A 72089-nucleotide genomic window follows, 5' to 3' on the forward strand; every position below is an offset into this window, starting at 1 on the left:
AATAGAATTAAAATGGATATTTTACATTAATAAAAATGATAGAGTACATAAATATACGTGTTTATGATGAAAAAAGGAAAAAGACGTTCTATATATATTAATCAGTGTTTTATATAATAAATTTTATATTTTTAAGTGATGTTACATATATATAGTTTTTTAAAGTTAGATATTCAACTTTTTCTCTATAAATTGAACATAAGATATATACTTATCATTTATTGAATAACAAAATATAATCAAGACATAAATCCAATTGTGATATATTTACTTAAGGTAAAAGAATATAAGGAGAATATAAAATAAATAATAATGTATTCAATTATTTTATAGTTCTTATATAAACTTCTATACAATTTGTAATTTTAAAATTCCCTTTAATTAATATGTATTAATTTAAAAATTATGCTATTGATAAAAAATATAAATTTTTATTTTACTTTTAAATTATTATTTACAACTAGTTACGGTATTAATATAAATCCATTATGGAAAAATGCTTATCCCTGGTAATATTAGTTGTTTTTAATTATGAATATATATTCATAAATTATTTATATTTGATAAAAAAAGGGATAACATAACTAATACAAAAATTAATGATTAAATAATTCTTAATAATTCTTTGCAATCTAGGATTTAAGTGTTAAAGGTTCTAAGGCATTTGAATTCTATATTCAACCAGAATTTACAAGGATTCTATCATATGTACGAAATGTAACTCGTACTTTATATAATGAGAATAATAAAAAAACGTTCAGGAATACATGCCTAGAATTGGCTAGTTATCTAATTAAGAATAAGACTCCATCACGATACTATATGCATGAAAAAGAAAGGTGGGAAGGAGCATTAAAGGATAGGGTGAAATCTCACTATAAACCGCTACATGAAAAATTTGGTGGATGCTTTCCAATTTTCGATGAGAACGATAAAAAACTTTTAAATTTAAACTATGAAGCAGAAAATTTTTGTGAAGAAAATAAAAACAAAAGAGAAGATATACTATCACAGTGCTCTAATAACAGACATACTACTTCAAGTAATTGTGATGAAACATGTTATAATAGAATTAATACATATAATGAGTGGATTGACAATAAACAGAAGTATTTTAAGGATAACGAATGGCTTGTTAAAAAATCATGTAAAAATGCATTAAACCAATTTCCAAAAAGAAGTTGCAACATACTTGATAGTAAAACATTTAAAAAACTACATAATCGTTCACCTCCCCTCCCCTCATTTACTCCGGGTCAACATAAAATTGAAGAAGAAAAAACGAGTTCACAAGAAGTAAATAGAGATGCAAAAGATAATCTACCTAATCCTCAAATTCCCAAGGAACAAACTATTTCAGTAACCCAAGGAGAAGAAGCTAAACGTGACCAGGAAATTCAACAGGTACGACAACCTCATCCTCAAGTGTTATCGTCAACTGAACCTCCAGGTATAACAGATAAAAGTACAGAAATTCAAGATAGTCCTTCTGACCAAGATGAAGAATCAGAAATAGTATCACAACTAAAAAATAAAGGTCCATTTCCATCAGGCCCTAATATACCACAATCTCCAGATTCTCAAGTGTCACTAGCAAAGCATTCTTCTGAAACTAGTTTGTTGACTGATGAAGTAGCCGTTTCTTCTTCAAATTTCCCTAATTCTATGGAACACCCTAAAATTCTAGGTAAAATTAATTCTAATTATTCTTTTATCTTTAAAAAAACTACAATATATAAAATATACATTAAAAATACAATTGCAGATTCAGAAAAACATGCAGTTATCTCACACAGATCTCCTGTTCTAATAATCATTCTATGCGTTATTGTATTTTCCATTTTTATTAAGGTAAAATAAGAAATAAATATTAAAAATAATATAAACATTTTACAACTTCAATAATTTATTATATGAAAAAATTTTTTTTTTATAGTACGCTTTAGTTGAGATGTTTAAAAAAAAAAAAAAGATTAGAAGAAGACAAGCGAAATTCCTAAGATTACTAGTACCTTCATTTTCTAACAACAAAAACAAGTATTTAACAGATGTTCATTTAGAATACTCAATATATAATGAAGAAGAAATAAAAAAAATTAAAATAAATGAATTTACAAAAAATATAAACTTGTCAAATCGAAAAAAAGAAAGATCCAAAACCATAATAGAATTACATATGGAAGTACTCGAAGAATTCAGAAAAGAAGAATGGGAAAACAACAAAGAGGAATTCTTAGAAATATGTATTGATGGGATCACAAAAAAAGAATACATAACAAATACTAATTTAGCAAATGACAAAAATATAATGGAAAATATTAAAAGTAGCAGTGATATTAAAAAACAAAATATTCATTGGAATAAATGGATTGAAAGACATAGAAATATTTCCGAAAAATTGAAAAACGTAGATTGGTTTAATAATTTAAAAAATGAATGGAAAAAAGAACTACTTTATATACAAGAAATGGAAGAATTAAAAAAGAAATGTTCTAATGAGAACTACAACACACTATATTTAGAAAGAGAGAAAAATCTGTGGAAACAGTGGATATCAAAAAAGGCCATTCTTATAGACCAATATTTGGAACAGGACTGCTTTAAAGAATCCTCAGAGGATTCGCATAATACGTCAGATGAATGTCTAAATGAATATACTAAAAGTTATGTATCACTACTAAATATAGAAGAATTTCAGCACAAAGAAAATTATGAGGAATTATATAAATATATAAAAACAAAATTATTGACAAAGCTGGGTGTTTTAGTATTTATGACTATATTTGAAGAATGTAAAAAAGAGTTGAACTTTGAAAATAGGGAATCATATTTGGACAGTTCCATAAATGAATGGAAGACAGAAGAATATTCAGATAAGAAACAAGAAATTACAAAAAATATAATTGCATATAATTTCATTGATATAGAAAATAAAAAAAATTACATATTTCATTCTCATATAGGGAAACATTGCTTCAGTAACGAGATAGAAGAGTATATATGTGAAGATGATAGATGTAAATTCTTTTGTTAATTATTGGACAGTAGACAAATCTAATAAAGCAACAGAATAACACATTTTATAAATTCATAGGTATATATACAATATATATTTGGATGATATATAAAAACAAAAAATCTGTTAATGAAAAATATTATTTAAATTTTTTGATGTCTAAAAAAAATAAAAAGGAATAATGAAATGTAATAATAAATATAAAACAGAAAAACATGCATGATATATCAAGTTTGAAATTCAAGTATTTAAATATATTCCAATTACATATATTCTTTTATTTCTGTAATATTATCCACTAGAACATTATTTAATACTCTATTCAATAAAAGTATTAGGATACATATATATATATATATATATATTTATATATTTATATATATATAAATTAATATTATAATTTTCTGAGAATATTAATCTTGTAAAAAAATAATTTTCTTAATATTAAATAAAAGGTAAATAAATAAATTCTAATACTATTTTTGAATTATTATAATATTACTTCATGAATTTATATATTTATATTTTATTGCATTGCTACTATCTGTACATTTTTTTTATATTTAGAAAGGCACATATTTTGTATTCTTTATACATTTCTATTATTCAATTATTTCAAATTTTACATAATATAAAAAATTTGTTCATTACAAAAAAAAAAAGAAAAAAACTTTTTATATATATAAAAATGTAATAATAATCTACACGCAATTTATATTATAAAATATACAATAAAAAAAATATTCTATATATACAATAATAAATTATTAAGATGTTATACTTTAATAAATATTCGCATATTAATAGTATATATTCATTATATGTTATTTATATATGTATTTTTTGGAATTATTTTTGTTTTCAAAAAATTAAAGTATAATAATTAAAAGTTATATTTTTTAATAAAGAATTTAATTTTCTCCTTAATGTATTTTGTATTATAAGTGAAACATAATCGATATATATATATATACATTTATACTGATTACATTAAAGATTTCCCTTCAATGAGATAAAATAAATTAAAATGTATTTAATAATATATATATTATTAAAATGGTGGAAAGTTTATAATAGTGAAATTATGCTGAATATATAATATATTACCTTAACATGAACTTAATATTTTGCAAAAGGATATAAAAAAAAAATTTAATAAATTATTTCTGTTTTTTCCTTTATTTTTAATTTAATTATTATAATTTATTAATATTTTTATAAAATCAAAGAAATAGGACTTAAATATGAATAGAAATACAAATTAAATAGTACTCAATTTATAAGCTTCAATATTTATTTAAAACCCACAGAAAACAATAAAAAATATAATTATTTTATCGGATTTATAATAAGTACCACATATCATTTAAATGTATCCATTCAAATTTATTCCTATTTTCCTTTTTATTATGTTACATTTATGAATATTTTTCATTGAATTTCTTATAACCTGCCAAGGGGAATTTATAAATTTTGACTCTTTTTTTTTTTCGAATTTTTTGTAGTTACAGAATAATATTTTTCTTATAACTGTATCGTTAATAAAATTAGTAGTTATTAGTTTTTTTTATTATATTTTTAAAGCTGTCCATATATATATTTATGTATATAAAATAAACTGATACTAGATCTATTTGTGAAAGTATAAAATATATATTTGTAAATAATAATTTTTTACGATTAATCTGTATCATAAAAATAAGTAGATAATAAATTTTATACAATGGTTAATTTTAAGTAAAAACTATAATAAATATAACTATGATTATTTTATAAAAAATATCATTATTACAGTAATAATATTAATTAAAATAAATAAAATATATTTTTGTTATATAATTATAATTATTTCGAAAAATTGATAAAATCATAATTAAAACATATATGAAAACTTCTAATATAATATCCTTATAATGCATAAAACAAATATATTATCTTATAACAATAATATTTTATTAATAAAATAATTATTTTTTGTTATTATTAGTATTAACATTATCCATGCTTCAACAATTATGAATAAATTCAGTATAATTTATGTATTCTCTTTTTATATTTCCAGTAATAAATATTTATATATTTTAAGGTATAATTATTTAGTTTAAATAGGGGCTTTTCAAAAAATACTCTTATGATTCATTGTATAAAATATATATTACTCATATATTTTGTTATTTTAAAGAGTAATCTACAAGTATAATAAATATGTATATATATTTTTATTTTTTTATATATATTATGTGAACATAACAAATGTTTTAATTCACTTCTAATCATTTTATCTTATTGCAAGTATATTTGAAATATATTAAATATGAAAAATTATAAAAGATTATCATACGTAAACCCATAAATACATATGTGTATTAATATAAAAAACATTATATAAAAACCTCAACGTATGGAAATATATTGTTCAATTGACAACGTTTTATTTTATTAAATGAAATTCAAATGTAAAAATTAAAAAAAAGTCATAATAATATTATAAATGAAAAAATAAAATAAGATACAAAAAATATCCATCATAAAATAACTTTTAAAAAATATTTATATTAACTATTACAATATTTATGTTTGTATTTTAAGTTCTACATTTTTTATTAAGAAAAAGATAACTCATATATATGTTTTAATAATAAAAATACTTTTTTTTTTTTACAATTCTTATTTTTTTTTAAATATATTTAATTATCTTTTAAGCATATTAATAGAATTCATATATAATAATTCCTCTTTATTTATATATAGTATTTAATACATATGAGCATAATATATTTTACAAAAATATAATAAATGAAAAAAAGCAGAAATGATCTGTTATTATTTTTCGATTCCCTTGAATCATATGTTATTACGTAGAATAACTAATAGGACATATAATAGGGATAAATACTATAGTAGTGACATATGAATAATTGAAAAATATAATGATATTACTTTTCAAAAATATTTTATTATATATTGAAAGTAGAATACATATCATAAAGTTTTATTCATATTACATATATTATATAAAAATTATAAATAAAAATGTTGATATATTAATATATATTGTTATTATTCTACAAATACAAAATAATTTCTATAATAAATTTTATTAACAATCTTATGAGAATTTTTTTTTTTTTTTATTTTATTTTTAATTTATAATTATAATAAATTTACACTATAATAATATCTGATCTTTCCTTACATATATATTTTTTTGAATATAAATATTTCTATTATACAAAGTCAAAAGCGATAATTATACAACAAAAAATTTATCATGCCTATTTAATATATAAAATTAATGAGTTATTACATAGTTGTGCGATATAGTTTATCTCCTTAAAAATACTTTTATTTTTAGAAGTATTATTTTTTTTTGAAGAATCACACATCTAACATACTAAAGATTCCTTATCTATATATTAGTTAAATTTATATTTCATTTAAATAAATTCTAATTTTAGTAATAATGATGAAGATGAATTTCGTAAGGGGGCGTTTATATTATTATAACTGATAATAAAAATTAATTGAGTTAGTTCGAAAAATATCAATTTAATCTTCAGAACAAATAATTTTTATCTAAAAGGAAAATGTTCTACTTTTCAAATAGATAGTACTAAGGTATTTATAATACTTTAAAATATCAATTTAGATTCCTAAATAGATATTCCAATGCAATGCACAATTTACATGAATATATACTAAAATTAATATTTTTTCCCGTATAAGCTTTCAATTTAATAATATAATCCTCATTTTAATGAAAATAATAGAAGAGAACATTTTCTTCTGTAAAATTTTTTAATTAATATAAAGTAATTAAATTTTCGACATCAACATATATACAACTATGAGGGTATGTTATAAACTGTAGAAAGTATTCTATCCTATATTAATTTTAAGAAAAAACTGATAAAGAGATTTTGTTAAGAATTTTTATTTTTTAAATTAAATTTATAGAAAAACAATTTAATCACATATATACACATAATCTATCATTTTTTTATTTATATACCTTTTAACTTGATATGAATTTATTTTTTGTTACTTAATTACCGTATACGTATATACAATGACGTCCGAAAATTCAGAGAATAACGTAAAATTTATGTTTTTTTCATTATAATTATATATATTATTGTATTCAATAATTCGCTTTTTACCAAAAAATGTAAAAATTTATTTCAAAAAAATTTAATTTTTCTAATTTATATGTTATTATTATTTTCCTATTGTTAGGATAATTCTGTAGAATTATTTCTTAAAAATAAAGAGGAATTTATTGTGCTATCTCAAGTGAAGCGCAGGGGAATACAAATCCTGGAAAGTATTGTAATATAAAAGATGGTAATTTAATAATTAAAATTTTACTACTGCTTGTCAAAATATTGGTAAATATATAATTAAAATAAGAAACAGCTTTAAAAACGATAGCCTCAAATGCTGTAAGTACTTGAATTACAAGATAAATGAAGATAATCAATATAGTGATGATTACATTTGGTTTAATGGATATAAGGAAATTTCATCCCATATAGATAATACATGTATGCAGGAAATAAAAAAAGTTGATCAGCATATTTTAAAGAAACTTGAAAACCTATACAAATTATATCCGGGTTTTAAAGATTACAGATCTAATAAGAATAAAGCTGAAAGTTGTGAAAATCCTGAAAATGGTTACAAGTTTTATATTGAACATTACAAGGAATGTAATGGAAATATAAAGAACTAATTTTCTGAAGCATTAAAAAATTTTAAAAAAACATATGATAAAACAATGTGAGATGTTACTATATGTCCTAATGTACCAAACATTTTAGCACCTTCGAAAAGTTATGTTTTCATTGCCAGTTTTAACAACCACTGTCGCACTGCTAACGTATGTTACCTTATTTTTTTTATATAAGGTTAATGATAATTATAGTTGATAGGGCTTATATTCTGCCACAACTATTATGTTCAATTTCACAAGTAATTACCAAAAAAAAAAAATTATGTTTTTAAGAATATATATATATTCTTTTTTTTTCATATAATTTACTCCAATAAAATTATGGCTAAATGCTCATTTAACAAAACAAAGAACAATTGAACTTGAAGAAGTCAAAAAAGACACAAGAGATTCCTTAAAAAACATATATGAAGAAATTGATAGAAATTATAAGGGAAGTTTACATAATATAGATTATTAACCTAAAGTGCATCTTTGAAATAAAAGATTCACTCTATATTATTTGCAACAGAAAATCTAATACTCTGTCATATGAAAGTTACATCCGTGTATAAATTTTTTAATAAATAAGATTAACTAAAAATAAACAAAATAATAAATGTTTATGAAAATTACAACAATAATGGTATAAAAATTACATAAGGAATAGATTAACATAAATGCAATGCTATTGCGGGAGCCAGAAGCACAGAAATACACATATACATTGATTTTGTTTAAAGTACAAAAAAAATAATTTTAAAACTTAAATATATAACAAAATATTACTCAGTAAATATTGATTTTCTTACAGAATAATATGATGTAATGTTTATTAAGTATTAAAAAAGGAATGAAGAAAATGAAAAGTAGAATATAAATATTAATCACATATAATATTATTATATAAATACAAAAAGTAAAAACTTAAAATAAAAAAATCATTCTATAAATAAACAATAAATATATTTTATTTGTAACTTTATTTTAAGTTTATATTATTACTTGTTTCCCTAAAATTACATAGAACTAAATAATTAATAAGTTATACAAAAATTATAACGGTGTTCCTCTTATATGCACATATTCTGTTTTCCATTGTACTAAGGATAATTATAAATTACTATAAGGAATACTGATTTTAACTTTGTTTAAAATTTAAATGGTGACAATGCTAGGAATTCCCTATTAATTCATAAATATTCTTCTCAGGTATCACTCTTTATTTTTTTCTTCCGTTAATTTTCTTTTTTTTATACAATATATATATCAAGTAAACGAATAGATATATAATAAAAAAAAAATATGAGAAACTATTTTGTAATTATAATATATTCACTAAAGTATATTTCAACAGCAACGAAGAATATTTATGCCTCTATTTTTCATTTTTATTTATTTTATACAAAAGGAAAAAGATATAAAATATTCCCATAAATGCAGTAGCAATTAAGACAATAATATATAAAATATAAGAGAACTTGAGGGATAATCCTTTTTTAATTAATATTTCATGTAAAATTCCATTTTCATAATCTCCACGGAAATCCTATACATAACTTAACATATGATATTTTAATTAATGAGATTCCCATTTTTAATCATATAAAATTGTCTGTTGCTGATATTATTTGTGAATTAGAAAATTCATAATAAGAGCTCATTTTAAATATTATACATAACTATATGTGACCTTGAATTATACTGTACAAATGAAGTTATTATGTTAATGTAGGTATGAGATTTTTTTTATCATACACAATGCAATATTCAAAATAATAAAACAAAAATTATGTACTATTGTAACTATAACACATTAATGCCACATTGGCATTTCTATGTCAATATGATAAATGAAAAACTTTTTATAATAAGTGGACATTTGATAGTACTTTAATAAGAATTTTTTAATAGTAATTATAAACTAAGTACAGAAAAAAGTTCTCAGTATATGTTTCACATTTCCAATAAATATAAAGACACTAATAATATTGTTACATATTTTTAATCATTTTTTTTAATTTCACTCTAACTATTTGTTATACTATATATATATACAATGTTAATAGTATAATAAAGTAGATAACTAAAAAAATTATAAAAATAATAAAGTAATATTTCCTTACTAATTTACTTATTCAATATCAAGATGAAATATTAACAGAATTAATCTATAAAAATTATTAACTTAGCTCACCTACAAATACAGCGCATTGTTAACAATATATTTTTTATAAAAAATTAATTAATGTGACATAAAAGTTCCTTTTACACATCAAAAAAATATTTTAAAAATATATATTGTATTATATATACCCTTTCTTTATATATATATATGAATAAAAAAATATTTTAATTTCTTAAATCATTTAAGTTTATTCTTTTTTTTTTAAATAGAATTAATGGAACGTTTAATATTATAAATAAGCTAATAACATAAATGTGTAATTGGAGAAAAATTAAAATATCTACCATCAACCATAAGCTCAGAATATTATTTAAAAAGGATATTATTTATATTATATCTATATCTTCATATTTGTAATGCACATATAAAATAAAACATCTGTTAAAAGTCTTTTTTAAATAAATATGATTCATAATAACTTTATCATAAATCATACACTGTAGAAAAAATATAAACATTTTTTTTACTTAAAAAAAAATATATAATTAAAACAAAATTTATTTAATTCTTTTTATCATTTACTAATCATAGCAAATTTATTTTTATTTTTAAGTTGATTGAATATTTTTTTATTTACTTAACATAATATCATTTAATACTAAGAAAAAATAAAAAATAATTAAGTTATTTTTTACAATAACAAGTACATATTGAAACACGATATCAATAAAATTATATAAATCTTCTTTTACTTAATAATTTTAAGTAATATACATATATTTCTCTAAAAAAATGTTTTTGAATAGAGAAATATATATATAACATAATATTATATAAAACTAAGAAAATACTTTATGTACATGGCAAATAATATTAAAATAGTCAAACAAACAAAAAAATAAAGCGTATATTTTTACCCTTGCACATGAAAAAGTTCAGGTTTACTAATGATATTTATGTAATTTAAGCAATTATATATATATTCTTTATGTTAATATATCACTTAAAACATTATAGATATTAATTGTTACAAAAAAAATACTTTTCGAAAACAAGGGTATGCAGTATTATTTAATTCACATTTTTTATATGTTAACTTTACATTTGTTATCAGCTTTCTTCCTATATAAATTATTAATGGTATAACTATAATCCCCAATAGCAATAACCCTGTAGAAGTTGGATGTAAAGAAAATTGACTAACCGTCGTTGTTTTTTTTGCCATATAAATTCTAAAAAGTCTATATCCAAGTATCAGAATTGCAAATGTTGCAATGAAAATAAATAAAAAACAAAGAGCACCTAATTTGTGTAATATGTCCTTTTTTAAAAACATAAAGTCAGCATTAATAGAATCTTTAACTTTATTTTTATAATATATTTTGTCTAACATTCTTTTTCCATAATATGAATTTTCTCTGTTTCTCACAGAAGATTTACTTATACTAGATTGTCCATAATCTTGTGAATTATTTAATGAATATTCCTTTAGTATTTTATTTTTTCCTTTAGATAATTTTTCATTATTGTACATATCTTTTTTTTCGTATTCTACATTATTAGGAATTTCTTCTTTTATCAATGTGTTATATGAACACGTTCGCCATTTACGCTTTCCTAGTAAACGATAAGTTCTTGTAACTAATTTTATATCAATATTGTTCATCTTATTCAAAAAGTTATAAGAGTTCCTCTAAAAAAATCAATATCAATGGTTAATAAGTATAAAAAATTTTATTCTAATAAGAAGTATTAATAAAAATATACTACAAAGAATATGAATAATGAATATATCCTTATAAATAATATTTTCACACCTGATCGATATAAAAATTACATATCCAAGTTAAGAGGTGAAAAGTACATATTTTAATATAAAAGGGTAACTTATTTTTTCCTTCCATTACATATATTTTTAATATAATAATATATTCATTAAGAAAAAGAATAACAACAATATAATATTCTATTAATTATAAAAGATATATATTTATTTTTTCAATTTTATATTATTGCTTTTTGTTTCTTCATAAATATATAATTAAAATATTTATGACTATATTGCATTTTACATGATACACAAAAAAAAATAACTTTAAAATATTATTAAATATTTATTTATACTATATTTAAAAAACAAAAATTCGTTTAAATAACATAATTTGCATTGATTCATTAATACTCAAAATATATAATTTAATTATTTAATAGAATTTTGTAGTTAAATAATTTTTCCATTACTCCTTTCACAAAAATAAATAAAAATATATATATTATTCCTTAATATTTAAAACAAAATTATATTATTCACAATATAGATTATAGAGAATAATTTTTTTAATTGTTAAGAGAGAATAATTACTTATATAAATGATAATTGTATAATAATAATTTAAATACTATAAACATTATATTTGACCAAATGTTAATTAATGTTAAATAATATTAATTATCCTAATAATATAATAGTAGTAATAATAAATGAAAAAATAGTTTTTATATAACTTCGCGTTATATATATTATAGAACATGAAATATATATTAATTAATATATATTTAAAAAATAAAATTTATACGATTCTACATTCATATTTGAAAAAATATAAAATATAACTCTAAATATAAATATATTTTTCATTTCCCTGACGTGATACTGTAAATTTTTAATTTTTTAATAAACTTTAATTTATATTATATTTTCTAAATGAAGGTGTTTAAAATTAATACCTTTTTTTTACTTTTTCTTTATTTATTATTAAAATATACATATATATTTATAAGAAATATTAACAAATCTACAAAAAGGAAGGTTAAAAATAAAATTTCTACAAGATTCTTACATAAAATTTTAATAAATATAAATCTATTAAAAATAAGAAAAATTTACAAATAAGAATAATATATATAGTGTATAATATGTACATATCAAATTAAAGAGAATAACTTTAAATTTACTAAAATATATAATATATTAATTTTCATTTAGTTATTTACAGTAGCAATATTTTACTTCTTATTGATTTTTTGACATATACATAATATCAGAACATTTTAAAACTTAAGCACAATAAGTAATCATAATTTTATAAATATACAATATATTATTAAAAACTCTTTAACAAAAAAAAATATATTATTCCCAACTATTTCTGTTCTTTATGTACAATATTCTTTTTTTAAATCTCAGAATGATAATTATAAATGTACGATATGCGCAGAAATTATTTAATCAACTGAAATAAAAATTTATACAATTATTTTAATAAAAATATATCATTCTTCCAAAAAATAATTAAAAAATTATAATAAAGAAAAATAGTTAAATTTATGATGCTACTTCTGAATTTACAAAAAAAAGTAATTTACAGAAAGAAAAATTATTGTATTTCAATGGGTTTCAATTATTCATATATTTTTCGTTATATTATAAAATAGTCTTATTCAATATCCTTTAATTCTTCCTCATATCGTGTCGTTTCATTTACTAATACACATTTAACATTCAATATAAAATATATCTATTCTCATTTAAAAATTTATATTAAGTCATATATAACTTCTAAAAGAAATTATGAAAATTGAACACATATAATAAAATCCTAAAAAAAAATTTACATATATAGGAATTCATCAACTTTGAAAATATATAATACTTTCATATATATATTTATTTTCTATTAACTATATTTATAGACAAGATTAAAAAATAAAATATATATATAACTAAGTATTTATATATTATATAACTATTTCATAATATATATGTTTATTTTAATTAACCTAATTATAATTTACATTTTTACAGTTATATAACACATTTTTAGAAATATCCAATTGTCATAAAAAAAAAGAATAGATTTTGTAAATATTTTTCTGTTTTTATGTGATTAACATTAACTTATTGATTTCATATTTTAATGAGATAAAAAAAATATTACGTAAAATATATTTATTGTTTCATTTTCAATTTTATACATTCTTAATTAATATTTGTAAAAATATATAATCACAACAGTTAGTCAAATCAATTATTTAATCAATCTTTTTAATTGTTAAATGTAGAGATATAAATGCTTCAGTTTGTAGACAATTATAAATAAAAATAATTATGAATCATACAATATTATTATATAGTTATAATTTTACATTAATAGGACTCAATAATAGAAGTTTCTTATAATAACTTATACAATAGATATGCTTTGTTCCATATTTTTCATAAAGTTTATTTTACATAATAAATATTGATTACGTTTTTAAGTAAAAGAAAATAAAAAAAAAAGGAAAAAAGGATACTTAAGGAAGTATCAATCCAAACAATACATTAATCTCTCATATTTAGATGCAAAAAAAGACAATCATATATTTAATTTACAGTTAAGAGTATATTTTTTTAATAAACATAACATATAATAATTTTAGACTATAAAATATTATAGAGAGTAGTACATTTTAGTACAATTACTTATCACCATAGTTCTATAAAATTACATGAATTTTTGTATTCAATATTCGTTTTAAAGAACAAATATAAATATTTCATAGAAATATACTTAAATATATGGATATATATATTAAAAAAAATATAATTAAACATAAATAATAATTAAAATGCAAAATAGAAATAAAAAATGTTCAAATTAACAAAAAAAAATAATAATATATTTACTTCTGTATATTAAAAAATCCAATTATATGCACATGAAATTATAGAATTATTCCAATTATAGGAATGTATATTATAAATATATCACTAGTAACATTACATATGCTAATTCATATTAATTATTTTCTTTGAGAAAAATTAATATATTTTATTACTAATTTTACTCCATCATCATCTTCAATTTATTATATTTTTCATTATTTTTTAAGATCTTAGGAAACATTATTATAAGTATTACAAATAATATAACCATAAGTATACCAAATGATATTATAAAAAAATGACATTTTGCATCACCTAGTAATCCTTCCACATATCCCCACAAGTCTGTCATCCCTGGTAATGTTTTAATAACATCCCCTGCACTTTGCAACAACTTAAATCCTTGTAATATTGGTAGTCCTATTCCCAACAAGAAAAACAGTAAAAATATAGTACCTCCAAATCCGTAATTTCTAAACGTAATCTTTTTTAAAGCTATATCTATAATTCTCCTCTGTCTTTCTAGAAAATCATCATAATCTCTTTTTTTGATCAATTTTTTTTCAAAATGGAAATGTTTTCCATCAAATATTCCATTATTGTAATCTACAACTTCTGTATAGTATTGAGCCTTATTCATTAAATTGTCATTAGATTTTTTATGTTTTTCTGAAGCCCATTTTTTATTGTTAGTTATATTTTTTTTTTCACGCTTTCTATTATTTGGAAAATTTTCTGGTAACCATACATTAGTTGAATCTTTATCCTGTTTATATTTTGATAATAATCGATAATTTCTTGTGTCTAATTTTCTACAATGCACAAATTTTTCGCATAAAAATCTGTTAAACGTTGTCTAAAAATAAGGAAAAAAAAGTTTACTGTTCGAATGAACAAATATTTTAATTGTAAAAAATTCTATTAATAAAAACAAAATATGAAAATTATGTATAATACATTAACATAACTAGGATTATAGTACCATATCATGGTTAAAAAAGAAAATCTTCGTTAAAAGAATAAAAGCAGATATTATAATAAATGAGATTCTATTAATATTTAGTTCCATATTATATATCTTTAATATTGTTAAATATAAACTAATGTATAAATTAATAATAATATTAAGTTTTTCTAATAATAAAGCATACTATAATTGTTTTTTTAATTTTATTTTTATTATTATATTTTGTTTTTAAGTAAAATATTAATAAAATATATATAACTATAATATACATTGAAACATGTACATAGAAAAAAAAATATAATCATATATTATATAATTTTGACCCAAATATTATAAAAAAAAAAATTGTATTATTAAATAAAATAATGTGCGTTCACTCCTAAATATTCAAAATATATAATTTAATTATTTATTTAATGCATTATTAAATATATTTTCTTTTAATTTATTTCAGAATAAACTAAGAAAAATGTATGTCATTTCTTATTGTATAGAAATATCCAGTTTATAAGCAATAGAGAACGTATATAATATATATATAATACGTTACTCTACAAATTAAAACAATTATTAATAATACCGAGAAATTTGTAGTGTTAGTAATGCTAATTTTACAAGCATTATATTTAGAACGACTATTTTTTTTCTTAATAAATATTAATTATTAAAATAAAGTAACAAAAAAAGAAAATATTTTGTGCTGTCATAATTATAATCCATGCTTAGTTTCCCCTTATTCATAAAGAGTTTTTTTATATTCTAGGTATAATTAAAAAAATATAATTTGTAATGCAATATTTAATCTATGAAGAAATATATGTTTAAACAAAACTAAGGACTAATTTTTTATTATTATGCATTTATTTTTGAAAATTATAATTGTTATATTTAAGTTATTGTATTATTTATAAATAAAATGTTCTTAAATTCATCCTTTTTTTTTTTTTTTTTTGCTTTATTAAAATTATACTCTGAATATAGTAATTCATTTAACAAAAAAAAAAATCCTATAATTACGAGAGAATTATTCCATATACATACGCGAATAAGTATATTTTTCATGGAATAACATATTTTAACAAATTACAATAATACATTATATTAAAAAAAAAAATAATAATTAAATAAAAAAAATAATTAACTCTTTTATTAAAATACTTATTACTCACCTCTCCAGTTTTCTGTAAAAATTTTTTTATATATGTTAATAACATTTTCTGTAAATTACTTGTATATTATACAAAAAAAAATAAAAATTATTATTCATGGATAACTTTACTAAATAAAAAATACTTTTATAAGCGTAAGTAGTATAATAATAAAAATATATATTAATATTATAATAAAATTTTAATTTGGATTTACGAAAAATAAAATTTAATAAAAAAAATACGGGGAAAATATTTGCGTACTAATAAATATACGTTGTACATATTTACTTTAATTAATCTAGTAACCATAATGCAACATATCAAACACATCTCATTAAAACTTATTTGATAAAACAAATAATACTATTCGTTTATATATGACGTATAATAAACAAGTTCTTTTTCTCTATTTGTATTTAATATTAATAATGAACTTTTAAAGGTAAATGAACTATTAATTATCAATAAAAAATATATATATATTTATGCACTTTTAAATAGCATTAACACTTAATATAACAATACCCATAAAATATAGGTAATATGTACAATGAAATACATGTACATTATTATATTATTCTATAAAAAATAATTATTTTTTAATTATACCTAATGATAATTCGGCACTTTATAGATATAAAAAAATATTTTAAATGGAACTATTATGAAAAACTAAGTAGAAAGTAACTTATACGTAATATATATTAATATATTATTAACTTTAATTCTGTAATTTAATTTTTTAAGTTGAAAATTAAAAAAAAATATATATGTAATTAATTTATTTACAGATTTTCAGTATAATATATATTTAATTTAAATTGCTAAAATGGAATTAACACATTAATTAAGCAAAATATAAAAAAATTAATTCAAATATTTATTTAAATGTACAGATAACTAATCCATAAATTATTAAATAATTATAAATAATAGATATCTAATAAATTACATTTATTATATATTAATAATATAAAGTGAATATCATGAAAAAAAGTAAAAATATATTTAAAATGTTTTTCCTATAATTATGTTTTATAGTTCTTATCTCTGAAATATCTTTTTAGAGAATAAATAATAAATTTTTTTAAAAGTAAAAATATGTATATCATTCCAAGAAAATATATTGATTTCCTATTATTAAATAATAAAGTAGACATATTTACTACTAACATAAAATTAATGATGAATATTTTTAATAACAAGAAAAAAATAAACCTTTAAACTATAAAAAAAAATAAAGAACACAAAGAAAAACTCAATATATTAAATATAAATTATCACATTTCCAAAAACATTTTATGAATACCGTTATTATATATTCATCCTAAGGCCCCATACATATATTTTTTATAAAAATCTATTTAAATATAAAAATATATACACAAAACCATAACATATAGTTAATAAGAAATAATACAAATTAAAAAAGACTAAAATATTCGGGAAAAAAAAAATCTTAGGTAAATATATTTTTTCCTGTTATACGTTAAAAATACCACATATACAATTTCATAACTAAAATATAAACAATTATAAGTATATTTAATTAGTATAAAATTAAAAATATTACTGACATAGCTTTGTTCTAAAAACTTCATTATAAAAAAAAACCCATTTCGTTCTATTTATTTTATCTTTTCCTGTATTTAATTTTTTCATATATTTTTAACTTTTTTATGGTAATATAAACTTTCTAATATTATTGTGATACCCAATATTAAGGAGGTGAAATATATTAGAAATCGCAAAAACGGTGTTATATGTAAAATTTTAGTTTTACTACACTGTTTTATAGTATAAATGAAAAATGAATATACATTGTCCTTCAAATAATTGTAGAAATTCCCCATCATTGGATTACCTTATGAATAATAAAATAATTTCATCAGTACCTTTGCAAGGCCACAATAAAAGAAAAAATATAATGAGGCTATTATCGATAAAAAAAGTTAATAACAGTGAAGGTAACAAATTGTGCAATTTGTATTTTTTTATTAATATTTTTTGGTAGAACTTATTACTAACTGTTCTGTTGTTTTTAAGGAAATCAAAATAATCCAGTTTCTTGAATGACTCTTTTTCAAGACAAGAATATTTTTTTGTTTCATATTTATAATTTATTTTTATTAGCCCCTTTATTGTATCCTACATTACACAATGAATTTCCTTATGATTGTTCATATATTACTTTATTCCCATTTTCATTATTTACATATATTTTTTTGTTTTTCAGTTCATTATATGATATAACATGCTTTAAACCTACAGTAATTTAAACATTATGATGTTTACATTTTGATAGTAATCGATAAGTTCTTGTATTTTTTGTTTCGAGAAGATTGTAATTTTCTGCTAAATATTTATTAAACGTACTCTAAAAACACAAAATAAATATATAATATATATATAATATATATATAAATAAAAAATTTTATGCTAAAAAGAAATATTAAAAGAAAATAAACAATAAAACATAAGTAAAACAAGCATCAGTAAATAATATTATCACATCACATCATAGTAAAAATGACATATCCAACTTAAAAGAATAAACGTACCAATTTTAATAAATAAAAGTAACATAAATTTTTGTTCAATGATATATATATTCTATATTAAAATATAGAAAGTAAGGAATAAATAAACAATTGTATAATATTCTTTTAAAGATAAACGACGAAACATTTATTATGTTTTATTATTTTTTATTTTTCCACAAGATTATAGTAAAATGTATAAAACCAAGCAACATATTAAAAAAAAACAAAGAAAAATTACAAAAAAATAGGTTATGAAATTTTTACCTTAATTTAATTTTTAAAAAACTACTAATTATTATTACCTTAATTTAATTTTAAAAAAACTAATAATCATTAAAATGAAATAATATGAAATTTTTTATAAATTTTCATACATATTTTTTTTTATTTTCGCGTGTTAACACATCAAATAAATTATCTATTAAATATATTAAAAGATACATTCATACAAGCAAGAATTTTTTTGAGAACATAATACCATTAAACATAGGATAGATCTTTACTATGTACAAGAAAACATTTTATATGAAAACAATATATTATAAATAGACTTAAATTTCTTTTTCTTCTACATCAATTAAATATTTCAGTAATTTTACCAACATATAAATAAGATTGAAATACTAAAAAACACTAACCATAATGCAATTTCTATTCCATTATTAGCTACTAATGAAGATAAACATCTAAATTTTCTCTGGTATCAAAAATACGATTATAATAATAACATAAAATAAATAATCTAAATACTTTTGAAAAAAATATTATAGGTAAAGCAAATAGCAAAGCTGCACTAATATATGCTGAAAGTTTTAAACTTTTTTTCTTATTAAGGTCGATACAATTCCTGTATTTATACATATGACTAAATCCTCTGTGTAATAGTTTTTTATAACAATTATATACTGTTGTAAATGGTTTACATATAATAGATGCTACTTTTTTAAATTATCTTTTAACTGCAGCTCTTGAATTATTTTTGTCATTAGTTTCACATTTAAAGGCGTATTCTGACTCAGAATTTTCTCCTTCATATTTTGTATCATTACCTCTGTTTGAAGGAAATATATTTGACCATCCTACCTTTTTTGTTGTATTCTAATGATCTGACAATAAAATATCAATTCCAGGATCTAAAGTTATCTGTATACTGTTCTTAGAATTTAAAGATTTATCAAAAACACACTACAAAAAAATAAAATGTTTTAATTATTTACAATGTTATATATTTTGTTAATCATTGATACACTGTTATAATTATATATATACATAGAAAACATGAAGTATTAACGGATATAAAAAAAATTTTCTGGTGCGTTATTTTTATAACATACTACAGAAATTAGAGCATAACCAAATAAAAAGAAATTTAGGAGTTTTAACTAAAATAAAAAATTTCATATTTCAATTTGTGTTGGAATTATTTAATTTTATAATATATTTATATTGGTAAAAATTAACTGTATTTTCGCAAGTTACTAATAAAAGGATATTTTCATGTTGATTATAAAAATTTCTTATTCTTAAAAAAGTATTATATATCATTAATAAAATAAAAATATAAACAGTAAAAAAGAAAAAATAATTATAATAATGCTTTAACCAATAAATATAACAATGATATTTATAAAGCAATGTAACATTAATTACGATATTTTTTGGTAAAGAAAATTTTATTAATAAATGATTAATATATATATTGTTTCCCTGATAGCACAATTATATATTCATTTTATTTACACCTTTTATAAATAAAATAAAATTACTTTTTTTTTTTTCTGTTTAATGATTTTATATTTAATTTAAAAAAACTATATATACTCTTAATCAGTACATTAAAATAAATATTACAAATATATCTATTAATTTTTGTTTCTGCATTTCCTAACAACATAAATTTTTGAGCTTATTATATTTTAAAATATTAATTTATAATTAAAATATTTAAATTATTATATGGAATATAACAAAAAACATAAAATTAAAAAGAATAAAAAAACCATAATTTTTTTTTGTAACACAAATTTAACGTAACATGTAAAATATACTTATAATATGTTGAACATTTACATAATATCCCTTAAAAGATACATTATAGAATTGATTTACTTAAAAAATTTATATGTTTTAAAAAGGGAAATTCAAAATATCTCTTTTATATTGTTTTATATAATTATTATAAATATGGCTTTATAGTTACTATATAATTTAAATAAATATATTTGATTTTTTATTAACAAGCGAGAATAATTTATATAAAAAGAATTCATTTATTTATCATTTTCTTTTTTCTTTTTTAAATAATAAAAATCTTTAATTATGAGAAGTGTATTAATAATGAAAAATAAATATAAATGTAAAAATAAAATTTAATTAAAAATTACCTTTAGTAATTATGATAATATTAAAAATATTTTTAAAGAAAATAACTTAGATAAAAAAATATCGTTTCGAAATATGAAAGTATTATGCATATAATAGTATATAAAAAAATTTAGGAAAAATTTTGAAGTATTAATTTTTTTTATGAATATTTTATATATGAGATGAATGAATATTTATTTTTTAATAACATATAAACAAGTACTACTGAAAAATATTGATTAATATATCTATTTTATGAAACTGATATAAATGAAATATATTAGTTTTTTTTTGGAAATATACCCTTAGAATCATAACAATATATATGAAAATATCTGTGTTTTTTACTCTTTGTTACAATTATTACCTAGTTTATTATAAAAAATATATATAATTAAATATATTACTTTAATTAAATAAATAATATTATGCTACTAATTTTTCTAAACAGCTACTCATCTAAAAAATAATAAATTAAATGTAAATAAAAAAATATTAATATATTTTTCCATATATCATATATTACTCTATAACATTTCATAAAAGTGAGATTATTTTCTTATTTCATCCTTTTATAGAAATATCATACGTATAATTATAAATATATTTGATAAGATGCTATTTCATGAACATTTAATGTATCTATTACTTAAATATCTCTTATATTCTCATATATTACAAATTATTGTTTATATAGACAATATAACAGCACATCATAATAATTAATATTATAACATAAAAAGAATTTCCCATGATATGTGTTATATAAACTTATATTCTACTATATCATTAATATTTATACATTCTCATTTAACTAATTTCCATCGTCATATTTATCATTATTTGTTTTCTCCATAATTATATCTTTAATGATACATTCATTAAAACTACTTATGATAATCTAAATTAATTAAATATATTAAGCCAAATCAAAATATCATCTGTATATATTTTTTATTTTTAGGTAAAACATATAATTTGATCTTAATTACATATTTATATCATATATAATTTGTTTTATTATAAATATATATTTCTATGTATTTGATGTATGACGTAAATTTATGAATTCATATATTTATTTATTAAAACTCTCTAACATTTTATGACTTCTTGTATTAATAAAGTTATTTTTAATTATAATATATTTTGAACATGAGTTTCATAATAATATTATATTTTTCTTCTAATTGGTAAGGTTCCTAATGTTATACAATATTGTGGTATATGACTTTATTTATTTCAGTATTTCGTTTAAATATAGTTGATATCGTACTATATATATTTTCATTTAATACTTTTTTCCCTCACAGTTTCGTTAATTAACCATATCTCAATGATCTTTACTATAAAAATATAATGTCTTTTCAAATGTTCTTTTACTACTAATAGGTCTAAAAAACATTTCAGCTAAAACTTATATATTTCAGTTAATAGCAAAAATAAATGGCAATTCCACTTCCATATGTATGTCTTCTTAAAATTCCCTCTTTTTCATTTTACTTTAGTACTTTATGGAGGTTTATATTTTTTAAATAATCTGCAATGTTCAAAATTTATTTAACCCTTTCATATAGTATTCAACTTTACATATATTTAACTAATAAAAAGTTAAAAATAAAAAAAGAAGAAAAGTTAAAATAATAAAGCTCCTATCATGAAATGTATAATGTAATATATATGCAGAACAAATGTAGAACAAACATAAATAAAATAAAGAACTTATTTACTAAATATTAATTCATTGTGTATACCCAAATATTAGTTATGGAACTCCTTAAAAAAGTAAATACAAAACAAATGTAACATTCTATAGTACACTGTATAATGGAACCTAATATTATCCAAAAACTCTAATGTATAATAATGCATATATAAAATAATGTTTATAATTCGATAATAAACTTCATCGGAATAAGATTATTAAAATAAACAAAAATGCTTTGTGTGTTTCGCCATTTAATATTTAAAATGTTATAAATATTTTATATCTTTATGTGCCTTACAAAAAAATTTTATTACTAAATAAACAAATTAATTTTTAATAATCGAAAGACAACGAAGCAGAATAAATAAAAACTTATAGTCGAATATATTATTCGGAACTACTTATATGATCTAATTAATTAAATATTATTGATTTTTTTTTTTAAATTTATTCTTAATAAAATAAATTTATTTTGTAAGAAAAAAAAAAAATATATGTAATAGTGATATTGAACCAGCTAATAATTCAGTTGTTATTTATATACAATATATATATATATATATATATATATATATAACAGTACAATTACATTCATCCACCTCATTTCTTCATGTGGAAAACAGGAAATCTTTAAACTTAATTGAAAAAAAATAATTAAACATTTTTTTAATTAAGTCAGAAAATAGTAATTTAATAATAGTAAAGACAAAATATAAGCAAGAATATATTTTACAGCTACGAATACAAAGTCTCACATATATCAAAAAAAAATATATAAATTGTGCTTTTATGTATTCATTTTATGTTATATACATATATTTTTCAAATAATTCTTTTTATATACCGAAATATATATATGAAACACTGTTTTATGTTATTCTTAAAATATATTTTAAAATAAAGTGTCAAAAACATTTAAATATTCAAATTAACAAAAAATAAAAAGTATATTTGTACTCTTGTAGATCAAAAAAACTTGTCTCCCATAGGTAGAACTATGAAATCTATAAAGTTATAGAATTGTTTGTTCCTTGTATATATAAATTAGAAAATTTTAGATTTTAATTGTTCTAAAAGTGTATTGTACTTAAAGATGTATGTGCTTTATGATGCATCTCACTTTTCATATGTGTCAACTTTTCATGTTTTACAGCTTTTCTGCAGATACAAAAAATGCCTAATAAAAATAAAATCCAGAATATAAGAAGTGATCGTAAAACAGACGGAAAAACCCTCTTTACATCCCCTGTATATTGAACAGTACCTTCAATTAATGCTGCTATCGTAATTAATATTGCAAGTCCTAAATGTAAGATAAATAAAAAATTAAAAAGAACTCCTTTTCTATCTATAAATTTCCTTAAAAACTTAAAACCAGTTCTTACAACTCCCCTAACTTTCTTTACATAATTTTTATTCTTTAGTGTACCTTTATCAGAATATGTAATTCCTTCGGTGTGGGCAGAAGATTTAACATCCTTAGCTTGGTCAAGTACTCCTTTATTATTTAATGAACTTTTACATTGTTTTTTATTTTTTCCTTTGGTTCCCTTATTATTATTAGATATATCTTTTATTTCATACACTCCAATATTTGGTATACCTCCATTCATTCTTTCAATATTAGAAATCCTTTCGTTTTTATGAACTACTACTAACCCATAAAATCTAATACCTGATTTTCTATAATCATCGTGTTTTTTATCGAAATTTTTACTAACGTTACTCTGAAAAAACCAAGTAAGTATTCTTTATTTAAAAAAACAAGTAATATAATACTAAAAACAAGTATGATTAAAAATAAAACTATACTAGAAAAATGAATAATAAAAGTGTCTATAATTAATATTGTCATACCACTTTACTACATAAAATGGCATACTCATTTAAAAGGATAAACTTAAAAACTTTAATAAAAAAGAATAGTCTAATTTTCTCTTTCATGCTGTACATTTTTAATGTTCTAATATATCCTGTTATGAACAAATTAATAATAATATAACATCCTTTTAATGACAAAGGATACTATATTTTTGTTTTATTTTTTTTTTTATTACATTTTCGTAAAAAAATTAATAATATATATATTAGTATAATACATTTTGCAACTTAGAAAATGTAAATGAACTCTAAAATTTTATTATTAAATTTTGACCTTTATAATATAATTTATAAAAAAAGTAAACTTTAACTAGATTAAAACAATTTGAATTCATTTTTGAATATTTTTAATACATAAATTATTTATTTTGTATCGAATATTAATTAATTATTTTATGAATCCTTTTCAAAATAAAATAAAATAAAAAACAAAACATATGATTCCTTAGTATATGAAAATATTCAGATTAAATAAAATATAAAATGTACAACATATTAATAATGCATTATTCTGTATAAAGTATAAAATAATTGAAAATTTTAATTATGTTTTCTCAATAATTATTTTTTCTTAAATTTTATAGTTCGTAACAAACGATTATTATTCATAAAAAATGTTAATTATCATGACAATATGAAAATCGTAATAATAAGCGAAAAAAAAATATTTTTGAAATTTTTTTGTTAATTATAAAACTTTTATTTTTTATTTGTTGTATATTTAAAAAATAATGTTTATAAGATTATGTCTAATATGCGAAAAAATATATTTTTTAGATGCAAAAAAAAAAAAAAAAATTCTTATATTTGTATAATAATTTTTTAAAAATATAATTTACAATTGAGTTCCATTTATAACATCACTTCTAAGTGAAATATTTTAAAATTTGTCTACTTTTATATATACAATTTTTTTAATAAAATGTATACTTTTAGAAAAGATATTAATCAAATTAAAAAAAAAAAAAAAAAATGTACAGAAATTAATATTATTTATTTACGTTTATTTATGTTAATTTCATTAACAATTTAGCATTTTTAATATAGCTCATTTAGTTTTAATTTTTCGCACATTTTGTTCATATCATTTTTTACTCATATAATATTTCTGTACAGTATAGGTTAACACATTTAATATTTTATAACAATCAACATATACTATTAAATATATTATGAACAATATACTCACGACATAAATCCATCTAACAATTTTTTTATAAATACAAATTTTTTGTTTTGGAAACATTCATGATTTGTAAACATTTTTGTAAGCCTTTCTTTTAAAAAATAAATCAGAATTCTTCTAAATTATTTATTTTTTCCTAAATAAATATATAGGGTACAAATACTTTAATTTTATAGCAAAAAATTTAATTTATTCCACAATAAATATATATACAGTTATGGAATTGTTTTGTTATATATATACATGTATATATACATATATACCTTAATAGCGTTTACACACATTTCGAATTAGGTCTTATTTATATTTAATATATAATATTAATATAAGTGCATAATAATAAAGCAAATTAAATATAAAATAATATTAAGCTTTAGCTTATATTGTATTATTTTCATATTTACATTATATGCACAATACATTGTCCAAAAAAAAACATGATATTTATATATATATTGAATTATTGAGGATTATAATAAATTTCTATTATATAATGAGTATAATTTATTACAAAGAAAAACCTAAGTGCTTGCACCTTTAAAAAAAAAGCGTTCGAAATTATTTCGTTTTTTATAATTTAATATATAAATTATAAGTTATACCTTTTCTAAAAAAAGGTTCCCACAGTACAGTTTCTACAAAATATCTTCTCACCTATGATGAAAAATGTAATTGATTATATAATGGTCATTAAAATAACTGTATAAGACAAGATGGCAGTCATTTTTGTATTTGCATGCAAAAAGGTACCATTTAAAAATTTTGTTAACGATAACCACCATAATACTAAATATAAATAAATCCAACCTTCCGTAAAATCTACTTTCATCGGTGTTAATCACCAGAACATGGATGCTCATGTTACCTGCATTGAATTTATCTATTAATTTCCAATAATTACATTATTTTTTTTTACAGGAGTTTTCTAATTTCTTTTTTTGCTAACACTATAAATTATTCTAATTAAAAATGAGAATGCATATCTACAATCCCTCTATTTTACTACTACATAAAATTACTATTTTTCAGTAGTTTTTTATTTACAAATATTCAATCTTTCTAAAAACTGGTTTTCTTCATGCAAGTTTTTCTACTGTATTCATTAAGAAAAAAAGTAAATGCATGGATACAACTAAATGAACAAAATAAACAAATATTGATAAATGGTTTTTCGTGTAATCAGACACATTCTAATAGCTAGCGATGTTGTATAACATATAATACTGCACAAAATTATAATTTATAAATTGTTATTGGAAGATATATTTGTTCATATGATATATGGGCTTGAACAAATTAATTAGAGGGTATTTTAAAAAAATATCAAAAAAAATTAAATGTCAGAATAAAAATTTTCACCGACATAATTACAAGAGTAGTAATATACAAATGAGTATAATTCTAACATAACCATAAAAGGTTTATATAAAAGATACTAGGTAACATGTTTAAGAAGCTTAAAAAAAACAATATAATATTAAAGAATAATTATTTTATTTAAGTTTATACATTATGAAGAAGATATAAAGAAAATATAAAATTACATTCATATTAAGTACATAACAATATTAATATCATTACTCAAGTTTAACATGGTGCATATAATATTTATTATAAGAAATCATCCACATAATACATATACTTATATATATATATGTAAGTACAATTCAATGAATATATAGGTAAAACACTATAACTATGTATATTGGAAAATGAAACGTTTAATGTATTTTCTAAAATCTAATAATAATAAAAATATGGCATATATTAATAGTAAATTGAAACAAATGTAATAATTTTTATAATATAATAATTAATTTGACATATATAAGATAAAATATGCAATCAAATTTCGAAAAATCAGCGTTAGAACTGTACAGTATAATATTATACATATTATATATGGAACGAAAGAACGTAATTCTATAGAATTAAACGATATGAAATGAATATAAAAATATTAGCACGTATATTACATTATGACAATTTTGATAAATATAATTTATTTCATATTATGTGCAACAAAATGTACAAGTTCTCTATATAGTATTATAAGACTCAATACCTATCTGTGTAAATAAAAGAATAAACATAAAATATTTTTATTATCAAAAATAAATTTTCCAATTTTTTTTGAAGGTATTTTAGTATTTAAGGACGTATTTTCTATTATAATAAATACATATTTATGCAGTTTAGTATGAAATAATATGCACTATAATATAAATGTGTGTGCCATTTTTATAATAATATATACTATAGTTCTTTGGGAATTTATACATATTAAATAAAAAAATAGAAAAATATAATTTCTTGCTCAACTATTTTTTCTTAAATAAAAGTACTTTTAATTATATTTCTTTTTTTTCTGTGGTACATTTTAAGTTTGCAACATTTCTATTTGTTTATATTATGTTAGTAATTTAACTTTATGTACAAAATAATTATAATATTATTCGTTATTTTTTTAATAAATAATATATTTATTAAACTATAGAAAAAACTTAAGCATTTAATATTAATTTTATATCACTTTTAAATAAATCTATTGTATAAACTACAGTATAAAGCTTTAATTTTTATAATATATTAAAACAAAATAATAAAAAATAAACAAAAAAAAACATAAAAAAAAAAAAATACATAAAAAAAAAAAATAATACACGAAAAAAAAAAAATAATACACGAAAAAAAAAAAAAAAAAAAAAAAAAAAAAAAAAAAAAAAAAAAAAAAAAAAAAAAAAAAATACACAAAAAAAAAAAAAATTAATAAGTAAAATATTTATTATAAACAATATAAAACTCTTTCCTTTTTTTTTTTTTCAAATTATCTTAAATATTATTATTAATTCAAAAGTAAAAATTTTAATTTAGTGCTCATTTGTTCGTTTCAGCATAACAGCATAACTATTTATAAAATAAAATTTTTATCATATTAAAGAATATAATACACAAATATATAGGAATTCAAAATAAAAATAAATAAAATAAAGCTATACTTATTTTATTGACGTTCCCTTGTTTATATGTATATAAAAATATTAATTAATGCTACAATTTTAATTATTTAAATACTCATTAAACCGTTACATCTATATTAATAGGTACTTATTATATTAAATAAATAAGAGAATATTTATTAAGTATATTAAAATATAATTAGCTAATGAAAATTTTCTTTTGAATTTTTCTTTATTATATAATGACTGATACCTTCATTTATAAACGAAAACTTTAAAATAAGAATGCATGATTAATACATAAAATTCCTTTTAATAATTTATCATATAAAAATAATATAACTTCTCAGACATTGTCCAACTGAGAAAAATAAAATAAAAATTAATAAATAAATTCTTGTATAAATTTTTTTTTTATTTTTATAATTAAATGTTCAATAAATATATAAATTTTGAATTCTATAATTTTACACATCCATCAGCTATCCTTTTGTGTACTATTATACAAATACCTTTTACACAGGAGGAATGCATTTTATAAATATTTTCCATTATTGATCAATATATATAATTAAAATTATTTAAAATTTTCCCAGTAATCGCTTTACTATATTATATTAAAATATTCTGCCAACACCCCTAATTTGTTTATTAACATGTGGATAACAGTGATATGTAAGTTCCAAATAGTTCATAATGAATTAAATAACAAAGTTAATGGATGGGATGAATAGAAATGTATATATTATATTAATATATATATAATTAAGATATTTAAAATATCAGAAGTATTTTCCATGTTTGTTTATTTTAAATAATTTTTTAAGCATTTAAGTACAAAGGTAAAAACTTAATGGTATAAAAACCAAGCATGTTTTTAGTTTTTAATTTTCTTATATGTTCCTTATTTTCTTAATTATATTTCTACATAAAATATTATATTTGATCTTATTAGAAATATCTTTTTAAATACATTATCTTCTGAATAATTACTTGTAAGAATACTTGAAAATTTTTATTTTCCATGGAACATAATAATGAATTACTTGTGTTAATATATATCAAATAAATTTTATCATGTAATAAAAACTTTTACAATTACTAATTAAAATAAATATATTTGGATACACCACATGTTGATGATTTAATAAAAAATTAAATTGGACATATTATATAACACTTACGACATTGCAAAATGTATTTTAAAAGAAGAAAAATTAAGTTTGATTTATACTCTTTATACCTGTATACTCTCTAAAATATTCATAAAAATGATTCTTATGAATTAGAATCACAATATAAAATATGACAAGATAAATCATATAAAATAAAATAAATTTTTTATTTAGCAACAATGATAATTCAAATGATCCTCATTAATAACTATAATGATAAAAAAATTATACCTCCCTTGATGCAATATACGTTGTTATATCTATTTTTGCAAAGGTATATGTGACATGCATTCAGATATACTGATATAACCTCAAGATTCTTTGATTATGTTCTTCAGTATAAATGTTTATTGCTCTAGGTATAGTTATTCCTCATCATTTTCAATAATAAATTAGTTTAATTTAATGTGCAAAATATTTTTAGAGATTGCCTAATTGAGATACCCTTTTTAAAATGAATTATTTTTACTATTAAATATATTTATATTGGAAAGTCCCACTATAGAACTTATAAAATTAAAATTAAAATTAAATTAAAGAACCATTTTTAATATATAGATATTTAAATTATATTACTGTACAGTTAACCTTGAAAATATAAAAAGTATTTACAACATTAAGAATAATATGAATGGAACTTCTTATAACGAAGAAGTATCTTCCTTATAACTATGTAATTTTATAAGGACATAAGTATAATAATTAATTTTTTGTTCACTGTCAAAAATCTAACTATCCTATAATGATAAAATTACAAAATTAGTTCTTGTTTATATTTAAATGAGAATAAAATTTTCACTAATTATGGTAGTGCATTTTAATATGAAAATTTCCTAAAATATTTAAAAAAAGCATACTTGGTATTATAATTATTTTATTTTTAATATTCTCTATTAACTCCACATGGTGGTATAAAATTGTTAAATCAAGAATAATTTCATGCTTTTCCTTCTATTTATATAAGTTTCATCTAAGACTAAATGAAAATTATTCGTTTATATCAACACATAATAATTTAAATTATTTGGGTATTATCCTTCATTAAAATTTTATATCTAGTTCCACTTATATAAATTCTTTCAATATCTAGTACTTAATTTAGCTGCTGGGCCTATTATTTCATGAAATATACACTTCATACAAATTTTTTTGAATAATTCCTAAAAATTTATAAAAATAATTAAAAGAATGGATAGTTTAAAAGAATATTTAAAATATATATATCTTTATAAAAATATATTTCGTCTTCCTAAGAACAAAAAAAATACTATAATCACTGTTATATTATGGTGTATAGTAAAAAAGTTCGTAATATATATAATTGAGAATTATTTTCCAAATTTCTAATAAATATGTAAATGTATCATCAATCTTTACACTGTTTCTATTTAAACAAGTACTGAATAAAATAACATTCGATATGTTCCAAATAATAATTTATCCTTTTTCTTTTTTGTACATATAACAAGAAAAACAGAAACGAACATATTATCACACAATAATTATTTCATATGTCTATACATAAACATGGTGTTTGCATAGAATTAAAAATTTTATTAAGTTATAGTAATATATAATATTATCAAAAAAAATACATACATACTTATTATTAAAATACATATTAGTAATTTGTTCACCTGTTCTAAATAGTATTCTCCATATATGGTAATCTTATTTTCATTATATCCTACTCATAGTTTTACAAAGAAAAAAATATTTATAAGTTATTTTATTGATTAAACATTATTTTTTAAGGTACACATAAGTAGGATAACGGTAAAACATACTAATACTACATTACCATTTTAAGATGAACCTATGAAAAAGAATATTTTATAAATAAAAATTAAACATGAAATGTACTAGAAAAGCAGTAAAACGGGAAATATATACACTACATATATTTAATTAAACCTTATAAAAAAAATACTGTAATTTTTTAAATTAACATAAATGAAGTTCATCTAACCAAACAAATAACGTTTTTTATTTATGAATTATTTATATAATAATAATAATACTTTCATTTAAATTATATTTTATTTAAAAAATGAGTCTTAAAAATAAAAATAATCTAGTGATCGTCAGGATAAACTATATATATTTTATACACTTTTAAGTTGATATTATCTCTTAATATATTTTTAGATATTCGAAGTAGCACATATATATATATATTTACTTATACAATATTTTATTATTCTAAAAAATGTATATTCATTTTAATTCCTCTAATGATAATATGGACTTTTAGACACATATGCACATATATAAAATTTTATTATTAAGAAATAGGAAAAAACAGAATTTATACATTTTATCTATTAATATGTGTTTACATTTAATACATTCATTTTATCAATTAATCATGCAAAAAATAAGAAAAAACATAGGGTATATTTATCTATAAATTTTCAATACAATATAAATTTAAATATTTTTGCAAAGTTCTTTGAGCGCCCAAATTAGGCAGAATAATAAAAAAATTTAATAGAATTAACTCTTCATGTATCTATGAAGATTTAGAAATTCGAAGTTCTTAAAAAATTACAAATAAACAATATTCAAGAAACATACTATTTTATTACGCATTCTCATATTCCTTTCTGAGCAACGCAATAAGAATAAATATTTGTTAAAAAGATTTTTATATTAAATATTCTTTATAAGATATTTATCATAAAACAATCTATAGAAAAAAAAAAAGGTTATTTTAAATAATATATATATATATATATATATATATATCAACGCGGAAAAACACTCTAATTTTATTTTATTACAAACAAATAAAAAAAATTTATTTTCAAGTTATAAATAATAATACATTCTTTATTATGTTATCAAATAATCTCTTTACAATAGAATATGATCAAAAATAGAAAAATATCCTTTTTAATTTATTTATAATGTATCACACTACAACTGTGATATGTAAAATGTGCTATTAAATATTATGTTCAACATGCAAATATTTATTTTTCTTAAAAATACATTTAAAGACACAAATATATATTAAAACTTAATATATAACTAAATAAAAATATACATTAAAATAAAAATACAAAAACATTAAAACATAAAAATTCACCAAAAAACAAAAAAAAATTATTTTTTTATTGATACGCATCAAAAGAACCATATATATGTATATGTACTTGTAAAATTTAAGAAATTACAGGAAAGTGTAAAAAAAATATATATCTAAAGATATTACACATATTAATTCTTATTAAATAACTCCTTAACCAAATGAGAATATTACTTATTATTCATTTAATTGGGCCCTCAATTTAATTTTATTATATTTCTCCTTATTTGTAAGGTTCATATAAATCATTGCAACAATTAATATAACTATTGAAACCAAAATTATACCATATACTATTTAAAAAAAATGATGTCAATGACCACATATCACAGAATTCAGTGCTTTCTCCAACCATTCTTCTAATATTATTGCATTATAAATTACTCCTTTTGGCTCTGGCAACAACTTATAATATTGTAATACGGACAGTCCTATCCCCAACAATAAAGTAGTAAGAAATATATAAACAAGCTAATGATATTTTCTAAATTTTAGTTTTTTGAAAGCTATAATAGCAATAATCATGTTTTACTTAATATAATCGGCATGATCTATTTTTCTGATTCATTTTCTTTGAAACTGGAAATGCTTTCCATTAAAGAATCCATTATTATAATCAATAACTTGTTTATAGTATTTCCTCTTTTTTAATGAATATAAATTAGAATTTTTGTTTTTTCTTTTGGCATCTTTTTCATCAGTATATATATCTTTTTGTATGCTTTCATCATTATTTGGCATTTCTTTTAACCATACGATACCTGAATTACTATTTTTTTACTTTTAGCTAATAATGTACAAGTTCTCTAATTTAATTTTCCATCAAAGTTGTATTTTTCATCAGCGTATTTTTTTAAATGTAACCTGAAAAAACTAAGCAAATTTTTGTTATTTAAAATATAAATAATCTAACAGTAAAAACAGTATTAATAAAAATAAAACACGAAAGACATGAATATTATAAATATCCTTAAATAATTTTATGATACCACATCATTGTAAAAGAGATATATCCAACTTAAAAGGATAAAAGTAGAAATTTTAATAAATATCAGTGAAATAATTTTTTCTTCCATAATTTATATCTTTAGTTTAGTAATGTATTCACTAAGAAAATAACTAAGAATAATATAATATAGCTCTAACGATAAAAAATGATGTATTTATTATAAAAAGCTTATTTATTAAAGCTTAATAAATACTTAATACCATGCAAATATCTATAATGCATTTTACATCATCCATAAAGAAAATTACATTAAAATTCTATTTTATAGATTTATTCAACATTTCATTTTAAAAAAAAAATTACTTCATTAATGTAAATTGTTTGAATTCATTCATAATTATGCAAAACACAAAATACTACTTGATATGGTACAATAATCAAATAATTTTGTTATTAATACTTTTCATTTTAAAATAAAATAAAAGAATATATATATAATTTCTTAATATTTGAAATATTTCAGATTTATAAATAATATACAACGTTCAGAATATATATATAATGCTCTCCTATATATATTAGGATAATAATTAAAAATTATAAATATTCAATCTTATGCATAATTCTAATTTTATAAAAGTTATATTTTAGAAAAATTTGTAATTATCATTAAAAAATATTAATTATTATTTCATAATGATAATGGTAATAATAAGTGAAATAATTGCATTTCGTACAAACATTTTTCTTGTATTAATTAGAAGTATTTTAGTTAGTACATATTCGCGTATAACTCTTTACTGTCAATTACACCTATAAAAAATTGAATTTATAATGTACTACTAATAGTTTTTAAAAAAATGTAATTTTTAATTAGATCCGACAATTACATTCTTAATTTTGTATTATAATTTTTAATATAATTTTATTTTGTATCATAATTTTTGAAAATTATAATATTTATTCAAATTTGATTCATATTTTTTGAAAATTACAATTTTAATTTAATTTTATATTGTATCATTATTTATAAATGAAAAATCTTCATATGTATCTACTCTTTTTTTCTTTTCAGTTATATATATATAATTAGTACATATACTAACATATATAAAATAAAGGTTAACAGAAACATTAGTAAAAAATAATATATTCAGTTATAGTAATTTAGAAATATTTCAAATGAAATAAATTTACATATAAGAAAAATATATATAAGTTTTATTATGTACATAAGAAATAAATAATTATAACAATATAATTTAAGAATATATACGATTTAGTAATTATTCTGCTTTTTTTAATAAAGATTATAATATTTTTTTTTTATTCTCTTAACGCGTAGGTAGTTCAAGAGCATATATTAAAGATACAACGTATTCAACAAAAATAAGCACATAAATAATACTATATTAAAAACATTTTTACCTTAATAATTAGTTATTTCCCATTATTTCAATTCCTTGTGCAATATAACACGAAGAGTGATAACTGTGTAAATGTTATATCTCCCAAATAGTTGAAATTATATGAAACATAACGTTATATATTTGTTTCCTTAAAAAATTGCTTTCCTTCCAAAGATATAATCTAAATATTTAAAAAAATTAATTATCAATTAATATATGTATCCATAAATATTTTTTTTCCCTCAAAATAATCTATCCCTTAATAACTTGTATCAATTAAATAATTAAAATTAGAATTAATGTAATATGTTTACTTTATCATAGAATAACATATGTTGTTGTAAATACATTTGAATTGTTATTTAATATTATATACCTGTTCATATTTTAAAATTAGTATAAATTAATACATTACTTGCTTATTTGCATGCAGAGTAAATACATAATAGTGGTTTTAAAAAGATTTTTTCGTAAACCTATAAAATACAGTTAAGACCAAAATATAAATAACATTATATTCATTTATTTATACTAATATATGTATTAATAATTACAGAAATTAAACCATAAAATTTCAGTAATTTCTGTACTATTTAATGGAGTATATTATTCTAATTACATGAACTTATTATATTATTTTGTTTTATTACAAATTTATTTTTTATTTTTCACTTTAAAATATATGGTAGTATAATTAATATTAAAAAAGTATATCCTAATAATTTTTCATATTTTAAACAAAGAAAAAAATTTATTTTCATAAATCAAAATACCTAAATATATATTTTATTAACTAAAATTCAGTACAACTGAAAATATTCCTATTGAAAAGTGGCAGTAGCCATATACAGAAGTGTATATACATATAATAATTTATACAATTTTAAAATTACTCAAGCATATAATGTATAACACAAATATTTATTATTTAACCAATTTATTTATATATTCAATATTAAATGTCACGAAGACATTTAATAGCATATACTTGCCAGAACCGTAAACACAATATATAATAATTTATATATTATTGGTGTTCATTGCTCCACACGGTGTATTAAATATAAAAAAATATTAACAGTATAATTATAACATTTTAACGCCTTATATTAGAAATAAATAAAAAAAGTAACAAAATAAAAAAAAAAAGCTTTTATCACTACTAATAATTACTTTATCCGTAGTTTATATTTGTTTTGGATAATCAAAAGAATAAAAGCACTTATTTACATTGATACAAGTAATAATCCATATATATATATGCCCCTGTATTAGGAAAAAAAAAAAAAAAAACACAATACATATTTAATCATATTTTTACACGATAATGTACATATTTTCTATTCGTTTTACTTATATATAATTTTTTATTGATAGCTATTTGGATTTTCATTTATAAAGGCAATATGCACTTTATAGAAAAATATATACAGTACTATGATTTAGTATGAAATCATGATTATGATATATTTCCAGTTATAATATAGTTATTTAATGTAAAAAAATGATAAAAATTATATAAAATAAATATTGATATATTCAATCATTTTAAAGTTCTCAAGCAAATTCCCAGATAGTTGATAATTTTATAATTTCTTGTAATTAATATATATTAATTATAAATATAAAATTGATAAATAAACATAGGCAAAATCGAATTTTTCTTCCAGATGGATTTTTACAACGACATAGAGTAATAATATAGCGTCAGCGTGAGAGGTTCACGGTCCACGATAATATACTTTATTTTTTTTTTAATATACCTGTATTTATGAATAAATAATATATTTATTATAAAAAAAAGGAAATAATACTACCTACACAAAAATTAATTCTTAAATATTTCCTAATAATTCACTTAAATCTAGTACTTAAGGGAAGAACTCGAGGGATTGTACAGCTTGGCTTTGTCAAATAAATTGGAAGTTCATAGAAGTTATATTATAAGTAAAACTCTTGCCTTAAAAAGAAAACATATTAAAAAGAATACAATTAGGAAGGAATACATAGAACTAGTTGGTTACCTAATCAGACAAAAAGATTTAATTCCAAATAGTTTATCGAATAAACTTCGGGAAGGAGTACTTGAAACAGTATCCAGTAGGAACTTTGGATCGAGTACTAATTATGGAATATGCTCATTTATTTTAAAGGAGGAAGATAAAAAACTTTTAAAGTTGTTCCCTCAAACAGAAGATTTCTGTATAGAAAAAATTAAATGGCTTAAAACTCTTGAAAACCATAAAATAGGGAATAATAATTTATAAAATTTTAAGCGTGATAGTAAATGTGTCAAGAAATTAAAAGAATATAATTACTGGAATAATCAAGAAAATGATGTTTTTTTAAAAAATAGAATCTCGGGAACATCTCATAAAGAACCACTAAAAATCCATTTTCCAAAAGACATAAATCGCGATGTGTTCAGAGTTAACCCATTTCATATACTCGAACTTGTAGACTTATATGAACTTTCAGATGGTTCATATACATATGAAACAGAAGAAAATATAGTAATAGAACAAACGCAAAATGCACAACCTTCCCCTCTTGAATACACAGATGAAGCTACATTAAAAGAGACACTTTCATCTTTAGAACAGTCACAATCTAAAACATTAACACTATCTAGAGCTTTTCTAGATGAAATTTCAATAAATGTATCTGAATTTTTATTCTTTGCACAACAAGTGATATCGCAAGTTCTTAAAATTTTGGATACTACTAAAGGAACAGTAAAAACCATACATGAAAAAATAACTTCGGGTGATACATAGAAAACTGATTCGACATCTCAAAGTGTACTCATTCGTATCCCAAGTTCTTTAGGCCCAACATCATTCTATACAATTGCAGATACCACTAATGCTCCTTGCTTTACTATTTTCGAAATAACTCTACTAAATAATAAACATATTTAAAACGTATTTAAAATTCCAGAAAGAAATATATCTACCATATGCGTATCATTTTTTTTAATAATTTTTCAATTCGTTATTCTCTTTGCTTTTTTTATTAAAGTAATATAAAATTTAAGCGTGAAATATATGATAAACATATCATTACTGTAATAATATTTCTTAAAAATCTCATTTTAACATATTGCAGGACGCTTTAATAAGGTTGTTTAAAAAAGAAAAAAAAGATAAAAAGTAAAATTACTAAGAATAGTAACACCTTCATTGCTGGTAAAAAGAACAAGTATTTAACACATGAACATGTTGAATATCCATTATATAATGATGAAGAAATCATAAAAAAATTAAAATAAACGAACATTACACGAACAAAAACTCAAAAATATCAAAGAGAAAAAAGGACAGAACAAAAAGCATTATAGAAATACATGTGGAAGTACTCGACGAATGCAGAACTGAAAAATGGAAATACATAAAAGGAGAATATTTAGCAATATGTATAGAAGAGTTTACAAATGATAAATATAAAACACATTTAAAAGTAACAGAAGATCAATAGATAATAGTAAATAATAAAAGAATGGATGATGTTAAACTACAAAAATCGTTATTGAATAAATGAATAGAAAGACATAGAATACTTTCAGAAAAATTGAAAAATGAAGACTGGTTTATCAATTTGAAAAACGAATGTAAAAAGGAACGATCATAAATAGCTGAAATTGAAAAATTAAAAAATAAATCTTCTAATGAAAATGAAAAAGTTCCATTGTTAAAAAAAGAAAAATATCTATCGAAAGAGTGGTTATCAATAAAAGGAATAATTAATGAACATTATTTCGAACAGAACTTGTTTAATGGATTGACAAAAAAATTTCAGAATATCTTATAAAAGTTCGAAATTGAAGAAACTGTAAATGATGTACCATTAATAAATATGAAGTAAATGGAGCACGAAGAATATTATCAAGAATTATATAAATATGTAAAAAAAGTAGTACTAGAAAAACTTTGTACACTTGTATTTATAACGACACTGAAAAAATGGAAAAAATAAAAGTATTTATATAATAGAGAGTCATCTTTTGATAGCTCCATAAATTAATAGATTAAAGAACTGAATTTAGGGTGAAATTCAGAAATTCCAAAAAACGTAACTGATGTTAACGAAGATATTTTGGTAAATAAAGAAAATATAGGGTATATAGAGGAAGCCAACTTTAAGAGCAAGATAGATGACTGCATAAAAGAATAAAATACAAATGTAAATTTCACAGTTAATGATGAGAAATTAGAAAAAACCGTTGAAGTAGTAAGAAAACATATTTTATAAGTTCAAAGTCATATGTCAAAAATATATTCGGACGATATTTAAGTGAAAACATATGTTCTAAGTGAAAAATATTTTTAAAATATCATTATGTTGTAAGAGAATAAAGAAAAAGAACGTACATAAATGAAAAATATAATAGAAACAGGCAAATGCCATATGTAAAAATTAATATACATATTTTATAACGATATTCATAACATGCATAATTTTTTTTATTTCTGTAAGAATATCTAGAAAAAATTTTCATTAATCTTCAAATCAATAAAAGTAGGAATTTGTTAATGCACATATAAAAAAAAAATTAATTCTTTATTATTAATTATTAGAATATGAATTTTCGTAATTCTAAGCAATATTTTTTTGATTGAATCCATAATAACTAATATATTCAGCGAAATTACAAGGTATGTTAAATTTATAACTAATGATTTTAAATGCATATTAATTTCTTATATATATATATAGATATATATAGATTTGATTAATACACAATAATTAAGACCAGATTTCCATAATAATAATATTAAATAGAAGATTAGTAACCCACGAAATTTTTTGGTTTAATTATATGTATATAATTTGTTAATCCTTTTTATGTTTTTCGTAAATATTTAATTTGCTTATTCTTTCTTTATGTAATCTATCAATAAAATTTTAATACTATTAAAACATTATATTTTTCTTTAAGAGAAATTTATTTTTAGTATGGTTTATAATAGGAATATTTTTAGTGCACGTAGAAAAAAAATTTTATTACATTCTTAATTTATTTTTCTTTCACATTATGCTACATAGTTACATGCAGTAAATATCACTTTTTTATATGTATATTATAATATAATATAAAATTTTATGAATTTATTTTTAATTGAAAATGTTATTAAATAAATATATTTTTTTTCTGTTTAATAAAATGTAAGGCTTAATATATATAATAAATAATTTTATTTTCTAAATTTATAATACACTTAATAACATTATATTTTATTCTTTATTTTATAGTGGTTAGATTTGTAAAAATTTATATGTATATATATGTATTATCCAAAAATGTCTTTTGTTTTGTATATCAAAGATATACAGTTTCTTATATCTATTTATGACACCTAAAGTGAATGTTTAAAATATATTTGACTATTTGGAAAATATAATTATTGTTATTATATTAAATGTAAAAGATAATTATAAAACGGGAATTTGATTTAATATGTATAGTTAAATACTTATTAATATATATATAATATTCTTTTTATTCTTAAAGTAAGACAACAAAAAATTAGAAAACTTATTCATATATACTATATATTATTATTTTATTGCAATAAATAATAAATGCTGAAAAAATATTTAAGGATAAAATAATAAAATATAATTATATTAAAATTACTTATTTTTTCTCCTCGAAAAAATGTTACAAAAACTTTAGAATATATCACTTTTTTTCGTTTGCTTAGTTTTATTATGTTTTATGTAATATAAATATATAGCATTAAAAAACGAATTCTCTTAAATTACTTTTTATATTTAGATATTTTTATTACATAAAAAATTAAAGAAAATTTATATATAATTTTTCAGAAATTTTTAAAAAACTAATTTTAGTACACATTGATATATGGAATTTATAATCAAAAAGTAAAGCATAACGTTGCTGTTGCTTCAATTTGATTTTTGCATTTGTTTTATTTATGTAATAAATTATACCTTTTTTTTTTCATATACATTCATATTCTAAAAATTACTTTAATTCAAAAAAATCGGTAATTTCATTTTACGTATAATATATTTCTAATATATATAGCTCGTTCAATTATTATGAAGATTATTTATATTAGTTATATTTGATAATTAATACAAGTTATTGGAAATGTACATAATGACAGTGGTCAAGAAATAAATACAGGTTATTATATATTTTTTCATATAGTAAATTTCACTGCATTCTTATTAGATTATTGTAAATATATAATATTAAACTTTATGAATACATGCAACTCATGATACATAAGTAATGATATTTAAAATACAAATTATTAATACTTATACATATTATGTTTTTTTTTTTAAAAGAATTTCTACTCATAAATTTTTATCAAATTCTTGTTTATTTGAATATATATAAACTTCTTTATTAACATTATGTTAAAAATGTATTATAAATAAAAATGACCTTCAATTTAAAACACTCTCTTTTAAATTTATTATATTATTTCATGTTATATAAACGTAATTTATGAATAGAGAAAAACTTCAAAGCTATAATTCATCGTCCTTAACGCTTTTTTATGTAATACACACGTTAAGAGCTTATGTATTTAAATCACATTACAAACTAACGCTCTTTTTTTATGATATTCTTGGAATTTAATGTAAAAGACGCCATTAAATATTGCAATTCCATACATAAAAATATAAATATATAAATATATTTTAAATAGTTAACAATATATCGTTATAAAATTTAACAAAAAATTGTTTTTACATAATAAACAATATTACAGTTTTTAAAAAACAAAATTCTTTTACTAACTGGCATGTGTATATATTAATAAATGAAGATGTTAATTAATAATAGTTATTTATTATTTATTATAAACATAACTATCGTAAAGAAGAGATTTCATCATGTTCGTTATAGATTATAACACAACGAACAACTATTTAATAAACGTTATATATATTTATATTATATCAATAAATATCATTAAATCATAATGTATTAATGTAATATGAAAAAATATGAATAATATTTTAATGTATTACTGTAAAAATAAACTACGCAATTATACGTACCAATTTTTTATTCCTAGTAATGTAGATTTATTCTTTTTAGTTATCACTTTGTTTATTTATAAAATTTATATGAGCAAAGCCGCTTTTATCGCCCATTAAATGCGTTTTTCATTATTCTATAATGTAAATCAAGTAATAATAGCTGCATAAAAAATAAATAATATTTAAATTGATTTTGTATACATAATACATGATAACATTTTTAACATAAATAAATTTATTATTTATTATTTTTTATTAACTTTTTTTTTTTTCTCAAAAGTTTTAAAAAAAAATTTTCACTTGTTCAAATCCTTATTTTTATTATTATTTCAAATATTATATTAAAAAGTTTTTTTAATTAATATTAAAACCACTAAATTACTAGGAAAAATAAATAAAGTTATGTTTTATTTTTTTTTTAAAAATAAAAATATTATTTATCTTATAAATTACAACAATAAAATAAAACAAAAATAATATATATTTCATTATTAACAGAAAGCTCAATATTTATTAAAAAAATATATAATTATTTTCAAATTGTATAAAACATATATTCATTAAGTAAATTCTATTAAATTATATTTATTATATATAAATATCGTTTCTATAATCGTTATGTTTCTTGCAAATTATTTAAAAAAAAAATTTCATATATAATACTTTAGACAACCTTAATATATATTTCATTATTTTTATTAAATACAGAAATTTAAAGTGATATATATCCTAAAGCAAAAGTACATATATTATGTCTGATAATTTTATTATACTTTATATATTTTAATAAACAAAATAACGAAGCACTTTATAAATATACTTACGTAATATATTAACAAATTTTTATGAAATAAATTATTCATGCATTTCCATAGTTGCAATTACATAATAATGTGTTTTATAATGCTTTTTCAGGACTTACTCTATTTATATTATTTTAGTTAATATTTTTGCATAGAAAAATTACTATAATGTTTTTATTTAATATACATTTTCTCGTATTACATTTGAAAATATTATGTAATTATTATATTTAAAAGTAATAATTTTAATGTTTTAAAGTATCAGAAAGCAATAAATAAAAAATATAATAAATCTTCTATTTAATATTTTCTAAAAAATTATATTCCGAAAATTCAATTATAACACAATTTTTGGTATCTATAAATAAATTCTAAATGATGACACTTACAAATAAATTAACTTTTTTTTTTTTAATTTTTTCATTTTCCCTATTAATATGGATGTTCCAGAATGTCTATGAGGTATAATTATTATTACATTTAATAATTTCCATACATTCTTTGTAATCGCGTATATTCATTTTAAAACTAATAAATTATTCATATGAAATGAAGATTTTTTTATAAATATTAAATATTCACTGAAATTTTTAGACAAAAATCTCTAGAAAATCATGGAATAAGAAAAAATATATAAATAATACCTTAGGTGTAAAGGTAAGCAGATTATTATGTATACAAAAAAAGTATTATCAAGCTGGTACAAAGAAACGTCTTAATTCAAAAAATAGTTGCTTTAACGATATTAAAAATTGTGATCCTTCCGATTATGTGGCTATGATTTTAAATTCTTATGATCCATCAGTATCCAATGAAAAACTTGTTAAAGTATATGAAGAATTAAAAGAAAATTCCATGAAAAATGAAGGATATATACCAAGAGCAAAAGAAATAGCAAAATTTATAACAACTCTTTTATATTATTTAGGAATAAAATATAAAAAGAAACTAAATAAAAAGTCGTCACATCCTAAACAAGAAAAATACGAACGACTTTTTCAGATTATATCTAGCCCCAAAACTAAAAACTTGCTTAGGCTTACTATTCCAAGTTTAGCAGAAACAAAATATATATTTTCATATAGCCCACACCTAAATCCTTCCTTAGATGAAGTAATTTTTTTTGAATTATTATCACAAGCAAACTCTGTTTATGCTTCACATAATAAAAATTGAATAATGGTGAACACAGTAATTAGATCAAATCAGTAGAAAATTTTTCTATGCTCTTAGTAGTACTATACTAACGAATCATCCACGGAAATATTTAAATTTGAAGCATATATTTTAATATGAGTAAAATTTTATACATTTCATAGTATGCAAAAGGTTCTATTATAAAAGTGATATATGAGTTATATTCAATTTTTATCTAAACAAATACAGTTAGCGTTATTCCTATATGAAGTAGTTCATATAGTTCATTCATAACTTTTTTACTTATTTATATATTTAATTTTTAAAAAATAATATAAGAAAACATAAGTTTTTAAATTATTCGTTTTCTTCTTCATATTTTTTTATTTATATATTTTGGAAAAGTATTTGTATGTGTGGATGTACTATTTTACCTAAGTTATATTTTTACTAATTGTTTTATTCAGATTTCTATTATATTAATTTTTCTTTCCCATTTGTACTTCTATATAGAGTGTAAATTTGTAAATATATAACATTATTATGTTTTATAAAATATCCACCTTAGGTGAATGTATTTAATAAATTCGCATACATGTCGGTTCACGTTAACTAAGGTATTTTTTCTGAAAAAAACAATATATGCTGTATTCCAGTATTCTAATTAAATATATAAATTAATTTTTTATTAATATTTTCCCAATAGTAATATCTTTTATTTGTAAATTTTAATATTTTCAAATAATATATTTTCATTGAATAGAAAAAAAAATATATAGTACAAAATTACTTCTTCTATGTTACAAACAATGAACATAATTCACTTTCATTTATTAACCATTTTTGCATTAGTTCTTTTATTATTATTATGTATTCATCTTATATTTTATCTTTTATAACATTCTAATTAAAATGCAGTTTTTCATTTTACAAATTTTGGTAAATTCTAAGATCTGAGTTCCTACTTTTCTTTATCTTCCGCAAAATATATAATATTAATTTAGAATGAAGTTAATTAGATGCCATATATATACATATATCTTACATAACATATTTTTCCTTTTATCTTTATTAAAATTATGTAATTATGAAATTGCATATACTTAAAGAAGTTATATTTCGGATCTTTATATTCAAATATTTCCCAAAAATATAAAAAAAACAATATATGATATGTCTATATATTATTTTTTAAAGAACCATCCAATTAAAATAATACATATGCATTAGTCCAAATGTAATTTTCCCATTTCAACATCTTGTAAATGGCAGTTAATTTCGTTTGAGAATAAATTCAAACGTCCTGTAAAAAAACATGCCACTGAAGAGTTTTAATAAAATAATACTAAAAACATAAATTTATAATTTCTCATAATGTATTTCTACTATGTTAATGCACTTTCCCTCCTGTTATGTTAAACTTATATTTGATATTCTCCATATACATGAAGATTAAAAATTAAATTATGTCTAAATTCATACATAAAAAAGAATCATGCAATATTAAAATAGTTAGTACAAAGAATAATAAATCACATACAAGTTAAAAGCATTATTTTAATTGTTCCTATAATATTAATTGTTTATAATTGTGTAACGCTTAAACGATTATGGTATCGCAACTGAATTGATTACTACTAAATAATATTTGACATTCAAATTATTATATTAAAATATTTTCAGCTTATAAAAAATTGTTCATCTTTTATATCAAACATGAATTTCACAATTTTTGTTATGTTTTTAGCAAAGAGATGGTAAACTGTACATCTTTTATTCTACCTATTAGATAGTTATAATTTTCCATATTGTATTAATTTTTTAGAGTACTTATTACCTATATGTATAATAATACGCATAAAATTATATTTTATATTTCATTATTTATGATACTTTATTTATTATTTGTATGTTGTGGCATATATTTATTTATTTTACGTATTATTAAATCATAGATCCTGGAAAAGTTATAAAAAAAAGTATTTATAAATATAATAAACTATGTGACATATCATACAAAAGTAAAAATACAAATATCGAACATAAAAAGTTAAAAAGTGAACTAACGAAATCATGAATTTAAAAAAAAATTATTTTAATATAATAGATCTATCTTTTTTATACTCTTTCTTTTTTAATATTTTCGTTTTTCAAATTTTATGTTTTTTCAAAAATTTAAAACATAATAATATTCTAAATGGAATAACGCTTTAAATTAATATATAATTTCTGCTCATGATTTTAATGCTCCAAATTGAATAAAAAATGAGTTACATATTTTAATAGTTCATAATGAATTGATAATATAATAAAAAAGCATTTTATATCTTATGGTACTGTACAGCAATATTTGCATAACAATTATAATCTTAAATAATAATATTTTACTTTAATTATTATTAGGATACATAAAAATATTTTAAAGAAATTGATGAAATATGTTCCTTCCATTTGCTTCATGGACACACACGATAGATATAAAAATGAAAATAAAATTATATAAGGATTTATAGTTACGAAATTTTCATTTGAGTTGTGATAAATATTATAATTTAATAGTATCATAAAATAAGTTTAGTTAATCCTTAAATTACAATTTTTAAAAACATATGTTTTTTATACACAGATATATTAATAAATTATCCAATATGCCAATATTTATGTAATATTATCTTGTATCAAATTGTAAACATAGTACATGTGCAATTTTTTATTTATATAAATGCATGTATTTCTTTTTTATTAATTGTAGTATATAAATAATTTCATCAAGAAATTAAGTAGAATTCAAATAAAACGCAAAGTTGCAATAGGTATTTTACTATAATATACATATATTTCTGCTAAAATAAATATATATGTTAACTACAAACATAGATGTTCTTACTATGTAAAAATATTATTCGTAAAATTTAACTGATACTGTTATAATCAGTAATTTTTATTTACATCGTTTTGCAGAATAAAACATATAAATATACTATATTCATAAATTTAATTTTTATAATTCAATATTATAATATTTATAACAGAAAAGTAGATAAATTAATATCCTTATTTTATTTAAATTATTATAACAGTGATTATACGCTTTTACATGTACATTTCTAATTATTTTATTTCCATTTTTTGTATCTCATAAAACAGTACATTTATTATGAAGAATATATTATCCAGTTTAAATCTCAAGAAATATGATTATCCGTTCACATATATAAAATAACCAAAAAAAAAAATCTAAAGATAATTTTTAAATTCATTTAAATTTATATAGAAGATAATACAATATATTAAATATAAATAAATATAGTATTTATATATATATTTCATGCAAAGTATAATATATATTTCTTTTTTAAGGAAATATATTATAGATACACGACTATGCAGTTAACAAAACCTATTACAATGTAGCATATCAATAAAAACAAGGTGACATGTTTGTGAATAACGCTCCAATAAAAATTCTTTATATTTATTAATATTTCTTATGTTAAAAAAATCATTCTTATTACCAAAGCATTTTTAGTTCATAACATATATTTTACGTATTTCAAAATACCTTATAGATCTTATTGATACCATATTCGGAACACATAAAGACAAATATAGATAATAGGATAGACATAAAAATAATTATTTATTACAATATATGCTATTAAATCAAAAAAAACTTAATTATTTTCTTTATTTCCATGGATAATTGAAATTTTACTTTTATATAATTCACTTATAGAAAATTATTATTATAACAAAATAAAAAAAAGTTTATTTATGGTAAAATAACTAACAAAATATTAATCTTACTTCTTTACGATTCTAGCTTTTAATAAGAAGAATTAAAAATGTAAATAGAATATTTATTTATAGTAATTCTTTAAAAATGCATTTAAGTAATTCTTATAATATTGATTTGAAAGCACTTTGTAAATAATTAAAATATGAAATGTCAGAACTTATGCAAATAAAAGAGTTTACAATTTTCAAAAATATTAATGAGTTATAAATAATCCATTCTTAAAGACCGTGATTTTTTCTTATATATTTACGTTTACATATATAAACGAAACAAAAATTTAAACGTATATAAAAAAGGCTTTTGTAGTAAATATGTATTATAATACACATCTTATAATATCATCTGAAACAGATATTAATTAAATTTTCTTTTTACTAAAAAAGTAAATAGACTTGTTTCGTTTTATTACATGTAAAAAGAGGCATTCACAATTATTTTAAAACAAGTCTTATATCTTTTACATTTAGGTCAAAATATAAATATTTTATACTTAACGTAAAGAAAAGAAAACAAAGAAAGTTCACATTTTAAGCTTAGAAGCCTGAACTTATAACTAATTTAACGAAATAATACTAGTTGAACTTCTTTATTTAAAGTTTTTATTGAACAAAATATATTTCGTGCACAAATATACTCATATACATACAAATATATTATTCTAAGATAATAATTTTAAAAGATTCCTTAAAATACAAATGTAATAAATAAAACAATAAAATTCACTAAGGATTAATATATATTTTTAAATTCTATATAAATGTTGTTACGTATATGTTGGTAAAATTTTAATAATTAAGTAATTTGTATTACATTTAGTATGTCTATAATATTTTTAAGGATACTACATATCTTTTCTTTATATATTAAAAGTTTTTCTTATCAAAAATTGAAACTCGTTACAACATAATTTCGGATTATTTAACTTTATTATGTTATATTTTATATATTTTATGAAAATATAAATAGCATCTAACATAGTAAGAAAAACAAGTCCTAAACTAATGAGCCTTCTGTTTGAGGATTACGCAAAGATTTACTAAGTTGGTACTGCAGCAGAATCGGCTGGAAAAGAAGCACATATATCCCCTGTTAGAAGTAATAAGAATATTATTAATAATATAATTCCAGTGTTTACTAAAACTTTTTATTTACGTATTAATCTCCTTAAATTATCTTCAACTTTTTTGTTACTCTTATTATCTTTTAAATATAATTCATTTAATATTTTTTTTTTTCATATATATATCTATATTATTAAATAAAGAAAATTTTTTTTTCTTAGGCATTTTATCACCTTTTTCTATATTTAATAATTTTTTTTCAAAATCTTTTATTTCTGATATGCCATCTTGGTAATTCTTAGTTATGACTTTCTGTTCACCTGATACTTTAGTATTGCAGTCCTTTCCTGATATATATCCATTTGATTCTATATTAATTAAATCCTCCTGTAGGAGACAATTATCTTTTTACGGAATATATCCATCAAGTTTAAAATGCTAATTTAATGATGTGACATAGTTATTCTATAAAAAAAAAAAAAAAAAGAATTATTTATTATTTATTATTTTATAAAATATATATTTCCATAACAAGAAATATTGTATTTATAAATAGAGCATGAAAAAAAAATAAATACGAAAAATTATTATTATATTACATTATAGCTGTAATGTCATATCCAAACTAAAAGGGTAAATACGAACTCTTTAATAAAAATAAGGGAATTAAAATGTCCTTTCACTGTATACTTTTTTAATGATACTTTATAGTGACTAATAAAAGAGTTAATTATAATTATATTTTTTATATAATAAAAAAAAAGGTTTATATTAATTTTTACTTAATTATTTTAAATGAATAAATAAAATTTATATAGATTTAACTACTATTATATTTACCAATGAAAAATAACTTTAAGTCTAATCTAATTCGTACGGAGAGTTATTATAAAAAAACCAATATAATTTCATAATAAAAAATATATTAGATAAAATAAAATAAAGTTAAAAATTATATATATTAAGATAAATATTTTTAATTTGTATATAAGATGGTATACATGTCCAAAATATATATTAATATATATTTAAGAACTAACTGTGATCTTTTAAGTTGTATTAAGTAATTATTCTAGTTGTTTACAGCGTTATATGATGCATCTAAATATTATTATTAGGACCTCTAAAATAATAGAAAAATGATATTAATTTATGAAAAATTCTTTTTATAATATAATATAATCATTTCTAGTATCACTCTAAAAGTAATATTCTTTCTTTTATAAGCCATTATATAATAATAAAAGAGAATATAAATTTAGAAAAAAATATATGAAATTATATATACTTTTATACTCACTATATTATGAGAATTGTATTTTTGTATAACAATTTTTCAATAATATAATTATTATCTTAACCCATATAAAATATAGTATTATTTAATAAAAAGTCTACAATTTCATAATTTCTGTAGTTTTTAACCTTTTCAAAAAAATAAACATATTTATAAGAGGATGTATTAACAATTAATATTTTTATAACATATGAACATTCTTAATAACAAGTAAATTATATTATATTATATTATTTTTACTCTTCATACATTATTGTACTATGGCTAATAATTATATATTAATTATTTATTAAAAAATAATTTTCCTGATGATAAAAAAAAAAAATAAAAACGTTCATAATGCACTTATGTCACGATATTAATAATTAAAAAAATATATATATATTACAGTTAAAGTAATTTTTTTGAATTACTAAACCAAGTTCCAAAAATAGACATATATATATTTGCTTCACATTTTAGATAGATCTGCTAACATTTATAGTGACACTCAGTATCTTTTGCAATTTTTTATTAATTTATAAATACATTTTAATAAATGAAAAAAAAAATTTTACATAAAAAATAGATTAATATATAAAAATTTTGTAAATAAAAAAGTTTATAACTTGCATTATAAAATAAATTGAAAATAATAAACGTTTTACTTAATATTATTAAGACATTCATTTATTTTCTTCATATTCCTAAGCATTCTTCATATTATTCATTTTTCTTAAACTTTTTTTCTTTTCCCATTTATATAATAGAAAAATTTAATGATTAATTTTTTTGATTATGTTAAGAACAAAAATAGAAATCCTTTTTTGTCATCAATTTATTTTATCATAAATATTTAAATATATTTTTATAAAATAGTATTAAAATAATATAATTAATGTATAATAATAAAATGATGAATATAATAATTCTGCTATTCCATGAAATAGCTTAGTTATGTGCAAAAATAATAATCCTCCAGAAAAAATTTCTACTAAAAATTAAATAACATAAAAAAAATTTCAATATTTCAAGGGAATAACCTGAACCATAAAACTTAAAATATTTAATTTGTTCTTGATTAAATGTAAAAAACAAAAAAGTGTAATTTTGTGAATATATATATGTATATATTAGCATTTTTTGTTTTCTTCTAGACCTAACGCATAATACATATTTATCTTGAATATGTGTTTAATAATAATTGATTATATTTCTTCTAACAATTAAAGTTATTAATGTTATATAATTATAGGGTATACAATATTTTTTATTTCAGAGTTTTTTTTAAAATAAACGATAGTTTACTACATATTTTTTCAGATAAAATTTTATTTTCTTATTGATTCATTAACTTTTTACGTTGATATTATCTATATATCTATTACTACTTTTCAACTATAATATTATTACAAATAGAATAACAAAATTTTTCATTTTAATTAATCACGAAATTGAGAGGGATTTCTATTTATATCTAACGCTTATTTACAATAACATTTTTCTAATTTTACTATAGTACTCTATTAATATTAATCTTTTTTAAATAATCTAATATATTCAAAACTTATTTGACAGATTCGTATAGTATATAAGTTTACATATAATTAACTTATATAATACTAACGCAAATATATATATATATATATATATATATATATATATATATTATATATATATATATATATATATATAAATAAAGTTAAATTAATTAATCCACTTATTATAATATGTATAATTCAATAAATATATATAACAAAATGTACAATAAACATTAGTAAAATAACCAATTTTAATCATTAAATATTTATTCCTTTTCTTATATATAAATATTATCAGGGGGACTCATACAAAAACAGTTAAAAAAAAAAATAATAATATTCTATGTTACATTATATAGTGGAATCTTCTATTAACCAAAAATTGTAAAGAATAATAAAGCGTAAATATAATAATATTTATAATTCATTAAGAACGCCTACCTGGATAAAATTATTAAAATAAACAAAAAAGTAGCTTATCATTTATCTTCTACTATTACAAATATCATAAATATTGTATATCTTTTTGTACCTTACAAAAATACTTTATTATTGATTAAACATATTAGTTTATAATAATAAACAGATAATCAAGAAAAATAAATAAAAATTAATTTTTATATGTATTGTCTTAAATTATTTATACGATCTAATTATGTTTCACTGGTTTTATTTTTTTTAAATTTAATCTTAGCTTTCATAAAACAAATTTGTCTTTAAATAAAAAAATTCATTGCGATAAGATTTATTTTTCTCATAATCCATTTGTTATTTATATTCAAACAAACAAAAAAAAAAAAGAAAAAACATATATATAACAAAATAACCACATTCATTCACTTCGTTCCTTTATACGGAACACATGACATGTTTATTTTTAATTAAAAAAATTACTCATACATTTTTTAATTACACCATAAAATAGTAATTTAAGACGAAAATAAATAAAGGTGTCAAGACTATTTTTTTTACAATTACAGATATAAATTGACATATATATAATTAAAGTTATATAAACTGTCTTTTATATATTTATATCAAGTTACATTTTTCAACTAAATCTTGTTATATACGGAAATAAACATACAAAATATAATGTAGTTTTAAACTGATAAAATATTTTAAAGTAAAATGTTAATAACATTTAAACATTAAAACTTACAAAAAAAATTTTAAGTGTAACTTATTTCTGTTCCGGATAAAAACAACCCTTACTTGCAGGTCTACCTATTAAACCTATGAAATAATAGGTATGTTTGTTATTTTTGCATATCAATTAGGAAATTATAGATTTTAACGTTATAAAATACTATTTTACTTTAAGAAGCATGCTTCGTATAATAGAAATCACTTTTTATATGTAATAAATTTCCATATTTTACATTCTTTTTAAAGTTATAAAAAAGCCCTACTAAAATTATAATCCATAATATACATAATAGTACAAAAAAAAAATTTTATATTCCCATCACTTATAGTCCCCATACCACTTAAAAAACTAAATAACATAATATATGATACTCCTAATACTAAATGGAAGATAAATAAAACACAAAATGCCTCAGGTTTTCTTTGCATACATTTTTTTATAAACTTAAAATTAGCATTTCTAATATACCTAAGTACATTTTTATAATATATTTTGTCTAACATTCCTTTCCCAGAATAGGTATTTACCTTATTGTATTCAGTAGATTTACTTTTCCTAGTTTTTCTATAGCCTCCTGAATTATTTGATGTACATTCTTTTCTCAATTTATTTTTTCCTCTTGATACTTATTCATTATTAGATATATGTTTCTTTTTGTAATCTCCATTATTTGGAATATCTTCTTTTTTCCGTACGATATTTGAACACTTTTCCTTCTTATACTTTGCTAATAAACGATAAGTTCTGGCATATAATTTTTCATCAATAATATTCTTCTAATCCATATATTTACAATAGGTACTCTAAATTAACAAAAGAAATATTCAGGATTTAAAAAATAAATAAATATATGCTAATAAGAAATATGAACAAAAATAAAAAAACACAAAAATGAATAATGAATAATGAAAGTTTCTTTAATTAAAATATATCATACTATTTCACTATTAGAACGACATATCCATGTTAAAAATGTGAACTTCGCAATTTTAATAAAAAGGAATAACTTAATTTCCTGTTTTATAATGTATATTTTTAATATTTTATTATGTCCTGTTAATTACAAATTATTGATAATAAATATTTTTTTTAATGACAAGGGGCACTATCTTTTTTTTTCACAAAAAATTAATAATATGTATATAATAAGTATAATACATTTTACAACGTCAAAATGTAGAACTACAAAATTTTATCATCATAATTTGATCTTAATGTTACATATAAAAAACTAACATTAATTTAACAACATAATTTTAATGTGTTAATAATTATTTAAAATACTGAATTTTGTTATTTAGTGTAATAAAATAACTAAATATTTATTATATTAATCCTTTTCAAAATAAAATAAATAAAAAAATTATGATTTTTTAATACTTCAAAACATTCATTTTATATAAAATATATAATGTATAAAATGTAGATAATACAAAGTTCTGTATATTAAGGGAATAAATGCTACTTTTAATTGTATTTCCTTATTAATAATTATTTTTTGATAAATATTATATTTTGGTACAAATGATTATTTTTAAAAAATGTTAATTATCATAACAATATAATTATAGTAATAATGAACTAAAATGGAAATATTTTTACAAATTTCTTATAATTTTAATTTTAAAACTTGTACTTTTTATAATTTATTTTATATTCAAATTATCAATATTATATGATACTAATGCACAAAAAAAAATATAAATTTAAAAAAAAAAAAAAAAAAAAGAGTCCTTATATATGTATCATAAATTTTATAAATTATAATTTATAATTCAGCTGAATTTATTCCATTATTTTTAAATGAAAAGTTTTAATATTCTTCTACTTTATGCATATATTTTTTTTTAATAAAAATTATACTTTTAGAAGAAACATTAATAAAATAAAAAAAAAAAAGAAAAAAAAGAAAAGAAAAAAGGAGATTAAAATTAAAATTGGTGTAAAAATAGCGTATGCAATATAATCAAGTCACAGGTATTTTTAATGAAATATATTTACCATATGATTATTATATACGTAGTATTAAATGTATATAATATATATAAAAATATTACAAAATAATATTGTAAAATGCATAATTTCGTAGTTTTACTGCTGATAATAGTTAAACAAATTAGTTATTTATTGTTTTTTCATTTACAAATACATTACATTAAAAACATTCTTTAGAGATATATATTGAATATATAATTATATTTTGATAAAAATATCTTCAACAGAACAATTGCGATCTGTCAATATATTTATGTTCCTGCATAGCATAAAAGGAAAAAATGATAAATTAAAAAATACTGCGTAATTAATAAATTAATCGGATCATCTAATATGAAAATCTATTTCATTCTTATAAAATATTACTCTCTTAAGGAAAAAGACAAGATATAAAAAAAAAAAAAAAGTTGTATATAAGTTAAAATTATTGTATATATATTAATTTAAGTTAATTTTATTGCCATCGTGACATATATTAAATATATTATTTAATTTTCTCTATGTTTCGTACATTTCATGCAAGACACTTTTTTACACTCAGTTACTATTTCTATATATATTAAAAATTTACCTATTTTAAAATTTACAATAATATATATATATAATAAATTATGAAAAACAAGAGCATAGTATAATAAAATATTGATATATTTTAGCTTATATATGCAATATTTTTGTTTTAGATACATTAATTGTTTGTAAACCATTTTTTAATCCTTTCTTTTTTTTATATAGTTTTTTATTTATCTAAATTTTTTTTTTTTTTCCTAAATTAAGAAATTAAAAACAAATAGTTTATTTTTCTCGTAAAATAATTAATTTTCCTGTTATGCAGTATATATATACTACAGTAGAGTTATGTTTTTAAATTTATACAGAACTCAATAAAATTTATATGCATTTCACTTTATGGGTTTTTTATGCTTAATAAAAAATATTTATATAAAATAATATTAAATTTCAATTTTCAAAATGTTATTTTTATATTTATACTGTGCATATAGCTCTGGATCTACAAAAAATAATTTATTCATTTAAATATTTAATTTTTATTGAAAATCATATTTTGTATACGTGGTTTCATTTATACTTAATAACAACTATATTACGCATTCCTACATAGAAGATCTGTTTGAATTTTTACATTCTTATAATTTAACATATATATTATATATTTTACCATATCCAAATATTTCACATAATACATTTAATATATAAAGTTTTCTAATATATACCGAAAAGCTCTACTGATAATATATCAGTCATATAAATAGATTCACTGTACAAAATGGAAATAATTTATGTTAGACGTTAATAATGACTAAAAATTATTATAATAATCATAAAAGTAATATGACATAATGCAAGGGTATACCATTTTTAAATTATGTTAATGAATCACATGAAACTACCGCACCTCAGTGAAAATTAGGTATTAAAAAAATATGCATTTGATTGATCACTATAGCCAGAACAACCTTCTTACGTTTCTGTATAAGAAATTACTTCTTTTCTTCCAGTTATTGCATTGAAATTTATTACAGTATTTTTCTTATTTTTTCTTTTTTGTAATACTATAAATTATTTCATTTAAAAATGTAAATGCTCTTTTACCGTCCTTCCAAATTAAAACGACATAAAATTACTATTGAAGCAGTTTTGAATTTATAAAAATATATTTTTTTTAAAAATTAATCCCCCTTATTTCGGCATTTCCGTTATATTCATAAAGAAAAGAAGTAAATACACAGAAGTGTCCTGATGGACAAAATAAATAAATACAGATAAATAGTTCTAAAAATGATCATACCTATACTTGTTGTAGCAAATATTGTATAACATTCACTATATATAATTCTAATTTTAAAATTTTCTATAATAGATATATTTGTTCAAATAAAAAAAAGTCTTGAATGAGTTAACTAAATTGTATTTTAAAGAGGTACAAAAAAAAAATAATGTTACATAAATTTTTTCAGGAATAATGTTACAACAGAAATATTATACAAAAAATTATGACTCAAAGAGAAATACAGAGAGTATATATAAAAAGACTCTAGTATACAAGTTTTAGTGGCCAATAAAAGACAATATGAAATTAATTAATAATTTTTTTAAGGAAATTTATATATTATAATGAATAAATTGTGGAAATATAATAATAGGTTAATAATAGTTATAGAATTAATATTATAACTATGAATGAAGATTAACATTGTGTATGTAGTTTTTATGATGCGAATTTTCATCTATATGACATATATAAGAACTTAATAAATATTCATAATGCTATTACTAGGAATAATGGAAAAATAAAATTTTCATTAAATTGAATAAACTCTGATAATAAAAAAGCTATTATATCCATATTAATGTAATATAAATGTTTATTTTTGCACTAGGTTTATCAAAATATCAGATATGTGATAAAATGTTTAACTTAAATTTTAAAAGATCTTTGCTATATCAATAGAAGTATATATTAAATAAATAACACAAAAAGTGATAATATATAAACGAATATGATTTAATAAAATTAATTATAAATAAAAATAAGACGTATTATATATTAAGAGAATGTAGATAAATATAATTTGCCATATTCACTCAAATGCTTTATAAATACAAATTCCTTGCATGATATACTAATAATCAATATATACATGTAAAAGTAAAAGAATATTTTTAAAATTAATAGATATATATTATTAAATAAATTCCTTTATAATATTTTTCATATATATTTTTATTGAAGTTGTATTTTCTATTATATATTGATAATTATAAATTCTTGGATGAAATAATATAAGTTATTCATGTAAATGCGTAAGTTCTTTTTAAAATAATATATATCATAATGATTCCATTGTGAGTTTATACATAATGTAGAAGAAAAATTATAATATGTCAATTAAAGTAACTAAATAGTATTATATTTACTTATATTTTCATCTGCATTCTGTGAAACCTTATATATATATTGAAATTCCATCATTATATTTACTTAAAAAATATACATATTCGATATACCATTTTTAATTTTAAATGTTATTTTTTAAATAAATAAATAAAACAATAATTCTTTTTATAAGGAATAGATTAAACGCAAATATAATAACTAATTTTTTTATGCTAAATAATTATTTACAAAAATTTATTGTATATTAAAATATATATATTTTTTTTTTTTTTTCTCACCATTCTTTATCTTTTATATACTTATTTCAAATGAAATATTAAAATTAGAAATAATTTATTTACATTATGATTGAATAACTTACAATTTTCTTATTATGTTTAAATTGTTCTGTAATTTTAATTATCGATCAAAGCCTTTATAATTATTATAAATTAATATATTATATTTTTTAATTTACATGCCAAATAAATATTTATATAAAGTACTTAAAAAAAAATTTCGTAAAGTTGACAAATGCATTTTAAAAACCAAAAATAAATAGCATCTTCTTAATCTTTACAATCGAATGTATTTATAAATAACTGTAAAATAATAATTTTGAACCTTCCTTGTATTTTAAATTAACTAATGTAAATTATTAATCTATTTATAGGGAATTATATTATTATAATTTCTCATTAAAAAGTTATAACTTATTTTACATTTTTTAATTAAATAATTTAATTAATTATGCTGCAGTATGTACTAATAATTTTTCATATTTTGCAAAGTATCTAAAATAATTTTAATTTATTAATATACATAATTATACATTTTATTAATTAAAATTGTAGTCCAAATTAAATTATTTATATCTAAATGTAACAACAGACATATCCAGAAGTACATATATAAGTAATAAAGTATACTATTAAAAATTATACTATAGAATGATATATATACCATAAATTATTAATTTTTACGTAACTATTATGTATATAGTATTACATGTTATAAGTACATTATAAGGTTAAGTACTTTTCATAGCTATAGTAACAATTAGGTTTAACATATATATTGTTAACTATCAATTCTAACTGCAAAGTAGAAAATATAAAAAAATATAGCATAATAATTATAACACCATAATTTTTATATCAAAAATAAATAAAAAATTAACAGAACAAAAAAGCAAACAAACTATCAGTGTTAGTAACTATATGGTTTATAAATTATTTATTTTCATAAATAAAGGGTAAAAAGTATTATTTACCTTAATAAACGTAATAATATATATCTGTATGTGTCATTATTAATATAAAAAAAAAAAAAAAAAAAGTTCATTACATATTTTAATGGTATTTTTACATATTAAATTTTATATTATTTGATATTAATAATATGTTATTTTATGTTGTCAGCTATTTGACTTTTTTTTAACATATGTAATATGAACTTTTCTATAAAAATACGTACTTAACTGTGATTTAGTATAATAACAGTATTAGGATATATTTACCTTTGTAATATATTTAAGGTAAAAAATAATAAATTCCATAAAATAAATATTAATGTATTCAAATATTTCATAGTTCTCATATACAATCCTATGTAGTTAATAATTTAAAAATTCCTTATAATTAATATATATCAATTTTAAAACTACTCTATAGATAAAAGATATAAATATGTACTTTTCATTCAGAATGTTATATGTTATTAACTACAATATGAATATAGAGACATTATGCATATGTATATACCTTCAGTAACATGAATTATTTTTTTAAATATTTAAAATTACATTTATATTATTTAATTATTAAAGGAAAAATGATATTACAACTTACGTAAAAATTAATTCTTAAATAATTTATAATTATTCTTTTGAATCTAGTATTCGATTATCCATTGTAGAGGCGTATGGAATTACCCTAAGAAAACCCAACTTAAAGTTATTAAAAATTATAAATAAAATAAAATAAAATCCCTTCCTTAAATAAGAAGAACAAAGAAGAAAAATTTAGGGAAGGATACCTAGGATTAAATAATTATCTAATTAAGAAAAAAAAAGCATAAGAATATGAACGTCAAACAATGCGGAAAGTAACAATAAAGTATTGGCTTAAACAGTACTATGATAGTATAACTAACTTTGGAAGATGTTCTATGATTTTAGATCAGAAAGATAAAGAACTTTTAGAATTAATATATGAAGAAGAAAATTTCTGTAAAAAAAAAAAATAGTGATCTTAGAGTAATAAATCATTTAAAACAAAAAAACTCAAATAAGTGTGATAATAAACTCTTAACGAAATGTAAAACATATAATGATTATACTAAATAGATGCAGAAAAAACATAACCAAAAGAAAATCCTCTTTGAAAAATGTTAAAAAAAAAAAGATACAAAAAAAAAAACAAAAAGACAAAGTACAGAAACAATATGCGGATTAATGAATAAAGAAACATTTAATGAACTTCCATATTTCGAACCCCTACACTCTGTTGTATCTTCTGCATTTTTACCTGAATAAAAAGATAATAGTTTACAAGAACAAACTTATAATAAAAATCAGAGTCTAACAACATCTCATTCCAAGGAAGAAAATCAAGTACAAATTACACAAGCAATTCTGTCTGACCGTAGAGTGTAACCTCCATCTATAGAACTAGAGCAATCTAAAATGTCAGTAATGCAGAAAGCAACTGGTGAAATTAAAGTTATATATACATTAGTTTATTCATAATCAGAAACAGAAAAAAGTTCTTAAACTACAGATTAAACGCCATCATTTGATGTTTCATTAAATCCTCAAATTCTTCAAAATCTAGTAAAACTCCCTACCCTTGAAATTCCTTAGTTTTCTAATGAAAAATCAACTTGTGGCTCTCCTGCCACTGTTGCAGCTTAATCCACTAAAACTTCACTTATAACTAATGCTACTTATTCTTCTATTTTAGACATAACTGCACTAAACAAGATATATATATTTACAATAAAGTTATAAATCCAACACTAAATCAATGTAACACATACGTATTATCTATTTTAATAAGCTTTATAGTTATTGTTGTGCTTTCCCTTTTTATTTAAATAAAATAAAAATTAAGAATTAAAAATATGATAATAACTTTTTTACTGTAATAATTTATTTTATGAATATCTATTTCATATATTATAGTATTCCTTAATAGGAATGTTTAAAAAAAAGAAAAAGGTAGAAAGAAGATATGTGAAAATACTCAGATACTAGTATTTCCATTTTCTGACAATAAAAGTAAACTTTTTATAGATTGATCAATTGGAACATCCAATATATCATAATAAAGAAATCATAAAAATTATAAAAATACATAAACTTAACATTAAATAAGACGTAAACTCACCAAATCCATAAAAGGAAAGAACCAAAACTATTATAGAAGTGCATGTACAAGTACTTGAAAAATTCAGAAATGAAGAATGGGAATTTAGCAAAAGACAGTTTTTAGAAATTTGCCTAGAAGAATTCAAAGAATAATAGAAGGCTTATTATAATTTAACAAATAAAAAAGTAATAGTGCGAAGTATTAAAAGTCGCAATTATATTAAAAAACAAAATATTCTATGACATAAACGGATAGAAAGACGTAGAAATATTTCTGAAATATTGCAAAAAGGAAACTGGTTTAATAATTTGGAAAATTAACGAACAAAAGAAAAAGACTACATAGAAGAAATGAAAAAATTAAAAAAAATATATTCTAATGAAAATCACAACTCTCCACTTTTATAAAGTGGAAAAGAACTATGGAAGCAGTGGATATTGAAAAGTGGTATTATTATAGCACAATATTTTGAACTGGACTGGCTCAAAGGATTGGTAGAGGAGTTGCAATATATGTTAGAAGACTGATTAAATGAAAAAAGCATAAATTCAATATTACTAATAAATACAGAAGAATTCCTTCATAACAAAAATTACGAAGAATTATATAAATATATTAATAAAAAACACTAGCTAAACTATATATGCTCCTGCTTATGACGTTATTAGAAGACTGTAAAAAAGAAGTGAACTTTGAAAATAAGGAATAATATTTGAATAGTTCTATAAGTAAATGGAAGATAGAAGAATATTCACATAAAAAACCAGGAAATACAAAAGAAATAATTGCAATTAATTGCTATGCTTCAGGAAATAAGGAAAATAATGGAATTCACGGTAATATAGGGGAAAACATTTTCACACAGGAGATAGAAGATTGGATAAGAAAAGATAATACATACGTAAATTCTATAGTTAATGATAAAGCTTTAGACAAATCAGATGAAATTGCGGAAAAATATGTTTTATAAATTTGAAGCTGTATTTCCAGATTATGTTTTCATAACGTTAAACACAAAACAGTCATCAATGAAAAATATATCTTTAATTTCGCAAGGTCACAAGAGAATAAAGGAGAATAAGAATGTAAACATATGATTAATATAAAGGAAAAATAAGAAATGAAATAAAAAGATTAAATTGCATATATTTTAAAATTATTCAAATTACATATAACCTTTTTTATTCCTGTAAGTATACCCATAATAGTATCACATTATTTGGATGACTCAATAAAAAAAGATGTTAATATATATATATAGATAGATAGATAGATAGATAAACAGAAAATAATTTTTATTTATTAAATATAAGCATATTTATTCAAGAAACTTTAAGCACATTTTTTTGTTTTATTCCTTAATAAATTATTTCTTTGAAAAATATAACATGATATATATTGAAATTTATAACTTATATTTTTAAAATATATACATTCCTTGAATATATATGTTAGATTAATATCTAATATAATATAATATTTGGAACCGTGTTCCCATATTTGTACCTCACAGTAGCATATTAGGACCCTATGTATGCATAATTTTATGCATTCATTATTTTAATTTTTAATTTTTTTCTGTTTTTCTATATAATTAATTTGTTTAAACATATATTTAATATTGGAATTTTATAATATTATAACTATATAACATTCTATTTTATTAAGAGGAATTAATTTTTTATTATGTTTAATAATAAAAGCATTTATAATACATTATGATTAAAAACAAAAAATTATTACACTTTTTAATAATTTGTTATGCTTCCATTATAAGATTTAAAGTTACACATTATGTTGTATAACACATTTTCATAAATATAATCTAATATAAATATTAATCAATTTTTTATTAATACAATATTTAATTTAAAAAATTTAATTACACTTATATTAATAAGAAATATGGGAATAATATACATTTAATAAATAATATATAATTCGGATATAAAACATAGTTAACAATAGTATATTGTATTCCTTATTTTAGAAACCTTATATTTGTAAAAGTAAAAAAAATTAAAAACATATATACATTCTCTATTTATGCATTCATCTTTTCTCATACCTCAGATATTATGTTACCTAAAACGATAGTATAGAATATTTTGGAGTATTTATAGAATATCAATATTTTTTTAAATTAATTATAAAAAAAAAATATATAAATAATGTTAAATATTTAATATATACAATTAAATATTTATAAATTCATATATACCTATATCTAAGGAATTCACTGCATATAATTTTTCATCACATTCATTTTAATTTGAATATATATTAATTTCTTATTATGACACTCAAAATATATCACGAATAAAAATATGTATTATTTTAAATAATGTTCTTAATATAGTTTAACATATTAATTCATACGTTATACATACAATTCACTAATAAGGGAATTTCCTTAATCTATGTTTTATCCACATTAATGATTTGTCACTTGTGACCCAAGTTAAATGTTCGTGAATAACTACTCAATTTAAGATAAATTTTTTGCTATTAGGGAATCAACTACATACTTTAAATAAAAAATTCACAGAGGAGTAAATATAAATGTACTTTATATAATTAACAACTTTACCGCTATAAAACTTTATGAAAAAAGTTTTTACGTACTAACAAATTTCATTGTTTTTAAAAAATTAAAAATCTTTATTCATAAATGAATAAAAGCCCATTCATATAGAATTACGAAAACATTGATAAATTTTTAAATAGAAATATTTAAATTTATTTATTTTTTTATAAATATAAATGTTATTTCGATTAAATTTTTATGTATTCATTGTCATAATTTAACTCATATTTAATTACAATAAGATAATATATTATTCTAGCTATGAATTTATTATACATCTAATATAAATAATAATATAATTTAAGAAAAATACTTTAAACATATGAATTTATACATAATTAAATATATAAATATATATAAAAATTATATTTTTTACCAACATGTACATATATATATATATATATATATATATATATATATGTATGTATAAATGAACAACAAAAATAATCATGGAATTGTAAGCTTGTTAGAAACTCATTATATAATAATAAAATTAAATTTCGTCATTACTGATTCTTTATATTGCAGAAATATATCAAAAATCGAAAATGTCTTTATATTACTTCAAAAAACATAGTTTAAACAATGTACATGAACATTTACGATAAACAATTTAATAACATTTCAATACTATACTAAAAAATAACTCATATAAATCAAATTAATAATTTCTTTATTTAGCGAAATAATGATTAATTTTTTATAATTATTTCATTATCTTGGTATCATTGTTCTCTTTGTATTTTATTGAACACATTTTTCTACGTTGTCATAACTATTTTATTACTGTATAATGTAAATTTTATAATAATACCATGTTAAAGTATCAAAAAAGAATCAATTAATTATATATATATAATTCTTTAAAAACATTCTTAACATATATAAATTTATTATTCTTTTTAAAATTTTTCTTTTTTCCAAATTATATATACATTTTTTACTTACATGAATTTAGAAGAAAAAATTGTACTTGTTCAAAATTCTTTTTTGAATATTATTTCTCATATAATATTATTTAAATTTTTAAATATTAAATACATCTGAATTACATCATCAAACAGAAAAAAACATGTTCCATATTGCTTAAAATATAAAATTTTAATTTTTTTTATATATTTAAAAAATTAAATTAAACTTAATTAGAAAAAATATATTTTATTTTTAATAATCATGACTTTTTGATTAAAACATATATGTTATTAATGTTCTATAAAAATGCATGCAAATTAAATTCAATTAAATTTTCGTTACAATAATATTTTGTGATGTTCTAATTATTATTCTTATTTCAAATTATTTAAGAAAAAATTTCATAGGTAAGATTTTAGATAACTTCTATATATTTTGCATTGTTTTAATCGTAACAGAAAAATTGTAAACGAAATTTTTTCAAAAGTTAACTTAAGTGCTTTGTGCCATGTAATTTTATATATTCTATCCATTTTTATAGACAAATTAAGAAAGAAGCTTGTCAATATTCATAGTAAAAAATATAAATATAAATAAATTATTTGAAATAAATTATATACTGCTTGTCTATTTGCAACTATTATATAATAATAATTATATATATTTTAACGCTTTTGCAACATCTGTTCTATTTGTTTTATTTTAATTAATAAAATTCTTACATAGAAAAATTACTAAAATAATTTTATTTAATTCAAATTTTTTTTTTAATTTCGAATATATTTTATAATAAACATTAATTAAAGAAAGCTCAAAGATTTTAAATTAGAAAGTGACAGAAAAGAGCAACCAAACATTACAACAAATATTATACCTAATATTATCAAAAAAAATTATATATATATAAATTTTAGTATAAAAAAGGATTTATAATCTATAATTAAATTCATCACGATGGTACAATATAATAAACTCTTTTTCTTTATTAAAATTTTCTCGATTACCCTTTTAATATGGATATTCCAGAATTCCTATGAGGTACAATAATTATTATGTACAATAACTTCCTTACATCTTTTGTAATCTTACATTTTCATTTTAAGCCTAATATTTTATTTGTACGGAAATACTGATATTTTTCTAAATAATAAATATTTACCTTAATTTTTAGACAAGTATCTCTGTCAAATTATGGAATAAGAAAGTCAACCTAAATAATATGTTAGATGTAAGAGGAAACAGATTATTATATGGAGAAACAGATTTATATTCACAACAGAGTTATGAATACTTAAAAGAAAATGCAAAGAATATAGTAAATGAAGATAAATATATTTTCGGAAATAAATTAAATACATTAATGAGTAATTTTTATTTACCAGAAGACTTTAAAATATTATTGAATGAAGAACAATATCAAAAACAAAATAATTCATTAGAATTTAAGGACAATTTAAATAATTCCAATGATTCCTTAATATCCGATGCTTCTACTGATACAAGATATGCAGAATTAAAAGAAGAACCATTTCGAATGAAAACACGTAAGTCAAAAAAACAAAATATATCATCATTGATACATGAATACTTGAAGAAATTAGATAAAAAATATGAAAAAGAAGTAGTAAAACTATTGACTAGTGGATTTAAAAGGTCAAATAAAATTATACTGGGAGATAAAGTAAATATCATAAACATTTTTATGGTTTTTACACCATTTATAATAACCAGTTCTATCTTATTTGTCTCTATCGCATGTAAATCTCCTTTGTACATTTTAGTATCAATTTTGCTAGTTATATTAACAGTATTATATGTTTCATTTAAAGTAATGAAAAATCTTTATAAGCATAAAGAAAAAACAAGTAATTATAGGATATATTCTAAACCCTCATTAGGATATAACACTAGATTCTGATTCTTTGACATCCATAAATTGAACAAATTTATTTTAATGTCATGAAATATTATATATTTAAGTGTATAAACTCTTATAAGATATTCGAAATGTGAATTGTATTCTTTTCAAAAATTGTCTAGAAATATTCATTAATATTATCCTTATATCTCCTAGTGTGAATAGATCATTTATATTTTTTGTGTTTATTTATATAATTAATTTTGTGTAACTGTTATAACAAGTTGTAAATATTTATATTATTTCTTCTAAATATATATAGATATAGGAAAATCCCCTACATATCATTGTTTCAGTTTTTTACCCAAAGTTAAATTCTGATTATTTGTTTTATTTAGTATGCAGTTTAATATATTTTTGCGTATTTCTTCATTTTATTTTCAATTTATACTTAAATTTTTAAAGATTTAGCATAATGAAGTTTTATCTATATCCTTTTTTTGTTAACTTATACAGTGAATTTATATGTATGTTCGTTACATTTTAGATAGAAAAAATTTGTTCAGAAAAAAATTATTCTATATGTTAAAATGTTTTAGTTAAATATAAAACTTGATTTCATAATAATTTTTACATAGTATAAATGATGTCTATACGGAAATTCAAATTTTCTCGTACGAGATACTATGACCTTGGGGAACATAAATACAGCATAAAATTACTTCTTTTAAATTATAAAAACAGACATTATCCCATGTTCATTTATTATTCATATTTACATGAATTCATTATTTTATTTTATTTTTTACTTTTATATTTATCCATTTAAGTAGTAATTTTTTATATTATTATTTTAAATCATAATGTTAATGTTTCTTCTTTTTTTTATGTTTCATTTAATATATAATAATAATGTAGAAAAAATTAATGATATGGAATATACATATATTTATAAATCGTGTTTTTCCTTTTACTCTTATTAATAATAACCAATTTTTCTTATATAAGTGAAATGATATCATTGTGATATACATTATTTGATCCTTCGAAAAAAATAAAATATTTACAGCAATCATCACTACACAAATCGTTATTTTCAGGTATACATAATATATAAACATTTCTGCGAATTGTTCCACAAAGTATATGGCTATTATCATCAATAATCTTTGTTTAAGAAGATATATTCCACAAAAAGGATATATTTCGTTATCTATATCATTGCATTCATTAAATTTTACACAGAAATTATATAAAGGTGAATTCTTCAAAAATATTTTCTAAAATTAAAACAGAAAAAAATTTTTTTTGCCTTGTAACTAAATAGAATATCATCTACGATTTAATGAATGAAATAAATTATAATAATACATAAAGATGATTCTTTAAAAATTCTACATAATAAAGAATATAATGTGTTATGTTATTTTAAATGAATAATATATTATAAGAAATTTTTAACTTGAAAATGATAATTTTAAAAATACAATACACGTATTACGATATAAATATTCAATAATTATAACATTAAAACTATCCTAAAAAAGAATAACTTATTTTATTATATATGCAACTATATAATATTTTCTGTTAAATAAGAAAAAAATATATTAGAAAATTATTACATAATATTTTAAATAAGGGATTTACATCCTTTATATGTATATTTGTTTATAATATAAAACACTGCCTTCCCATTAAAAGATTTATTAAATTTGAATTAAATACATAACTAATATTTTATTAGTTATATATACATTATATTTTTTTCTTTTGATATATCATTTTTTATTAATTTATAATCATTTTTTTTCTTTCGCAAGTTACATTTTTTTTTAATTTATAAATAAAATTTGTTGCTTTACTTTTTCAAATATTTCTTAATTATTATATTTTTCATGCATTTCATAAATTTTATATTTCTTCTTTTATTTTTTCGAACACAACCTTTCCTAAATATATAAAATCACTCTAAATTGAAGAACCTTTAAGTTAATGCATAATTTCTTTGAACAATTTTAATGCACCACAGAAAAAAAAAATTATTACATATTTTAATATTTTATTTTTCTTTAATATTAAGATATAAAATCATATATTATATTGAATAGTACTTTTTTGTATGTGTAATGTAATAAATATGTTAATGTATTTGTTATAAACAGGATATGTAATTAACCAAATAAATATAATAAATCATTAATTAATGATATGTATGGGCATAATATACATATAATAAATAAGTTTCTGATACAGAGATACAATATACATAATTAATATTATTATATTATGTTACTCACTTCAGGGACATTTTTATTTGTAAGAATTAAAAAAAAAAAAAAAAAACGTAGATATATCGGTATGTGCCAACTATATGTGCCATATCTAAGATACACTGTTACTTAAAGTGACATATTAAAATATTTTCGAATAAATAGAGAACTATATTATCCCTATTGGATTAATTCTAAAGAACATTTACAAAAATCGATATAGCTTTAATATGCATAATTAAATATATATAAATATATATATATATTAATTTTAATTATTCGTAAAAGCTAATACGAGAAAAATATAATATATCTTGCGATATAACACATTACTTGTTATTTTTCTGTAATTTTAAAGTTAAAGAAGTGAATAACTTTAAGGATTAGAAAGTGTAACACAGTTATATTGAAATTTTTTATTTTTTTTTTTTATTTTTCCCTAAAGTCATTTGCGATATAACAGAAGATAGTAACTTTTTTACATGTGTTCTTTTTAATTTTTTCATCTTATTTCGTATGTTTTATGCGTAAATAAAAATATATACTTATTTTACTTTATATAAAGGAACATTTTTATTTCTTAGGAAATTAGATATAACATAAATATAATTTCTCTCAAATTTTTTATTAGCTAAATTTAGAACAAATTCATATACGTATTAACAGTACATAAATAAATATTAATATTATTCTTCCTATGGCCTGTCTGTTATAGCTGTATTTATGTAATCAATAATACTTTTTTTTCTTTTTTTTACACATTACACATATTACTTGAATTCACATAGATTAGCAATTCCATTATAATTATAACTTCTAATAAATATAACCTGTTCACATGGTATAAAAATTATTCATATTAACTATATGTGATAATTAACATAAGAATTTATCCATCAACATACTGTGATTGGATGTAATAAAATGTAAGTATTATATATTCCTTTACATAGAAAATTTTTAAGTGCCTTATTAGGTTATACAAAAAAAATTTTAAATAAATTCTCATCGTGTGCATTTATCTCAACACCTCACGAGAAATAATATAAAAAACGTAAAGTATTAATATTATTGTTATATATTTATATTTTATATTATTTATAAAAGTTCACTTCATATAAATTTTTATATCATTTAAGTTCGTTTTAATATTTACGAATTTCTTACTTATATATATTTATGTTAAAAGCGAATAACAAATAAAAATAAGCATTAGGTTAAATAGTTTTTTTAATATAACTTAGTAATTTATGTTTTATGTACAAATTTCATTATTCAGGTAACTTTCATAAACTGTGCTTCATTTGCGTTGATAATTCATGAGTCCTAACTTAAAAGACACTAAATCTCAAGGTGAGTTATAACCCATTTCATGGTATTAGAGAATAAAATATAAACTAATAATAAATATTACACATGACTAAAAATATATTTTATATAATAAACAACATTATCATGAAAAAACTTTGAGAAAAATGTTTTTACAAACTAATTAATTTTATGGTTTTTAAAAAATAAAATTAATTTATTCATACAGGAATATATTCGCTATTTATAAAAAATTTCACAAATATTCATAATATTTAAAAAAAACTATTACAAATGAATTTATTTATTAGTTTTACATATAAATAATATTTCCATTATACTTTTAGATTATAGATCATTGCATATTATCCCAAATTTATTTATACATAAAAAGTATACAATTATAATTACAAATTTATTATATATTAATACACATATATATTAAAATAACTTAAGTAAACCACTTTATTATTATCAGTTTGTATATATTATTAATTATCCAAGTATATAAAAAAAATATAATTTTACCATGTACATTTTTATATAATATATATATAAATGAACAACAAAAATAAAAATAGTAATGTTACTGATTATTATAAAATCAATCTAATTATAAGAAGTTAATTTAAAATATTCATTACTGATACATTATACATAAGTATTAATTTTTAAATAGAAAATATATTCATATTATTCCAAGAAATATGGTAAAATTATAATATATGAATAATCATCAATAAAAATCTAAAAACATTTTAATAATATATTATAAAAATAATGTCCATAATTTTAAACTTCTTTATAACTCGTAATTTCTGTTTCATATCTTTAGTTCTCAGTCTCTAACATTGTTAAATATATATTAATAAACCCATTTTGATACTATAATTTATAAGTATTTTCTTATTATACAGTGTTAATATAGCTTCTAATCTCATAATGAAGCATCATAAAACTGTAACTTATTTATATATACATAATTCTTTTTAGCATCCTTAACATACATAAATTTATATTTTTTTTTATTAATTTTCTTTTTTTTTTAATTATATTCTATAATTGCAAAAAAAAATTTTCAAATTTTTATATTTAATATTATATCATATATAAATTTATTACAAATTTTGAATTAATATTAAAGCCACTTAATATAAGAACAACATAGCAAAATTATGTCTTACATTGTTTAAAAATATAAAAATT

General features: G+C 18.9%; 8 protein-coding genes and 2 pseudogenes across 10 annotated transcripts in view; 7 read left to right on the forward strand and 3 right to left on the reverse strand.

Moving 5' to 3' along the window:
- Positions 1-488: 488 nt before the first annotated feature.
- MKS88_004043 (STP1 protein) lies at positions 489-3034 on the forward strand (the record flags this gene model as incomplete). The annotated part of the gene is made up of 3 exons (XM_067217188.1): positions 489-509; positions 637-1687; positions 1947-3034. The coding sequence occupies 3 exons, from the start codon at positions 489-491 to the stop codon at positions 3032-3034; spliced, it is 2160 nt and encodes a 719-aa protein (XP_067071642.1).
- Positions 3035-7085: 4051 nt separating this feature from the next.
- Positions 7086-7748, forward strand: MKS88_004044 (PIR protein; the record flags this gene model as incomplete). The annotated part of the gene is made up of 3 exons (XM_067217189.1): positions 7086-7112; positions 7253-7345; positions 7464-7748. The coding sequence occupies 3 exons, from the start codon at positions 7086-7088 to the stop codon at positions 7746-7748; spliced, it is 405 nt and encodes a 134-aa protein (XP_067071643.1).
- Positions 7749-10882: 3134 nt separating this feature from the next.
- On the reverse strand, positions 10883-11759 carry MKS88_004045 (uncharacterized protein; the record flags this gene model as incomplete). Its single annotated transcript, XM_067217191.1, has 2 exons — positions 10883-11548; positions 11673-11759. 2 exons carry the CDS (start codon positions 11757-11759, stop codon positions 10883-10885), a joined length of 753 nt encoding a protein of 250 aa, XP_067071644.1.
- Positions 11760-14681: 2922 nt separating this feature from the next.
- On the reverse strand, positions 14682-15572 carry MKS88_004046 (fam-m protein; the record flags this gene model as incomplete). Its single annotated transcript, XM_067217192.1, has 2 exons — positions 14682-15359; positions 15486-15572. The coding sequence occupies 2 exons, from the start codon at positions 15570-15572 to the stop codon at positions 14682-14684; spliced, it is 765 nt and encodes a 254-aa protein (XP_067071645.1).
- Positions 15573-24306: 8734 nt separating this feature from the next.
- On the reverse strand, positions 24307-25180 carry MKS88_004047 (uncharacterized protein; the record flags this gene model as incomplete). Its single annotated transcript, XM_067217193.1, has 2 exons — positions 24307-24963; positions 25094-25180. The coding sequence occupies 2 exons, from the start codon at positions 25178-25180 to the stop codon at positions 24307-24309; spliced, it is 744 nt and encodes a 247-aa protein (XP_067071646.1).
- A 12377-nt stretch (positions 25181-37557) lies between these two features.
- MKS88_004048 lies at positions 37558-39364 on the forward strand (annotated as a pseudogene). The gene is made up of 5 exons: positions 37558-37580; positions 37764-38089; positions 38195-38622; positions 38996-39039; positions 39136-39361. Coding segments are annotated over exons 1-5 (1047 nt in total).
- A 4793-nt stretch (positions 39365-44157) lies between these two features.
- Positions 44158-44892, forward strand: MKS88_004049 (uncharacterized protein; the record flags this gene model as incomplete). Its single annotated transcript, XM_067217194.1, has 2 exons — positions 44158-44178; positions 44311-44892. The coding sequence occupies 2 exons, from the start codon at positions 44158-44160 to the stop codon at positions 44890-44892; spliced, it is 603 nt and encodes a 200-aa protein (XP_067071647.1).
- A 15779-nt stretch (positions 44893-60671) lies between these two features.
- On the forward strand, positions 60672-62915 carry MKS88_004050 (annotated as a pseudogene). Its single transcript has 5 exons — positions 60672-60804; positions 61115-61226; positions 61538-61602; positions 62363-62459; positions 62666-62912. Coding segments are annotated over exons 1-5 (654 nt in total).
- A 3483-nt stretch (positions 62916-66398) lies between these two features.
- MKS88_004051 (uncharacterized protein) lies at positions 66399-67362 on the forward strand (the record flags this gene model as incomplete). The annotated part of the gene is made up of 2 exons (XM_067217195.1): positions 66399-66482; positions 66616-67362. The coding sequence occupies 2 exons, from the start codon at positions 66399-66401 to the stop codon at positions 67360-67362; spliced, it is 831 nt and encodes a 276-aa protein (XP_067071648.1).
- A 4463-nt stretch (positions 67363-71825) lies between these two features.
- Positions 71826-72089, forward strand: part of MKS88_004052 (uncharacterized protein) — a gene marked incomplete at both ends in the record, with an annotated part of 1873 nt that continues 1609 nt past the window's right edge. Inside the window, one exon of the mRNA XM_067217196.1 lies at positions 71826-71843. Coding sequence (XP_067071649.1) covers positions 71826-71843 — 18 coding nt within the window. The remainder of the gene's footprint in view (positions 71844-72089) is intronic.

Source organism: Plasmodium brasilianum, chromosome 12, assembly GCF_023973825.1.
Source record: "Plasmodium brasilianum strain Bolivian I chromosome 12, whole genome shotgun sequence".
In the NCBI taxonomy this organism is placed as follows: Eukaryota; Apicomplexa; class Aconoidasida; order Haemosporida; family Plasmodiidae; genus Plasmodium; species Plasmodium brasilianum.